This window comes from Triticum aestivum, chromosome 4B (genome assembly GCF_018294505.1).
Source record: "Triticum aestivum cultivar Chinese Spring chromosome 4B, IWGSC CS RefSeq v2.1, whole genome shotgun sequence".
NCBI lineage: Eukaryota > Viridiplantae > Streptophyta > Magnoliopsida > Poales > Poaceae > Triticum > Triticum aestivum.
Genome location: NC_057804.1, coordinates 524,055,283 through 524,127,371, shown reverse-complemented (window position 1 = coordinate 524,127,371; position 72,089 = coordinate 524,055,283). Strand labels below are relative to the sequence as shown.

Genomic DNA, 72,089 nt, shown 5'->3' with positions numbered 1-72,089 from the left:
GCAAAAATATGGGCATTAAGCTCGATTACGCTTCAGTCTATCACCCTCAAACCAACGGTTAAGTTGAACGTGCAAATGGTCTAATCATGAGCGGCATCAAACCCAGATTAGTGCGGTCCCTTACGGAATCTAACGCTCACTGGGTAGAGGAGCTCAACTCCGTACTCTGCGGGCTGCGGACCACGCCAAACCATACTACCGGGTTCACACCATTCTTTATGCTATACGGCGCAGAGGCAGTTTTGCCCTGCGACATAATTCATGACTCACCTCGAGTGCGCATGTACGAAGAAAGAGAAGCCGAGTTGGATCGGCAGGACAGCTTGGACGCATTGGAGGAGGAGCGCGACGTGGCCAAGGCTCGTTCCGCATTCTATCAGCAGCAGGCTCGAAGATATCAAAGCAGAGAGGTACGAGCCAAGACTTACAATGTTGGCGAACTAGTTCTACGCCTGCCGGACAAGAAAAAGGACAAACTCAAGCCCAAATGGGAAGGTCCCTTCATCATCGACCAAGTTCTGACCGGCGGAGCATACCGTCTGCGAAACGCATCGTTCAACCGACTCGAGCCGAACCCATGGAACGCAGCCCGCCTCCGAAGATTCTACGCCTAGCGCCGGACTCAGAGTTCGTCTCCTTCCTCCGTCCACATTTTTACACTTCAGCTGTCTTTTGTTTCTCTCTTTTTCTCCCACCCTTTTCATAAAGCCCTTGAGGGCCGATTTGTGCATTGTTCGCACACACTTGATGTGCTACCCGCACTCATTATACCTGGGGGCTTCTTTAACAGAAGCTTACTTATACGGGCTTTATGCCCAACACATGTGTCAAACTTCCGCATGTACCTTTTATTCACCATTATATGCATCGATATGACTTAAGTTTTGGCCAAGCTGGGTTGCCTGGCTCCTGTGCTTACCCCTACGTTCCCGATTGTTTGGCTAGGAGGTAAAGGGAGCACCTCTGCGATTGCTACTGCCGGGTCAGCCGGATGTGTACCTCGGACTGGGTGAAGCCGAAAGCTAGCGTTCTTAAGGGAATATTCGGTCGGTGACTTGAAAGATGATTTTTTACCTATTTATTTATCTGCCCCGAGATGTTTTCCTGCTCTTTTCGCAGTCCGGACATGCACTTTAGGGCATGCCTCCCAGGGAAAGGAACCCTTAACGGAACTATTCTCCCTGGAAGATGTTTCTTACTAACCATGTAATATAACATAACTAGTTGGGCACTTGTCTGATAAAGCACTAATGACCCCTACGCCTGGTCTCCATGCATGCCCCGGTTTTTTCATAACCGAGAAGGTATTCGGACACACTCTGGACTCTAGGGTCCCGAGGTTGAAGCGAAAAGGTCGGCAAAGACAAATGATCTACAATCCGGCTAGAAGGCATTTTACATGTCATTTTAAATACATCGTCAAATCGACTGACTGTACTCCCCCTCAATCCCGTCTAACAGGCTGTCTAATTTACAGTCCCGTTGGGAATACTTAGCGGCCAACTCTACTTGGTCGTACACTAAGCTCACAGGGATCTCCTCCCCATCGGGCCCCACAAGTCTGACCTCGGCCATGTGGTTTGGATCCTCCTTCTTGTACCGCGTCTTCACCATGGCCCAGGCCTCCCTGGCACCTTGACGGCAGGCCGATATCTTCCACAAACAGAAGCGCTGCCGTGCTCCCTGAAGCTTCTCCGCAAGCTCTCCAAGGCCCTTGGGTAGGGAGAAGGACGGCCATAAGGCCTGGACGACGCCACTCATCGCCTGCCGAACATGTTCGAGCAGGTGCACCAGCTCGGGAAGTTGGTCACCCATTGAACCGGGCATTTCCCCCGCAGCGCGACCTGTGAGCACACCTACAGACATATTTCTGTCAATTGACTTCCTCGCCGAACTCTTCTTTTCAAAAGAGTTTGCTCAAGCACTTACTATAGATGCCGCGACGAAGCCGCTGATTCTCCTTCACGGAGCCAGACAGCTGGGCCCGAACACCTTTTAGCTCTTGTCCAAGCTGGGTGTGGGCATCTTGGAGTTTATTCCTCTCCTGCTGCACCTTCATAAGCACCCTCTCGTCGGCTCTCAGCTGGTGCAGTAGCTGTTGCTTGTCCGGATCCAGTCCGGCAACATCTGCAATATCATTGTCAGACTTATACGCACGCCGCACACCGCTTATCTTTTTGAAATAATGTGTTACCGGAGGGGGTCTCTGTGTCTCCTCCTGCGGCAGCTAGTGCGGCCTCAAGTTGGGCTTTGCACTCTTGTAGCTCCTGGGACAATTGGGTATTCTTCTCCGTCAAATCCTGCATATTGAATGAGCCTTAAATCAGTTATTTTAACTACTTTAAGTCTCGGGGGCTACTGGCATATACAACTATTAAAATCTCTTACCCGTATGTCTTTTACATACTGCTCCGTGGCTCTGGTTAAACCATCTTGAGTGGCACGGAGGTGCGCGTCTCCCGCGTTAAAGGCATTCAATGCCTCTGGGGAGAAACACGCGTCACGCAGTACTGTCCGGCGGCGCCTATGATTCATGGTGCTCTCCACCTCAGACCTGGTGGCGGACAGCCTGTCGGCATCCTCCGTTGGAGGAGTACCCGGCTCGTGCCTTGCGCTCACCTCCCCCTCCAGACCAGGTGATGGAGCCTGGCTGGCGGAGGCTTGGTTGGCAACCTCTCCGGGCACAGTCCGGCGAGCGCTCTTCCACCTGGAAAAGTCATGTCCATTAATACACCTCCTGGGAATACTTTTCCTAAATAACGGTCGCGAGCTATACCGTTGCGGCGACGTTTTGATTCGCACCGCACCCCTCTTCCGTCTGCTGGGCCGGACTGACCCTTGTTGGTCAGCCGCCGCGGGTTCGGCTTCCCGCCTTGAAGGCACCTCCTGCGAGACACCGTTGTATACGGTGGTCAGAAATATGCAAGGACGAAATAATGGTGTCAGGACTTCGGTCATAATTACCTGGGAAGCCGGAGATAAGCCGGGGTAGTCAGCCGTAATGGCGACTAAAGCATTGTCCATGCTGAGTTGGTGGAACACCCCGTCAATTAGCTCCACCTTTATGTCTGGATCCTCTTTGGAAGACGGATCAAGGGATCTTCCCGGATCCTCGGGTTGTGGAGCCAGACTGTGTATGTCCTCCACATCTCGACGCAGTTCCTGCGTCAAAATCATAAAGTAAGGTACTTAACTTTGAAAGCATGGGCCGGATAAATAAATGTCCGCTTACCCATCTCCGAGGGTTATTCATGGAGAACCCATTCAATGGGCTCGTCTGGAGGAAGTCCTCCTTCTCCCCCTTGTACAGGCCGGACAAGATCTTCACCAGATCTGCGGCCGAACCCGGCCCCTTGCGGCCATGACGGGTGGCGTCATTCTCCCCGTTGAAATCCCACATGGGGTGGCCCCTATATTGGAGCGGATGCACCCCTCGCATAATGCACATGGCCATGACCCCGATCATGGTCAATCCGGAATGGGCCAGCAACCTAATCCGGCCCATCAAATAATGGACGCTCCTGTCTTCCTCCTGTTGAGGGCTCCGTGGGCGCCAACTTAGGCGTTTCTTCAGAGGAGCCTCGCTGAACTCCGGGAGGCCGATCCGAACTAGGTCTGGCAGTGGAGCATCTTCTACATAAAACCATTCCGAGGGCCAGTCTTCGGACGCCTTCTTTGGGGTTCCGGATATATATCCGGTCCCGGCGATGCGCCATATTTCGGCTCCGCCCACTTGATATATTGACCCCTCGTGAGAACGGGGTACGAGGCAAAACAGTCTCTTCCACAGCGCAGAATGGGGCTTGATGCCCAGGAACAGCTCGCAAAGAGCTACGAAACTCGCGATGTGCAGAATAGAGGCGGGCGTGAGGTGATGAAGCTAGAGTCCGTAGAACTCCAAGACCCCCCGAAGAAATGGATGTATGGGAAATCCGAGCCCCCTTATTAGATAAGGGACGACGCACACCCGCTCCCCTTTTGAGGGACTAGGGGTGGCCTCCGCTTGCTTTCCACCTTTGTAGGTGGCCAGCCCAGCTCGAACCGGGACCATAAAGGCCGGAGGAAGGTATCCCTCCGCTTGGAGCGTCACCAGCTCGTTGTGCAGAACAGAACATCTCCTCCAATCTCCTGGCGGAGGGTTGGGAGCGCGAGAGGAGGAGCCGCGTCGACGGTCCATGATAGAATGGATTTTTGGTCAGAAGCGCTCCGATGAGTACTCGCGGAAGGAAGATGGTGTGATTTGGATCTGGATTCTTGCCTCTCTTATAGGCAGATTATTTGCGCAGCTAGGGGGTAAAATATAAAAATACCCTGGCCTTTTGCATTCGTGCAACACGTGGAAGAGGGCCATTATTGGGCGTGGAGGCCAAGGAGCGCAACATCTGTAAGGAAGCCGGACACTATTCGGCGAGCACATGGAATTTGGAGGAGAACCCGCCTTGCAACAACGAAGACAATATACGTGCCAGAATCGTCATCATTGAAGCCTAGTTCGGGGGCTACTGAGGGAGTCCTGGATTAGGGGGTGTCCGGATAGCCGGACTATCATCGTCGCCGGACTCCAAGACTTTGAGGATACAAGTTTGAAGACTTCGTCCCGTGTCCGGATGGGACTTTCCTTGGCGTGGAAGGCAAGCTTGGCAATATGGATATGTAGATCTCCTACCATTGTAACCGACTCTGTGTAACCCTAGCCCTCTCCGGTGTCTATATAAACCGGAGGGTCTTTAGTTCGTAGGAGGGACAACCATTACAACAATCATACCATAGGGTAGCTTCTAGGGTTTAGCCTCCTTGATCTCGTGGTAGATCCACTCTTGTACTACCCATATCATCAATATTAATCAAGTAGGAGTAGGGTTTTACCTCCATCGAGAGGGCCCGAACCTGGGTAAAAACATCGCGTCCCTTGTCTCCTGTTACCATCCGCCTACACACACAGTTCGGGACCCCCTACCCGAGATCCGCCGGTTTTGACACCGACACTGTGTGTTTATGACGGACACGTAAACGTACCCTAGGGATCGTCAATCGTGGAAATCGCTCTAGGACCCGAAAACGGTGAGTAATAATCCATGCAACGGACCAGAATTGGCCCAAATTGTGAGTGTTGATGACCGACATGTAAACGCACCTCGGGGTTCGTCAATCGTGGAAATCACTTCAGGACCATAAACTAAGTAATAGTCCAAGAAACGGGCCAGAATCGGCCCAAACTGCGAGTCTTGACGACCAACACATAGGCACACCTTGGGGTTCGACAACCATGGAAATCGTTTTGGGACCCCAAAACGGTGATTAATAGTCCACGAAACGGGTCAGAATCGACAAAACCGCGAGTGTTGATGACCAACACGTAAACGCACCCCGGGGTTCGTCAACCGTGGAAATAACTCCGGAATCCCCAAAATAGTGAGTAATAGTCCACGAAACGGGCCAGAATGGGCGAAAACTAATGGTGTTGATGACCGACACGTAAGTGCACCTTGGGGTTCAATAACTATGGAAATCGCTTCGGGACCCCAAAACGGTGAGTAATTGTCCACGAAGCGGGTCGGAATTGGCCAAAACTGTGAGTGTTTACGACGGACATGTAAACGTACCCTAGGGATCGTCAATCATGGAAATCGCTCTAGGACCCGAAATGGTGAGTAATAGTCCATGAAACGGACCAGAATTGGCCCAAATTGTGAGTGTTGATGACCGACACGTAAACGCACCCCGGGGTTTGTCAATCGTGGAAATCACTTCGGGACCACAAAACTGAGTAATAGTCCAAGAAACGAGCCAGAATCGGCCCAAACTGCGAGTCTTGATGACCAACACGCAAACACACATTGGGGTTCGACAACCATGCAAATCGCTTTGGGACCCCAAAACGGTGAGTAATAGTCCACGAAACGGGTCAAAATTGACAAAACCATGAGTGTTGATGACCGACTCGTAAACGCACTCCGGGGTTCATCAATCGTGGAAATTACTCCGGGTCCCCAAAACAGTGAAACAGTCCACGAAACGGCCAGAATCAGCCAAAACTGAGAGTGTTGGTGACCGACACGTAAGCGCACTTTGGGGTTTAACAACTATGGAAATCGCTTCGGGACCCCAAAACGGTGAGTAATAGTCCACTAAGTGGGTCAGAATTGGCCAAAACTGTGAGTGTTGTCTACGGACACGTAAACGCTCCCTAGGGATCGTCAATCGTGGAAATCGCTCTAGGACCCCAAAACGGTGAGTAATAGTCCACGAAACAGACCAGAATTTGTCCAAGTTGTGAGTGTTGATGACCGACACGTAAACGCAACCCGGGGTTCATCAATCTTGGAAATCACTTCGGGAGCACAGAACTGAGTAATAGTCCAAGAAACGGGCGAGAATCGGCCCAAACTGCGAGTCTTGACGACCAACACGTAAGCGCACCTTGGGGTTCGACAACCATGGAAATCGCTTTGGGACCCCAGAACGGTGAGTGAGGGAGTCCTGGACTAGGGGGTGCCCGGACAGCCGGACTATCATCGTCAGCCGGACTCCAAGACTATGAAGATACAAGATTGAAGACTTCGTCCCGTGTCCGGATGGGACTTTCCTTGGCGTGGAAGGCAAGCTTGGCGATACGGATATGTAGATCTCCTACCATTGTAACCGACTCTGTGTAACCCTAGCCCTCCCCGGTGTCTATATAAACCGGAGGGTTTTAGTCCGTAGGACACAACAACCATTACAACAATCATACCGTAGGCTAGCTTCTGGGGTTTAGCCTCCTTGATCTCGTGGTAGATCCACTCTTGTAATACCCATACCATCAATATTAATCAAGCAGGACGTAGGGTTTTACCTCCATCAAGAGGGCCCGAACCTGGGTAAAACATCGTGTCCCTTGTCTCCTGTTACCATCCGCCTAGATGCACAGTTCGGGACCCCCTACCCGAGATCCGCCGGTTTTGACACTAACATTGGTGCTTTCATTGAGAGTTCCTCTGTGTCATCACCGATAGGCTCGACGGCTTCTTCAATCAACAACAACGCTGTCCAGGGTGAGACTTTTCTCCACGGACAGATCTTCGTATTCGGCGGCTTCGCACTGCGGGCTAATTCACTTGGCCATCTGGAGCAGATCGAAAGCTACGCCCCTGGCCGTCAGGTCAGGTTCGGAAGCCTAAACTTCACGGCCGACATCCGCGGGGACTTGATCTTCGACGGACTCGAGCCACAACCGAGCGTGCCGCACTGTCACGATGGGCATGATCTAGCTCTGCCGCCGGACAGTGCCTTGGTGGCCGCACACGAATCCGCTCCGGCCCTCGGTCCGGAGCCGATCGCCCAGATCAAGGACCGGTGGCTGGACACCGCCTCGGGGGCTGCAACTTCCGCGGCGATGGAGCCGAACACTGACCTTGTCCCCTATAAAGCTCATGACTCTGAGGTGCCGGACTCCCTGCCGGACTCCGAACCTCCTGCGCCCCAGCCAATCGAATCCGATTGGGCGCCGATCATGGAGTTCACCGCTGCGGACATCTTTCAGCACTCGCCCTTTGGCGACATCCTAAATTCGCTAAAGCATCTCTCGCTATCCGGAGAGCCCTGGCCGGATTATGGCCAGGATGGTTGGGATGCGGACGACGAAGAAATTCAAAGCCCACCCACCTCCCACTTTGTAGCCACTGTCGATGATCTAACCGACATGCTAGACTATGACTCCGAAGACATCGACGGTATGGACGACGATGCCGGAGACGAACAAGAACCAACGCCCATAGGACACTGGAAGACCACCCCAACACATGATGTATATATGGTGGATACCCCAAAAGGAAGCGATAACGAGGACCAACGGGGCGCGGCAAAAGATAATCCCGCCGATAAACAACCAAAACGGCGACGCAGACGCCGCCCTAAGTCCCGCCTCGACAACAACAGCGCTCCTAATGACCAAGCAATAGAGCAGGGCAAACCAGTGGACGACGAACATGCAGCCAAGCAACCGTCCGAACAGGACGAGTCGGATAATCAATCCATGCCCGGCGAAACCAACAGTCCAGACGACCTCACGCCAGACACACCACCGGAGAATAAAAGCCTTCGGAAAAGACTCGTCGCCACTGCAAGAAGTTTGAAGAAGGAAAAACGGAAGCTCAGAACAGCGGAAGACATACTCAGAATGAGGTGGAGCAAAGTGCTCAAAACCGCAGACAAATACGGCAATGGCCATCAATCAAAGAGCTACCCGAAGCGCAAGCTGCTGCCAGAATTTGACGAGGAAGCCATAGAGCCCCCACAGTCAAAAAACAAAGAGGCCGCCTGGCCGGATAGACGGCCAGATGATAGGCCAAAATCTAAAGCGGCGCCGCACACAAGCCGACTCATGACCCTGGGAAAAACAGATGGCCCAGCCAGGTCCATTTACGGGCCAAAAAAGAGGGCCCCAGGAAGCAACACAACACGTCAAGTGTTCGAAGACAGCGGTACACCCAAATACAGGGGCGCCGCACACCCACTATGTTTCACCAATGAGGTGCTGGATCATGAATTCCCAGCAGGGTTTAAACCCATAAACATAGAGGCTTACGACGGAACAACAGACCCTGGAGTCTGGATAGAGGATTATATACTACACATACACATGGCTAGAGGAGATGATCTCCACGCCATAAAATATTTACCCCTCAAGCTCAAAGGGCCAGCCCGTCATTGGCTCAAAAGCCTCCCAGAAAACACTGTTGGAAGTTGGGAAGAGCTTGAGGACGCGTTTAGAGCAAATTTTCAAGGGACTTATGTCCGCCCTCCGGATGCAGACGATCTAAGTCATATAACTCAACAGCCCGGAGAGTCAGCGCGCAAATTCTGGAACAGGTTCCTTACTAAAAAGAACCAAATAGTCGACTGTCCGGACGCCGAAGCCTTAGCAGCTTTTAAACACAACGTCCGAGACGAATGGCTCGCCAGACACCTCGGCCAAGAGAAGCCGAGGACAATGTCCGCGCTAACAAGCCTCATGACCCGCTTTTGCGCGGGGGAAGATAGCTGGCTAGCAAGATGCAGCACCAGCGACCCGAGTACATCCGAGATTAGAGATGGAAACGGAAAATCACGGCGCAGAAAGGATCAGCGCCGGAATAAAGAAAAAAGCCCAAAGAATACGGCGGTCAACGCCGGATTCAAAAGCTCGCGGCCAAACAACAAAACACTGCCTCTTAAGGATAACAGTGATGAGCTATCCAACTTAAACAAAATTTTGGATCGAATATGTCAAATCCACAGTACCCCCGGAAGGCCTGCAAACCACACCCACCGAGATTGTTGGGTTTTCAAACAGTCCGGCCGACTCAACGCCGAACACAAGGGGCTCGACGCATCAAGCGAGGATGATGATAAATCCCACCAGCAGAGCACCGGAAAACAAAAGACTTTCCCACAAGAAGTCAAAGCAGTAAACTCACTTCATGTGATAATACGGAAAAACAATGCGGCACCCGCTAAGATGGGTCTCGCACGGTCCACCCCAGCGGAACCTCGAGATTGGATGTCAAAACCAATCACTTTTGACCACCTGGATTATTCCAAAAGTGTTCGAAATGCAGGATGGACTGCTCTGATATTGGATCCTATAATCGACGGACTACAATTTACAAAAGTCCTGATGGACGGAGGCAGCGATTTAAACCTGCTATATCCAAACACAATCCGCAAGTTGGGGATAGACCTTACTAAAATTCGACACAGCCGCACTTCCTTTAAAGGAGTGACGCCAGGCCCTTACGCCAAGTGCACAGGCTCCTTATTACTAGAAGTTGTGTTCGGGTCACCGAACAACTCCCGACGCGAAAAACTAATCTTTCATGTCGCCCATTCAAAAGTAGCTATCAAGCACTATTGGGACGTGAAGCTTTTGTCCGCTTCAACGCCATACCACATTACGCGTCTCTTACACTTAAAATGCCCGGTCCACGTGGCATCATTTCATTGCGAGGGTCATTTAAAGACCCCGGACACGGCTAGACGAGTCCGGCATAAATAAGCTAGGGGCTCCCTAGCCGCACACCCCTTCACAAGGGGCTGTGCGTACAAGCAACAATGAGCTGATATAGACTCCGCTTTACTTATTAATATTTTTCATATACTTTTTCTCGCACGATTTCCTTTCAAACTAAGTTCCTCTCTTTTTACAGATGAACAACGTGCACACCCGTCCAGGATAACGGCACAACGGAGACACAGGCGCAGACGTGCAGTAGGGACCCGTCGCAAGGATTCTTTTCAGATTAAGATCCTGCGTAAACCTTTTTTACTGTCTCTTGTTGCTATAATCCCCTGGTTTCTCATTATAACCAGAGTGGAGCCTGACGTTTTGGCATCGGCCGCGTCAGAGGACCTTGCCCGTACCTGGACACTAGGGGCTTAGGGCATTGTTCTGCCCATTATTATAAAGACCGAACACCTTAGGGAGTGTTCGGCGTCTCGAGTTAGGCCTTATATGCATCAGCTCCGAATCATGTCTTTGGTCAAATGTTGGGTTTGCCCGGCTCCTGTGTTTTGCTGCCTTACGTTCCGTATCATCGGCTAACGCGGCACCAGGAGAACTACTGCGATTGTGCCCCAGTTCGGCTGGGCGAGCACCTCAGTAGAGAAAGCCGAAAACTGACTGTCATGATACAGCGAGAGACTGGTCAACCACTCGATCGACCACCGGAATGTTTAGAATTCCTCCACTTTGACGAAGGACCGTTTCCCGGTCAGGCACACACATGCCCCGAATTCGGAGAGCGCGGTGCCCCCAGGGGCTATATCGTAGCCCCACCCTCGAACTCCAATGGCTAAGTGAAAGTGATAAAGCATCATAGTCCGGTTGCCTCATTTGCTACGCTACCACCTCCTCAACAGGACCGAGACGTCGGATTAAGTGTGACAATGCGCTATTTTTGTGAACACCCCCGCACCTTGTGCGTGGGGCTGAAGCCAAAGACTGCCATCTTTCAGGTTATACACACGTATACATAAAATGGCCGCATAGGAGATATTTCAATACTTGGAACGCACAAGTATAAAAAGCGATTACATCATAACCATTGTTTTACAAAATAAAATGTTTATTTGAACGTGACATTTTTCGAGCACTGCGACTCTATTACACGAGCACCACGCATAACTTCCCCAAAATAGTGCTCGGCGGGTAATTGGCTTTCGTCCGAGCCCTGGGTCGCAACAGCGGTGGAATCCATCTCTGTCCAATGTGTCTTCACACGGGCAAGGGCCATCCGCGCACCCTCTATGCAGGCCGACCGCTTCATCTCCTTGATATGCGGCACCGCCCCAAGAAACTCCTGCAATAAGCCAAAATAGCTCGTCAGCTTGGGCCTCTCCGGCCAGACATGAGTCACAATATCCGTCATGGCAAGTCCGGACAACCTATTCAGCTCAGCCCATTCGGCCAACCGATCGGTCAGCGGAAGTGAACGATCCGGACTATGGAATTGAGACCAAAATAGCTCTTCCGTCTTGTGATCCTTCTGACTCCGGAAGTGCACAACGGCATCCGCCGCACTCGCCGCTAAGTCCATATATGGATCCGCCGGACCCCACAGCTGGCCAAGCTGGGCATACTTTGGGTCCGTAAACCTGCGGCGTAGCAGAAAAGGCTTGCCAGCCACAATGTCTCTGGCCTGACGCAGCTCCTCCTTCATAGCCCGCATTGCAGAACGGGCATCCTTGGCTTCGGCGGTGGCCTTCCTCAGGCCTTCTCGCTCTGATAGGCGCTCCTTTTCAAGAGCCTCATTGCGGTCGGTAGCATCCTTCAATTTCATGGCCAACTCGGCCATCTCTTCCCTGCTTCGGCAGTGTGCAGCCCTTTCGGCTTCTAACTCTTCGGCCGCCCTCGAGGCAGCCGCATCACTCCTTCTGGCTTGCTCCTTGGCTTGAGCAAGTTCTGCCCGAAGGCTCTCCACAGCAGCAGCACCATCTGCGTCAAGCATAAACATTGTCAAGAGGTGGGCTTTAACTCGCTTAATAGGTGACTGCGGAGAGACAACTCACCTTGCGACTCGTCAAGTCGCTTGTTGACTAGCGCGATGTCTGCAACCGCAACATCGAGTTGCCGCATTAATTCAGCAACTCCATCAGTCCGGCTAGCCCCCGGACTATCCGCCACCTGCATAGGAAAGGCGACACTCAATACCCGCGATTTTGATCCTCGGCACGCTGTCGCTTTCGACAACCTACCGAGTCTCAGGGGCTACTATCTATACAGGGCGCACTTTCATGTGCAAAACTGTCAAAAAGGTGCGTCGTTTTTACGTACCTCAAACCCCGCCAGCAAACTCCTGACGGCATTATGCAATCCGCTTTCGGAGGACGAAATCCTTCCAATCACCATGCTCATCAATGCACGGTGATCTTCTGAGACGGACGCCCTCTCAAGCAGATCCTTCAGCTCCCCCGGCCAAACACTAGTCGGCGCCGAACTCTTCGGCTCTGCCGGGCTCGGGGATACCCTCCGTGACGACACTTCAGGCTCGTCCACCCTATCCGATGGCGCAGCAGACGGAGGCGTCTCGCTCTCCATCATCTCCGGACGAAGATCCCCTGAAGACAAGCTCATCTGAGAAGGTCGCAGATCCGAACTACAAGGTAAAAATTTCGGTTATCCTCAGAAGCACAAATAGGGATGTTTCTTATTAATGAACTCCCCTTTTTTTACTCACGGCTCGCTGGAGGGCTAATTCTTTAGAGAAGACTGTGCGGCCGGGGCCTCCCCGGACGCAGGACCCTCTGGTGAAGATTTCTTCCCCCGCTTAGGGGCTTTGGCCTCCGGGTTTTCAGAGGCGGTCCTCTTCTCCCGCTGGAGGGAGGGATTCTCGATCCCCCCTTCCTCAAGCGCCCCCTTGGGCGGGGTGATAGCTCCTCTATTTTCCCCTTCGCCTTCTTCTGAAGGCGCGACCTCCAACATTCTGACCAGCACGGGCTCCGGTGCGGTCTCTGGGAGGGGGGCCGGACACCGTATCAGCTTTGCTTGCGCTATCCACTCCTGTTGAAGGATAACGGGTTAAAAGGCGAATTGTAGAAAGGCAAACAAACGGTGCGTCCGAACACTGAGCTACTTACTTGAGTATCCGGGCGATTGCAGCTTAGGCCGGCATCCTCGGTCAATTCCGGACACGCCGCCTGCGGTCCGAAGAATAACTTGTACATCTCCACGGGTGTCGTACCCATGAAGTGTTGGAGAATCCGTGGCCCCTCCGGATTGAACTCCCATAGCCGGAGAGGACGGCGTTTGCAGGGCAGGAGACGCCTAATTAGCATAACCTGCATCACCACGACCAGATCGACCTCCCTCGCCTGGAGGTCTCGAATCCGGCCCTGCAATAGGGGCACGTCTTTTGACGGCCCCCAATTGAGCCCTTGGTTGACCCACGACATCAACCGTCGTGGAGGTCCCGAGCGGAATGGAGGCGGCGGCTTCTGCCTGCTGCCCTTTGGAGCGGTGATATAGAACCACTCCTGCTGCCACAAGCCGAGCTCCTCTTGGAAGGAGCCCTCGGGCCACGGGGCATCGGCCCTCCTGCTTATGGCCGCCCCGCCGCACTCTGCTTGACGCCCCCCGATCATCTTCGGCTCCATATTGAAGGTCTTCAGCCACAGGCCGAAGTGGGGGGTGACGCAGAGGAAGGCTTCGCAGACGACGATGAATGTGGAGATTTGGAGGATGGACTCCGGAGCCAAGTCGTGGAATTCCATCCCATAGTAAAACATGAGCTCTCTCACAAAAGGATCCGTCGGGAAGCCTAAACCCCGACGGAGGTGGGATACAAAGACGACATACTCGCCGGGCTCGGGGGTGGGAATGGCCTGCCCTTCGGCGGGCAACCTGTGCGAGATCTCGTAGGACAGGTACTTGGCTTCTCGCAGCTTTAGCACGTCCTCCTCTGTAATGGAGGAGGGCATCCACCGGCCCTGAAGGTCGGAGCCGGACATTACTGAAGGTCCGAAGCGCTCGAATCTAGGGCTCTGGGTGTTGGAACTTGGAGCGAGGAGAAGATTTGGTGGAAGATTGAAGAAAAGGAACGAGCCTTGGTCCTATTATAAAGAGGGAGAATACCAAGAGCCGTCTCCGTGACCGTTCGGGACTCGCCTTCGATAGAGGAGGCGTGGCGACAGGCGCGGTTGGGTTACCCACGTCCGTATTGATGAGAATCCCAGAATAAGGGGAACACGATCTCTGCTTCGCCAAGACGTGCCAAGGAAACAGCTTCGCTAAACGTGCTGAGGCGGTATAATAAAAAACGATTCAAGTAAAGGCTTGGTAGTGGTGTGAAGTCATGCCGCAAAATACGTCAGCAGATTGAAATTGTGTATATATTATTCTCTCTACGGTGGAACGTGGAATTTATTTTGCAGAGCCGGACACTATCCTGGTGTTCACAAATCTTCTCTGGATTATTCAAAGGAGGAACCCGCCTTGCAATGCCGAACATTATGCGCGCCGGACTTATCGTCATTGAAGCCTGGTTCAGGGGCTACTGAGGGAGTCCTGGACTAGGGGGTGTCCGGACAGCCGGACTATCATCGTCAGCCGGACTCCAAGACTATGAAGATACAAGACTGAAGACTTCGTCCCGTGTCCGGATGGGACTTTCCTTGGCGTGGAAGGCAAGCTTGGCGATACGGATATGTAGATCTCCTACCATTGTAACCGACTCTGTGTAACCCTAGCCCTCCCTGGTGTCTATATAAACCGGAGGGTTTTAGTCCGTAGGACACAACAACCATTACAACAATCATACCGTAGGCTAGCTTCTAGGGTTTAGCCTCCTTGATCTCATGGTAGATCCACTCTTGTAATACCCATACCATCAATATTAATCAAGCAGGATGTAGGCTTTTTCTCCATCAAGAGGGCCCGAACCTGGGTAAAACATCGTGTCCCTTGTCTCCTGTTACCATCCGCCTAGACGCACAGTTCGGGACCCCCTACCCGAGATCCGCCGGTTTTGACACCGACAGTGAGTAATAGTCCACGAAACGGGTCAGAATCGACAAAACCGCGAGTGTTGATGACCGACATGTAAACGCACCCCGAGGTTCGTCAATCGTGGAAATCACTCCGGGACCCCAAAACAGTGAGTAATTGTCCATGAAGCGGGCCAGAATCGGCCAAAGCTGAGAGTGTTGATGACCGACACGTAAACGCACCTTGGGGTTCAACAACTATGCAAATCGCTTCGGGACCCTGAAACGGTGAGTAATAGTCCACAAAACGGGTCAGAATTGGCCAAAACTATGAGTGTTGACGACGGACACGTAAATGCACCCTAGGGATCGTCAATCATGGAAATCGCTCTGGGACTCCAAAACGATGAGTAATAGTCCACGAAACAGACCAGAATTGAACCAAATTAGACGTGTTGATGACCGACACGTAAACGCACCCCAGGGTTCGTCAATCGTGGAAATCACTTCGGGACCACAAAACTGAGTAATAGTCCAAGAAAGGGGCCAAAATCGTCCCAAACTGCGAGTCATGACGACCAACACGTAAGGACGCCTTGCGGTTCGACAACCATGGAAATCGCTTTGGGACCCCAAAAAGGTGGGTAATAGTCCATGAAACTGGTCTGAATCGAAAAAAACTGTGAGTGTTGATGACTAACACGTAAACGCACCCCGGGGTTCGTCAATCATGGAAATCACTCCGGGACCCCAAAACAGTGAGTAATACTCCACTAAACGGGTCATAATCGGCCAAAACCGAGAGTGTTGATGACCAACACATAAGCCCATCATGGGGTTCAAAATTGCTTCGGGACCCCAAAACAGTGAGTAATAAGTCCACGAAGCGGGTCAGAATTGGCCAAAACTGTGAGTGTTGACGACGGACACGTAAACGCACCCTAGGGATCGTCAATCGTGGAAATCGCTTTGGGACTCCAAAACGGTGAGTAATAGTCCACGAAATAGACCAGAATTGGCCCAAATTGCGAGTGTTGATGACCGACACGTAAACGTACCCCGGGGTTCGTCAATCATGGAAATCACTTCGGGACCACAAAACTGAGTAATATTCCAAGAAACGGGCGAGAATCGGCCCAAACTGCGAGTCTTGACGACCAACACGTAGGCACACCTTGGGGTTCGACAACCATGGAAATTGTTTTGGGACCCTAAAACGGTGATTAATAGTCCACGAAATGGGTCAGAATTGACAAAACTGCGAGTGTTGATGACCAACACGTAAACGCACCCCGGGGTTCATCAACCGTGGAAATCACTCCGGAATCCCAAAAACAGTGAGTAATAGTCCACGAAACGGGCCAGAATCGGCCAAAACTGATAGTGTTGATGACCGACACGTAAGTGCACCTGGGGGTTCAATAACTATGGAAATCGCTTCGGGACCCCAAAACGGTGAGTAATTGTCCATGTAGCGGGTCAGAATTGGCCAAAACTATGAGTGTTTACGACGGATACGTAAACGTACCCTAGGGATCGTCAATCGTGGAAATCGCTCTAGGACCCGAAAACGGTGAGTAATAGTCCATGAAGCGGACCAGAATTGGCCCAAATTGTGAGTGTTGATGACCGACAGTAAACGCACCCCGGGGTTCGTCAATCATGGAAATCACTTCGGGACCACAAAACTGAGTAATAGTCCAAGGAACGGGCCAGAATCGACCCAAACTGCGAGCCTTGACGACCAACACGTAGGCACACCTTGGGGTTCGACAACCATGGAAATCGTTTTGGGACCCGAAAACGGTGATTAATAGTCCACGAAACGGGTCAAAATCGAAAAAACCGCGAGTGTTGATGAGCAACACGTAAACGGACCCCTGGGTTCGTCAATCGTGGAAATCACTCCGGAATCCTCAAAACAGTGAGTAATAGTCCATGAAACGGGCCAGAATGGGCCAAAACTAATAGTGTTGATGACCGACACGTAAGCGCACCTTGGGGTTCAATAACTATGGAAATCGCTTCGGGACCCCAAAATGGTGAGTAATTGTCCACGAAGCAGGTCAGAATTGGCCAAAACTATGAGTGTTTACGACGGACATGTAAACGTACCCTAGGGATCGTCAATCATGGAAGTCGCTGTAGGACCCGAAAACGGTGAGTAATAGTCCATGAAACGGACCAGAATTGGCCCAAATTGTGAGTGTTGATGACCGACACGTAAACGCACCCCAGGGTTCGTCAATCGTGGAAATCACTTCGGGAGCACAAAACTGAGTAATAGTCCAAGAAACGGGCCAGAATCAGCCCAAACTGCGACTCTTGACGACCAACACGTAATCACACATTGGGGTTCGACAACCATGAAAATCGTTGTGGGACCCCCAAAACGGTGAGTAATAGTCCACGAAACGGGTCAGAATTGACAAAAACCGGGATTGTTGCTGACCGACATATAAGCGCACCCCAGGGTTCGTCAATCGTGGACATCACTCCAGGACCCCAAAACAGTGAGTAATAGTCCATGAAAGGGGCCAAAATTGGCCAAAACTGGAGTGTTGATGACCAACACGTAAGCGCACATTGGGGTTCAACAACTATGGAAATCAATTCGGGACCCCAAAATGGTGAGTAATAGTCCACGGAGCGGGACAGAATTGGCCAAAACTGTGAGTGTTGACGACGGACACGTAAACGCACCCTAGGGATCGTCAATCGTGGAAATCGCTCTGGGACCGCAAAACGGTGAGTAATAGTCCATGAAACAGGCCAGAATTGGCCCAAATTGTGAGTGTTTATAACCGACATGTAAACGCACGCCAAGGTCCGTCAATGGTGGAAATCACTTCGGGACCACAAAACTGAGTAATAGTCCAAGAAACGAGCCAGAATCGGCCCAATCTGTGAGTCTTGATGACCAACACGTAAAAACACATTGGGGTTCGACAACCATGGAAATCGCTTTGGGACGCCAAACCGGTGAGTAACAGTCCACGAAATGGGTCAGAATCGACAAAACCGTGAGTGTTGATGACAGACTCGTAAGCGCACTCCGGGGTTCATCAATCGTGGAAATCACTTTGGGTCCCCAAAACAGGGAGTAACCGTCCACGAAACGGCCAGAATCGGCCAAAACTGAGAGTGTTGATGACCGACACGTAAGCGCACTTTAGGGTTTAACAACTATGGAAATCGCTTCGGGACCTCGAGATGGTGAGTAATAGTCCACGAACCGGGTCAGAATTGGCCAAAATTGTGAGTGTTGTCTACGGACACGTAAACGCACCCTAGGGATCATCAATCGTGGAAATCGCTCTAGGACCCAAAAACGGTGAGTAATAGTCCACGAAACAGACCAGAATTGGTCCAAATTGTGAGTGTTGATAACCGACACGTAAATGCAACCCGGGGTCCATCAATCGTGAAAATCACTTCGGGAGCACAGAACTGAGTAATAGTCCAAGAAACGGGCGAGAATCAGCCCAAACTGCGAGTCTTGACGACCAACACGTAAGCACACCTTGGGGTTCCACAACCATGGAAATCGCTTTGGGACCCCAAAACGGTGAGTAATAGTCCACGAAACGGGTCAGAATCGACAAAAATCGTCAGTGTTGATGACCGACACGTAAACGCACCCGGTGGTTTGTCAATCGTGGAAATCACTCCGGGACCCCAAAACAGTGAGTAATTGTCCATGAAGCGGGCCAGAATCGGCCAAAATTGAGAGTGTTGAAGACCAACACGTAAGCGCACCTTGGGGTTCAACAACTATGGACATCGCTTCGGGACCCCAAAATGGTGAGTAATAGTCCACGAAGCGGGTCAGAATTGGCCAAAACTGTGAGTGTTGACGACGGACACGTAAACGCACCCTAGGGATCGTCAATCGTGGAAAACGCTCTGGGACCCTGAAACGGTGAGTAATAGTCCACGAAACAGACCAGAATTGTCCCAAATTGTGAGTGTCGATGACCAACACGTAAACGCACCCCGGGGTCCATCAATCGTAGAAATCACTTCGGGACCACAAAAACTGAGTAATAGTCCATGAAACGGGTGAGAATCGGCCCAAACTGCGAGTCTTGACGACCAACACATAGGCACACCTTGGGGTTCGACAACCATGGAAATCGTTTTGGGACCCCAAAACGGTGATTAATAGTCCACGAAACGGGTCAGAACCGACAAAACCGCGAGTGTTGATGACCAACACGTAAACGCACCCCGGGGTTCGTCAACCATGGAAATAACTCCGGAATCCCCAAAACAGTGAGTAATAGTCCACGAAACGGGCCAGAATGGGCCAAAACTAATAGTGTTGATGACCGACACGTAAACGCACCTTGGGGTTCAACAACTATGGAAATCGCTTCGGGACCCCAAAATGGGGAGTAATAGTCCACGGAGCGGGACAGAATTGGCCAAAACTGCGAGTGTTGACGACGGACACGTAAACGCACCCTAGGGATCGTCAATCGTGGAAATCGCTCTGGGACCGCAAAACGGTGTGTAATAGTCCACGAAACAGGCCAGAATTGGCCCGAATTGTGAGTGTTTATAACCGACACGTAAACGCACGCTGGGGTTCGTCAATGGTGGAAATCACTTCGGGACCACAAAACTGAGTAATAGTCCAAGAAACGAGCCAGAATCGGCCCAAACTGCGAGTCTTGACGACCAACACGTAAACACACATTGGGGTTCGACAACCATGGAAATGGCTTTGGGACCCCAAAACGGTGAGTAATAGTCCACGAAACGGGTCAGAATCGACAAAACCATGAGTGTTGATGACCGACTCGTAAACGTACTCCGGGGTTCATCGATCGTGGAAATCACTCCGGGTCCCCAAAACAGTGAGTAACAGTCCACGAAACGGCCAGAATTAGCCAAAACTGAGAGTGTTGATGACCGACACGTAAGCGCACTTTGGGGTTTAACAACTATGGAAATCGCTTCGGGACCCCAAAACGGTGAGTAATAGTCCACTAAGTGGGTCAGAATTGGCCAAAACTGTGAGTGTTGTCTACGGACACATAAACGCTCCCTAGGGATCGTCAATCGTGGAAATCGCTCTGGGACCCCAAAACGGTGAGTAATAGTCCACGAAACAAACCAGAATTGGTCCAAATTGTGAGTGTTGATGACCAACACGTAAACGCAACCCGGGGTTCATCAATCTTGGAAATCACTTCGGGAGCACAGAACTGAGTAATAGTCCAAGAAACAGGCGAGAATCGGCCCAAACTGCGAGTCTTGACGACCAACACGTAAGCACACCTTGGGGTTCGACAACCATGGAAATCATTTTGGGACCCCAAAACGGTGATTAATAGTCCACGAAACGGGTCAGAATCAACAAAACCGCGAGTGTTGATGACCAACACGTAAACGCACCTCGGGGTTCGTCAACCGTGGAAATAACTCTGGAATCCCCAAAACAGTGAGTAATAGTCCACGAAACGGGCCAGACTGGGCCAAAACTAATAGTGTTGATGACTGACACGTAAGCGCACCTTGGGGTTCAATAACTATGGAAATCACTTCGGGACCCCCAAACGGTGAGTAATTGTCCACGAAGCGGGTCAGAATTGGCCAAAACTATGAGTGTTGACGACGGACACGTAAACGCACCCTAGGGATCGTCAATCGTGGAAATCGCTTTGGGACTCCAAAATGGTGATTAATAGTCCATGAAATGGGTTAGAATCGACAAAACCGCGAGTGTTGATGACCAACACGTAAACGCATCCCGGGTTTTGTCAATCGTGGAAATCACTCCGGAATCCCCAAAACAGTGAGTAATTGTCCATGAAGGGGGGCCAGAATCGGCCAAAACTGAGAGTGTTGATGACCGACATGTAAGCGCACCTTGGGGTTCAACAACTATGCAAATCGCTTCGGGACCCTGAAACGGTGAGTAATAGTCCACGAAGCGGGTCAGAATTGGCCAAAACTATGAGTGTTGACGACGGACACGTAAACGCACCCTAGGGATCGTCAATCGTGGAAATCGCTCTGGGACCCCAAAACGATGAGTAATAGTCCACGCAACAGACCAGAATTGAACCAAATTATGAGTGTTGATGACCAACACGTAAACGCACCCCGGGGTTCGTCAATCGTGGAAATCACTTCAGGACCACAAAACTGAGTAATAGTCCAAGAAAGGGGCCAGAATCGGCCCAAACTGCGAGTCTTGACGACCAACACGTAAGGACGCCTTGCGGTTCGACAACCATGGAAATCGCTTTGGGACCCCAAAAAGGTGGGTAATAGTCCACGAAACTGGTCAGAATCGAAAAAAACTGTGAGTGTTGATGACTGACACGTAAACGCACCCTAGGGTTCGTCAATCATGGAAATCACTCCGGGACCCCAAAACAGTGAGTAATACTCCACTAAACGGGTCATAATCGGCCAAAACCGAGAGTGTTGATGAGCAACACATAAGCCCATCATGGGGTTCAAAATCGCTTCGGGACCCCAAAACAGTGAGTAATAAGTCCACGAAGCGGGTCAGGATTGGCCAAGACTATGAGTGTTGACGACGGACACGTAAACGCACCCTAGGGATCGTCAATCGTGGAAATCGCTTTGGGACTCCAAAATGGTGAGTAATAGTCCACGAAACAGACCAGAATTGGCCCAAATTGTGAGTGTTGATGACCGACACGTAAACGTACCCCGGGGTTCGTCAATCATGAAAATCACTTCGGGACCACAAAACTGAGTAATAGTCCAAGAAACGGGCGAGAATCGGCCCAAACTGCGAGTCTTGACGACCAACACGTAGGCACACCTTGGGGTTCGACAACCATGGAAATCGTTTTGGGACCCCCAAAACGGTGATTAATAGTCCACGAACGGGTCAGAATCGACAAAACCGCGAGTGTTGATGACCAACACGTAAATGCACCCCGGGGTTCGTCAATCGTGGAAATCACTCCGGAATCCCAAAAACAGTGAGTAATAGTCCACGAAACGGGCCAGAATCGGCCAAAACTGATAGTGTTGATGACCGACACGTAAGCGCACCTTGGGGTTCAACAACTATGTAAATCGCTTCGGGACCCCAAAACGGTGAGTAATTGTCCATGTAGCGGGTCAGAATTGGCCAAAATTGTGAGTGTTTACGACGGATACGTAAACGTACCCTAGGGATCGTCAATCGTGGAAATCGCTCTAGGACCCGAAAACGGTGAGTAATAGTCCATGAAACGGACCAGAATTGGCCCAAATTGTGATTATTGATGACCGACACGTAAACGCACCCCGGGGTTCGTCAATCATGGAAATCACTTCGGGACCACGAAACTGAGTAATAGTCCAAGAAACGGGCCAGAATCGATCCAAACTGCGAGCCTTGACGACCAACACGTAGGCACACCTTGGGGTTCGACAACCATGGAAATCGATTTGGGACCCCAAAATGGTGATTAATAGTCCACGGAACGGGTCAAAATCGACAAAACCGCGAGTATTGATGACCAACACGTAAACGCACCCCTGGGTTCGTCAACCGAGGAAATAACTCCGGAATCCCCAAAACAGTGAGTAATAGTCCATGAAACTGGCCAGAATGGGCCAAAACTAATAGTGTTGATGACCGACATGTAAGCGCGCCTTGGGGTTCAATAACTATGGAAATCGCTTCGGGACCCCAAAACGGTGAGTAATTGTCCACGAAGCGGGTCAGAATTGGCCAAAACTATGAGTGTTTACGAGGACATGTAAACGTACCCTAGGGATCTTCAATCGTGGAAATCGCTCTAGGACCCGAAAACGGTGAGTAATAGTCCATGAAACGGACCAGAATTGGCCCAAATTGTTTGTGTTGATGACCGACACGTAAATGCACCTCAGGGTTCGTCAATTGTGGAAATCACTTCGGGACCGCAAAACTGAGTAATGGTCCAAGAAACGGGCCAGAATCAGCCCAAACTGCGAGTCTTGACGACCAACACGTAAGCACACCTTGGGGTTCGACAACCATGAAAATCGCTGTGTTGACAAAAACCGGGAGTGTTGCTGACCGACATATAAGCGCACCCCAGGGTTCGTCAATCGTGGACATCACACCAGGACCCCAAAACAGTGAGTAACAGTCCATGAAACGGGCCAGAATTGGCCAAAACTGGAGTGTTGATGACCGACACGTAAGCGCACATTGGGGTTCAACAACTATGGAAATCACTTCGGGACCCCAAAATGGTGAGTAATAGTCCACGGAGCAGGACAGAATTGGCCAAATATGCGAGTGTTGACGACGGACACGTAAACGCACCCTAGGGATCGTCAATCGTGGAAATCGCTCTGGGACCGCAAAACGGTGAGTAATTTTCCATGAAACAGGCCAGAATTGGCCCAAATTGTGAGTGATTATAACCGACACATAAACGCACGCCGGGGTTCGTCAATGGTGGAAATCACTTCGGGACCACAAAAATGAGTAATAGTCCAAGAAACGAGCCAGAATCGGCCCAAACTGCGAGTCTTGACGACCAACACGTAAACACACATTAGGGTTCGACAACCATGGAAATCGCTTTGGGACGCCAAACCGGTGAGTAACAGTCCATGAAACGGGTCAGAATCGACAAAACCGTGAGTGTTGATGACCGACTCGTAAACGCACTCCAGGGTTCATCAATCATGGAAATCACTCTGGGTCCCCAAAACAGGGAGTAACCGTCCACGAAACGGCCAGAATCGGCCAAAACTGAGAGTGTTGATGACCGACACGTAAGCGCACTTTAGGGTTTAAAAACTATGGAAATCGCTTCGGGACCCCGAAATGGTGAGTAATAGTCCACGAACCGGGTCAGAATTGGCCAAAATTGTGAGTGTCGTCTTCGGACACGTAAACGCACCCTAGGGATCGTCAATCGTGGAAATCGCTCTAGGACCCCAAAACGGTGAGTAATAGTCCACGAAACAGACCAAAATTGGTCCAAATTGTGAGTGTTGATGACCGACACGTAAACGCAACCCGGGGTTCATCAATCGTGGAAATCACTTCGGGAACACAGAACTGAGTAATAGTCCAAGAAACGGGCGAGAATCGGCCCAAACTGCGAGTCTTGAAAACCAACACGTAAGCACACCTTGGGGTTCGACAACCATGGAAATCGCTTTGGGACCTCAAAACGGTGAGTAATAGTCCACGAAACGGGTCAGAATCGACAAAAATCGTCAGTGTTGATGACCGACACGTAAACGCACCCGATGGTTTGTCAATCGTGGAAATCACTCCGGGACCCCAAAACAGTGAGTAATTGTCCATGAAGCGGGCCAGAATCGGCCAAAATTGAGAGTGTTGAAGACCAACACGTAAGCGCACCTTGGGGTTCAACAACTATGGAAATCGCTTCGGGACCCCAAAACGGTGAGTAATTGTCCACGAAGCGGGTCAGAATTGGCCAAAACTGTGAGTGTTGACGACGGACACGTAAACGCACCCTAGGGATCGTCAATCATGGAAAACACTCTGGGACCCTGAAACGGTGAGTAATAGTCCACGAAACAGACCAGAATTGGCACAAATTGTGAGTGTTGATGACCGACACATAAATGCACCCCGGGGTTCATCAATCGTGGAAATCACTTTGGGACCACAAAAACTGAGCAATAGTCCATGAAACGGGTGAGAATCGGCCCAAACTGCGAGTCTTGACGAACAACACATAGGCACACCTTGGGGTTCGACAACCATGGAAATCATTTTGGGACCCCAAAACGGTGATTAATAGTCCACGAAACGGGTCAGAATCGACAAAACCGCGAGTGTTGATGACCAACACGTAAACGCACCCCGGGGTTCGTCAACCGTGGAAATAACTCCGGAATCCCCAAAACAGTGAGTAATAGTCCACGAAACGGGCCAGAATCGGCCAAAACTAATAGTGTTGATGACCGACATGTAAGCGCACCTTGGGGTTCAATAACTATGGAAATCGCTTCGGGACCCCAAAACGGAGAGTAATTGTCCACGAAGCGGGTCAGAATTGGCCAAAACTGTGAGTGTTTACGACGGACATGTAAACATACCCTAGGGATCGTCAATCGTGGAAATCGCTCTAGGACCCGAAAAAGGTGAGTAATAGTCCATGAAACGGACCAGAATTGGCCCAAATTGTGATTGTTGATGACTGACACGTAAACGCACCCCAGGGTTTGTCAATCGTGGAAATCACTTCGGACCATAAAACTGAGTAATAGCCCAAGAAACAGGCCAGAATAGGCCCAAACTGCGAGTCTTGACGACCAACACGTAAGCACACCTTAGGATTCGACAACCATGAAAATCGCTGTGGGACCCCCAAAACATTGAGTAATAGTCCACGAAACGGGTCAGAATTGACAAAAACCAGGAGTGTTGCTGACCGACACATAAACGCACCCCGGGATTCGTCAATCGTGGACATCACTCCAGGACCCCAAAACAGTGAGTAATAGTCCATGAAACGGGCCAGAATTGGCCAAAACTGGAGTGTTGATGACCGACACGTAAGCGCACCTTGGGGTTCAACAACTATGGAAATCGCTTCGGGACCCCAAAATGGTGAGTAATAGTCCACGGAGCGGGATAGAATTGGCCAAAACTGCGAGTGTTGACGACGGACACGTAAACGCACCCTAGGGATCGTCAATCGTGGAAATCGCTCTGGGACCGCAAAACGGTGAGTAATAGTCCACAAAACAGGCCAGAATTGGCCCAAATTGTGAGTGTTTATGTCAGGACCCCGACTCGATGTCACATCGATCTAGCCGGTAACACCTCATATCACTTTGCGGCCTCACGCACGGTATCCCCACGGGTGTCGCCTTACCTTTGCCCGGGACCGTTTGCGCCTTTTGGCTCACGTATATGATAGTGTCGCTAGCATCCATATGATAAGGAGCCCGGGCTGACATGACTAGTCGTAAACCCAAAGTGGCACAGACTTACAGGGACAGGCATCCATGACCCAGCTTCGAACGTGTCGGTCATCAGCAAGTGGGTCCGGGCTGTAGCACTGGGCTAGCAGGACTCCGGTACTCAAAGCGTGACATTTCCCCGAAGGGACAGACACAGGAACGAAGAAGGACACATGCCGGCCAGCCTAAGTGTTCCGGAGCAGTAGCAAGCTACCATGGCTCAGTGGAAACACTAGGAGACATTTCCCGGTAAGAGAGGCTACTAAAGATAAACAACTAGATGGTCAGATCCCACACATACCAAGCATTTCAATAACATACGCACAATATGCTCGATATGTGCAATACAACATGGCATCACAAAATGACTCTACTACTCAAGTAGTTTATTCAATAGGCTCCGAGGAGCGAGATATTACAAACATGGGTCTCGTGACCCAACACTCAGAGCATACAAGTCAAAGCACAAGCGGAAGCTATCATGTCTGAGTACAGACAACTATAAATGAAAAGGCTGAGAAGCCTGACTATCTACCAGATCCTGCCGAGGGCACAAGATCGTAGCTGAGGTATCAAGCTAAACGTCGAAGTCCACGTGAAACTACTAGCGAGACCGAAGTCTCTCTGCAAAAACATAAAATAGGCAAACGTGAGTACAAATGTACCCAGCAAGACTTACATCAGAACTATCTACATATGCATCATTATCAACAAAGGGGATGGTAGGGTTTGACTGCAGCAAGCCAGCTTTGACTCGGTGGCTATCCTAAACTACGACTGCAAGCGACTCTTTTGAGGTGGCGCACACGAGTCCACATATTCACCATATCAATACACCACTATGGATCCGCTCCCGTCTCCCTACGAGAACGCCATCCATAGCACTCACGCTTATCTTGCGTATTTTAGAGTATCCACTTTCACTTGTCTATGAACTGATATAAGCAACCCAGAAGTCCTTTACCGCGGACACGGCTATTCGAATAGATGATGTTAACCCTGCAGGGGTGTACTTCTTCATACATGTTTCCACCACTTAGCGTCTGCACACGACATGTGCTCGGCAGACTTCAAGCGAAAGCCGATGTGGGTGTAGACCACGACCTACCTAAACACTTAAGTCTCTAGTCCAGGTTTATCGCCTATTCAGGTTCCATCCGCAGGGAGTCCGGCCGAGGTTTCCCATACGGCCCCGAACGATGTGAACAGGGTTCCCGAGATACCTAACGGGTATTCGGTACACCCGGCCACGTACCTACCGCATCACAGCCCACCCCTACGGTCGGCGCTGTCCACGGCCTCCAGTAGGCTACAAACACCAGAAACTACTTGCAACTCCTGGACAGAGGACTAGGGTGAATAAGAAGTCGAGCGGGGTCATATTTCAGGGCCCAATGTATGGTAGTAGCTGAATCATGGATCACAAACACAGAACTCAGTTCCTGAGGACGGCTTCAATGAGACAACCCACCATGTACTCCTACATGGCCTCTCACCGCTACCTTTTACCAAATCGTGTTCACACACTTAGCTCACACACAGTAGGACATGTTCACCCGCCTCTGATTCATCCCCGATGAATCAGACCTGACTCAACTCTAAGCAGTAGCAGGCATGACAAGCAAGCATGAATGAGTAGGCACAACAGGGCTCAAACAACTCCTACTCATGCTAGTGGGTTTCATCTATTTACTGTGGCAATGACAGGTCATGCAAAGGATAAGGGGGTTCAACTACCGCAGCATGTAACAGTTGAATCGGTGTTGTCCTAATGCAGTAAAAGAGAGCAGGAGCGAGAGGGTAGGATTGTATCGGAATGAACAAGGGGGTTTTGCTTGCCTGGCACTTCTGAAGATAACATTGAGTCTTCATCAGTGTCAACGATCACATCATCGGTATCACGTCTATCGAGAGGGGACAAATACCGGCAACACAGAAGGGAACACAATCAATGCAATGCACAATATGATGCATGATCATGACATGGCAAAATGAATGTGTCTTGGGCTAATGCAACTAGCAACAGATTAAATGAAGTCGGTTTGAATCCAAGATTCAAATTCAAACTCCATATGTGGTTATTTAAATGTCATTCACTTCATTTGCCCTAAACAGTAGTGATAAGTTGTTCTAACATGCATGAAAATGGTACAGATGGATTCCTTGAATTTTTCTGATAATTTTTCATATATAAATTATTTAATTTGGAGTTACGATTAATTTTCTATGATTTATTGAAGTTTAGAATATATTCTGGAATTATAAATCATTTCCTAATTTATTTTAATTCCAGAAATACTTTACTGCGTCAGCATGACGTATTAGTGACGTCAGCAGGTCAACAGGGCGCCTCCAGGTCAAACCTGACCAGTGGGGTCCACTGGTCAGTGACCCATGGCTGTTTAGTGTCAATGGCAGGTGGGGCCGGGTCAAAGGCCACGTCAGCAGGGTCAAAACTGACGGGTGGGGCCACTGGATTAGTTTAAAACTAAACAGAAACTAATCTATACTTAATTAGTAGGTGGGGCCCTGCTGTCAGTGTCACGATTAATTAACAGAATTGATTAACTTTAAATTAATCCTAAACTAGAATTAGCCAGGGTCGGGCCCACATGTCATTGACCCAGGGGAGGTCAAACCCCCTGGTCGACTGGGCTAATGCGCCGGCGTTTAGCCGCCGGCGATAGCAAACACGGCGGAGGGGCTCGGGATCGCCGCTCCGGCGACCATTCGGGCGGCGGAGACCACCCACGCGAAGCCCAGACTCGCGCGCGTCTGGTAGTGCAAGTGGGAGGAGCTGGGGTGGCCGGAGCTGCCGGCGGCGAGCTCTTTGGCGGCTGCCGGAGCTACGGTTTCGGGCGGCTTAGCGCTATGGTGCACAAGAGGACGAGCTGGTGGCGGCATTAGCTTGCTAGCACTTGCGCGCATCCATTTGTAGCATCGAGAGGGTGAGACGGGGCCTGAGTCGAGCGCAGCGTCGACTTCGGCGGCGGCCGGAGTTCGGGGGTTCGCGGGACCGGCGCTATGGTGCATGGGAGGAGGGGTTGGTGGGCGCTACGGGCTCCTGGGAGCGCTCTGAGTACGACTGCATGCTCGGTTTGGACGGAGGCGAACCAAAACGACGACGGCGACAAGTCCGGCGCCGGTGAGGTCTCGGTCTCGACGGAACTATGGCCTAGGGCTCGCAAAAACGAGGGGAGAGAGAGGGGTTCTGCACAGAGGCTCACCGCGGAGCTGTAGGGAGGGTCAGTGGGCTCGGGGGCGCGCCGGAGTGGCCGAATTCGACGGAGAACGGCGCCGGGGCCGAAGCTTGGGGATGATGTCGATGGCGGCTGCTCGGGGCCCTTCTGGTCGCGTGAGACGTCGAGGAGGTCGAGGGAGGCACTGCGGAGCTCTGGGAAGCATCGGGGAGGTGAGAGGGGGATGGTGGCAGCGGCGAACGGCGTTGGTGGCGACGGGCTCCGCTCGGCGCGTGCAGGGAGGGAGGCAGAGGAGGAAACGGGGTTCAGGGGAAGAGAAGGGAGGTGCAGGGGGCGAGGGGAAGTGCGTGGCGTCACCAGAGGGCTCGGGGAGGAAGCAGGAGGTGGCCAGAGCGGGGTGGAGGTGGCGCGCACGGCGGCGTCGCGGTGTCCGCGTCCTTCTGGCGAGGAGGAAGACGACAGGGGAGTAGCGGTGGCGGGCTGGGCCGGCTGGGGAACTGGGCCGGCTGGTGGGCTGCACGGGTGGCACCAGGTAAGTCCTTCTCTGTCTTTTATTTCTATTTCAGTTCTGTTTTATTTTATTTAATTTTGTTTTGCCACTGTTTTGAATTTTAAACAAATTCAAACAATGCCAAAAACTCCTCTGAATAATTTTATTTGGCTAGATGGACTTTTCCAAAAGCTCATAAAATATTTCAGGGGTATTTGAAATTATATTCTAATTATATGAATATAATTCAAATTCAAATAGCTAATGATTTAAATTCAAAGTCCCAAAAATAAAATCCTTAAAAATGTTCAATATTTTGGTTGGGACCAGAACCCTTACCAAAAATTATCAAACATTTAAGAAGAGCCTTTTGGAGCAATGAATGAGATTTCTAGGGTTTTTGCCCCTCTTTTATTTAGGGTTTTGAGGCTTCCAATATTCCTCAATTCAAGTTTCAAAAATATAGACATGATGCACACATGAAGCTAGCCTAGAGCAATGCCAGAAGCTAGGGATGTGACAGTTTATAACCGACACGTAAACGCACGCTGGGGTTCGTCAATGGTGGAAATCACTTCGGCACCACAAAACTGAGTAATAGTCCTAGAAACGAGCCAGAATCGGCCCAAACTGCGAGTCTTGACGACCAACACGTAAACACACATTGGGGTTCGACAACAATGGAAATCGCTTTGGGACCCCAAAACGGTGAGTAATAGTCCAAGAAACGGGCCAGAATCGACAAAACCATGAGTGTTGATGACCAACTCGTAAATGCACTTCGGGGTTCATCAATCTTGGAAATCACTCCGGGTCCCCAAAACAGTGAGTAACAGTCCACGAAACAGCCAGAATCAGCCAAAACTGAGAGTGTTGATGACTGACACGTAAGCGCCTTTGGGGTTTAACAACTATGGAAATCGCTTGGGGACCCCAAAACGGTGAGTAATAGTCCACTAAGTGGGTCAGAATTGGCCAAAACTGTGAGTGTTGTCTACGGTCACGTAAACGCTCCCTAGGGATCGTCAATCGTGGAAATCGCTCTAGGACCCCAAAACGGTGAGTAATAGTCCATGAAACAGACCAGAATTGGTCCAAATTGTGAGTGTTGATGACCGACACGTAAACGACACCCGGGGTTCATCAATCTTGGAAATCACTTCGGGAGCACAGAACTGAGTAATAGTCCAAGAAACGGGCGAGAATAGGCCCAAACTGCGAGTCTTGACGACCAACACGTAAGCACACCTTGGGGTTCGACAACCATGGAAATCGCTTTGGGACCCCCCGAACGGTGAGTAATAGTCCACGAAACGGGTCAGAATCGACAAAACCGCGAGTGTTGATGACCGACATGTAAACGCACCCCGAGGTTCGTCAATCGTGGAAATCACTCCGGGACCCCAAAATAGTGAGTAATTGTCCGAAACTGAGAGTGTTGATGACCGACACGTAAGCGCACCTTGGGGTTCAACAACTATGCAAATCGCTTCGGGACCCTTAAACGCTGAGTAATAGTCCACGAAGCGGGTCAGAATTGGCCAAAACTATGAGTGTTGACGACGGACACGTAAACGCACCCTAGGGATCGTCAATCGTGGTAATCGCTCTGGGACCCCAAAACAATGAGTAATAGTCCACGAAACAGACCAGAATTGAACCAAATTATGAGTGTTGATGACCGACACGTAAACGCACCCCGGGGTTCGTCAATCGTGGAAATCACTACGGGACCACAAAACTGAGTAATAGTCCAAGAAAGGGGCCAGAATCGGCCCAAACTGCGAGTCTTGACGACCAACACGTAAGGACGCCTTGCGGTTCGACAACCATGGAAATTGCTTTGGGACCCCAAAAAGGTTGGTAATAGTCCACGAAACTGGTCAGAATCGAAAAAAACTGTGAGTATTGATGACTGACACGTAAACGCACCCCGGGGTTCGTCAATCGTGGAAATCACTCCGGGACCCCAAAACAGTGAGTAATACTCCACTAAACGGGTCATAATCGGCCAAAATCGAGAGTGTTGAAGACCAACACATAAGCCCATCATGGGGTTCAAAATCGCTTCGGGACCCCAAAACAGTGAGTAATAAGTCCACGAAGCGGGTCAGAATTGGCCAAAACTGTGAGTGTTGACGACGGACACGTCAACGCACCCTAGGGATCGTCAATCGTGGAAATCGCTTTGGGACTCCAAAGTGGTGAGTAATAGTCCACGAAACAGACCAGAATTGGCCCAAATTGTGAGTGTTGATGACCGACACATAAACGTACCCCGGGGTTCGTCAATCATGGAAATCACTTCGGGACCACAAAACTGAGTAATAGTCCAAGAAACGGGCGAGAATCGGCCCAAACTGCGAGTCTTGACGTCCAACACGTAGGCACACCTTGGGGTTCGACAACCATGGAAATCGTTTTGGGACCCCAAAACGGTGATTAATAGTCCACGAAACGGGTCAGAATTGACAAAACCGCGAGTGTTGATGACCAACACGTAAACGCACCCCGGGGTTCGTCAATTGTGGAAATCACTCCGGAATCCCAAAAACAGTGAGTAATAGTCCACGAAACGGGCCAGAATCGGCCAAAACTAATAGTGTTGATGACCGACACGTAAGCGCACCTTGGGGTTCAATAACTATAGAAATCGCTTCGGGACCCCAAAACGGTGAGTAATTGTCCACGTAGCGGGTCAGAATTGGCCAAAACTGTGAGTGTTTACGACGGATACATAAACGTACCCTAGGGATCGTCAATCGTGGAAATCGCTCTAGGACCCGAAAACGGTGAGTAATAGTCCATGAAACGGACCAGAATTGGCCCAAATTGTGAGTGTTGATGACCGACACGTAAACGCACCCCGGGGTTCGTCAATCATGGAAATCACTTCGGGACCACAAAACTGAGTAATAGTCCAAGAAACGGGCCAGAATCGACACAAACTGCGAGCCTTGACGACCAACACGTAGGCACACCTTGGGGTTCGACAACCATGGAAATCGTTTTGGGACCCCAAAACAGTGATTAATAGTCCATGAAACGGGTCAAAATCGACAAAACCGCGAGTGTTGATGACCAACATGTAAACGCACCCCTGGGTTCATCAATCGTGGAAATCACTCCGGAATCCTCAAAACAGTGAGTAATAGTCCACGAAACGGGCCAGAATGGGCCAAAACTAATAGTGTTGATGACCGACACGTAAGCGCACCTTGGGGTTCAATAACTATGGAAATCGCTTCGGGACCCCAAAACGGTGAGTAATTGTCCACGAAGCGGGTCAGAATTGGCCAAAACTGTGAGTGTTTACGACGGACATGTAAACGTACCCTAGGGATCGTCAATCGTGGAAATCGCTCTAGGGCCCGAAAACGGTGAGTAATAGTCCATGAAACGGACCAGAATTGGCCCAAATTGTGAGTGTTGATGACCGACACGTAAACGCACCCCGGGGTTCGTCAATCATGTAAATCACTTCGGGACCACAAAACTGAATAATAGTCCAAGAAACGGGCCACAATCGGCCCAAACTGTGAGTCTTGACGACCAACACGTAAGCACACCTTGGGGTTTGACAACCATGAAAATCGCTGTGGGATCCCCAAAACGGTGAGTAATAGTCCACGAAACGGGTCAAAATTGACAAAACCGGGAGTGTTGCTGACTGACATATAAGCGCACCCCGGGGTTCGTCAATCGTGGACATCACTTCAGGACCCCAAAACAGTGAGTAATAGTCCATGAAACGGGCTAGAATTGGCCAAAACTGGAGTGTTGATGACCGACACGTAAGCGAACATTGGGGTTCAACAACTATGGAAATCACTTCAGGACCCAAAAATGGTGAGTAATAGTCCACGGAGCAGGACAGAATTGGCCAAAACTACGAGTGTTAACGACGGACACGTAAACGCACCCTAGGGATCGTCAATCGTGGAAATCGCTCTGGGACCACAAAACGATGAGTAATAGTCCATGAAACAGGCCAGAATTGGCCCAAATTGTGAGTGTTTATAACCGACACGTAAACGCACGCCGGGGTTCGTCAATGGTGGAAATCACTTCGGGATCACAAAACTGAGTAATAGTCCAAGAAACGAGCCAGAATCGGCCCAAGCTGCGAGTCTTGACGACCAACACGTAAACACATATTGGGGTTCGACAACCATGGAAATCGCTTTGGGACGCCAAACCGGTGAGTAACAGTCCACGAAACGGGTCAGAATCGACAAAACCGTGAGTGTTGATGACCGACTCGTAAACGCACTCCGGGGTTCATCAATCGTGGAAATCACTCTGGGTCCCCAAAACAGGGAGTAACAGGCCACGAAACGGCCAGAATCGGCCAAAACTGAGAGTGTTGATGACCGACACGTAAGCGCACTTTAGGGTTTAACAACTATGGAAATCGCTTCAGGACCCCGAAACGGTGAGTAATAGTCCACGAACCGGGTCAGAATTGGCCACAATTGTGAGTGTTGTCTACGAACACGTAAACGCACCCTAGGGATCGTCAATCGTGGAAATCAATCTAGGACCCCAAAACGGTGAGTATTGATGACCGACACGTAAACGCAACCCGGGGTTCATCAATCGTGAAAATCACTTCGGGAGCACAGAACTGAGTAATAGTCCAAGAAACGGGCGAGAATCGGCCCTAACTACGAGTCTTGACGACCAACATGTAAGCACACCTTGGGGTTCGACAACCATGGAAATCGCTTTGGGACCCCAAAACGGTGAGTAATAGTCCACGAAATGGGTCAGAATCGACAAAAATCGTCAGTGTTGATGACCGACACGTAAACGCGCACGGTGGTTTATCAATCGTGGAAATCACTCCGGGACCCTAAAACAGTGAGTAATTGTCCATGAAGCGGGCCAGAATCGGCCAAAATTGAGAGTGTTGAAGACCAACACATAAGCGCACCTTGGGGTTCAACAACTATGGAAATCGCTTCGGGACCCCAAAATGGTGAGTAATAGTCCACGAAGAGGGTCAGAATTGGCCAAAACTGTGAGTGTTGACGACGGACACGTAAACACACCCTAGGGATCGTCAATCGTGGAAAACGCTCTGGGACCCTGAAACGTGAGTAATAGTCCACGAAACAGACCAGAATTGGCCCAAATTGTGAGTGTTGATGACCGGCACGTAAACGCACCCCGGGGTTCATCAATCGTGGAAATCACTTCGGGACCACAAAAACTGAGTAATAGTCCATGAAACGGGTGAGAATTGGCCCAAACTGCGAGTCTTGACGACCAACAGTAAGCACACCTTGGGGTTCGACAACCATGGAAATCGCGTTGCGACCCCCAGAACGGTGAGTAATAGTCCACGAATTGAGTCAGAATTTACAAAACTGCGTGTTGATGACTGACACGTAAACGCACCACGGGGTTCGTCAATCGTGGAAATCACTCCGGGACCCCAAAACAGTGAGTAATAGTCCACTAAACGGGCCATAATCGGCGAAAACCGAGAGTGTTGATGACCAACATATAAGCCCACCTTGGGGTTCAAAATAGCTTCGGGACCCCAAAATAGTGAGTAATAAGTCCACGAAGCGGGTCAGAATTGGCCAAAACTGTGAGTGTTGATGACGGACACGTAAACGCACCCTAGGGATCGTCAATCGTGGAAATCGCTCTTGGACTCCAAAATGGTGAGTAATAGTCCACGAAACATACCAGAATTGGCCCAAATTGTGAGTGTTGATGACCGACACGTAAACGCAACCCGGGGTTCGTCAATCATGGAAATCACTTCGGGACCACAAAACTGAGTAATAGTCCAAGAAACGGGCCAGAATCGGCCCAAACTGCGAGTCTTGACGACCAACACGTAAGCACACCTTGGGGTTCGACAACCATGAAAATCGCTGTGGGACCCCCAAAACGGTGAGTAATAGTCCACGAAATGGGTTAGAATTGACAAAAACCGGGAGTGTTGCTGACCGACACGTAAAAGCACCCCGGGGTTGGTCAATCGTGGACATCACTCCAGGACCCCAAAAGAGTGAGTGATAGTCCATGAAACGGGCCAGTATTGGCCAAAACTGGAGTGTTGATGACCGACACGTTAGCGCACCTTGGGGTTCAACAACTATGGAAATCGCTTCGGGACCCCGAAACGGTGAGGAATAGTCCATGGAGCGGGTCAGAATTGGCCAAAACTGCGAGTGTTGACGACGGACACGTAAACGCACCCTAAGGATCGTCAATCGTGGAAATCGCTCTGGGACCGCAAAACGGTGAGTAATAGTCCATGAAACAGGCCAGAATTGGCCCAAATTGTGAGTGTTTATAACCGACACGTAAACGCACGCCGTGGTTCGTCAATGGTGGAAATCACTTCGGGACCACAAAACTGAGTAATGGTCCAAGAAACGAGCCAGAATCGGCCCAAACTGCAAGTCTTGACGACCAACACGTAAACACACATTGGGGTTCGACAACCATGGAAATCACTTTGGGACCCCAAAACAGTGAGTGTTGATGACCGACTCGTAAACGCACTCCGGGGTTCATCAATCGTGGAAATCACTCCGGGACCCCAAAACAGTGAGTAACAGTCCACGAAACGGTCAGAATTCGCCAAAACTGAGAGTGTTGATGACCGACACGTAAGCGCACTTTGGGGTTTAACAACTTTGGAAATCGCTTCGGGACCCCGAAACGGTGAGTAATAGTCCACGAAGCGGGTCAGAATTGACCAAAACTGTGAGTGTTGTCTACGGACACGTAAGCGCACCCTAGGGATCGTCAATCGTGGAAATCGCTCTGGGACCCCAAAACGGTGAGTAATAGTCCACAAAACAGACCAGAATTGGTCCATATTGTGAGTGTTGATGACCGACACGTAAACGCACCCCGGGGTTCATCAATCGTGGAAATCACTCTGGGACCACAGAACTGAGTAATAGTCCAAGAAACGGGCGAGAATCGGCCCAAACTGCGAGTCTTGACGACCAACACGTAAGAACACTTTGGGGTTCAACAACCATAGAAATCGCTTTGGGACCCCAAAACGGTGAGTAATAGTCCACGAAACAGGTGAGAATCGACAAAAACCGTCAGTGTTGATGACCGACACGTAAACGCACCCCGGGGTTTGTCAATCGTGGAAATCACTCCGGGACCCCAAAACAGTGAGTAATAGTTCATGAAGAGGGCCAGAATCGGCCAAAATTGAGAGTGTTGATGACCAACACGTAAGCGCACCTTGGGGTTCAACAACTATGGAAATCGCTTCGGGACCCCAAAACGGTGAGTAATAGTCCACGAAGCGGGTCAGAATTGGCCAAAACTGTGAGTGTTGACGACGGACACGTAAACGCACTCTAGGGATCGTCAATCGTGGAAAACACTTTGGGACCCCGAAACGGTGAGTAATAGTCCACGAAACAGACCAGAATTGGCCCAAATTGTGAGTGTTGATGACCGACACGTAAACGCACCCCGGGGTTCGTCAATCGTGGAAATCACTTCTGGACCACAAAAACTGAGTAATAGTCCAAGAAACGGGCGAGAATCGGCCCAAACTGCGAGTCTTGACGACCAACACGTAAGCACACCTTGGGGTTCGACAACCATGGAAATCGCTTTGGGACCCCGAGAACGTGAGTAATAGTCCACGAAACGGGTCAGAATCGACAAAATCGCGAGTGTTGATGACCGACATGTAAACGCACCCCGAGGTTCGTCAATCGTGGAAATCACTCCGGGACTCCAAAACAGTGAGTAATTGTCCATGAAGCGGGCCAGAATTGGCAAAAACTGAGAGTGTTGATGACCGACACCTAAGCGCACCTTGGGGTTCAACAACTATGCAAATCGCTTTGGGACCCTAAAACGGTGAGTAATAGTCCATGAAGCGGGTCAGAATTGGCCAAAACTGTTAGTGTTGACGACGGACACGTAAACGCACCCTAGGGATCGTTAATCGTGGAAATCGCTCTGGGACCCCAAAACGATGAGTAATAGTCCACGAAACAGACCAGAATTGAACCAAATTATGAGTGTTGATGACCGACACGTAAACGCACCCCGGGGTTCGTCAATCGTGGACCACAAAACTGAGTAATAGTCCAAGAAAGGGGTCAGAATCGGCCCAAACTGCGAGTCTTGACAACCAACACGTAAGCACATCTTGCGGTTCGACAATCATGGAAATCGCTTTGGGACCCAAAAATGATGGGTAATAGTCCACGAAACTGGTCAGAATCGAAAAAAACCGTGAGTGTTGAATAACGACACGTAAACGCACCCCGGGGTTCGTCAATCGTGGAAATTACTCCGAGACCCCAAAACAGTGAGTGATACTACATTGATTTGACGTTGTGAATGTTGATATTTTTTTCTATAAGTTTGGTCAAAATAGAGATATTTTGACTTCGGACGAAACTTATATGCAGACTAAAAAGGACAGGACGGAGTAACATCGATGGTGGTTTGGGTTTTTTATATACCCCCTCCCCTCTCTCTATAAAGTATGAAAAAAAAAGCTCAAGCCAGAATGAAAAAGTATGCAAATAAAAAGAGAAATGACATCAACTATGAAGTGAGACATATGGTTTACTTAAAAATTGCAACCATGACAGCTTTTGACATCCGTGTAGGAATCAAACTGGCTAGTGGCTACTAAATTCTATTGACCATTTCTGGTTCCGAAGAAAATTGGTGCAGGTGCATACAAACTTGAGCTTCTGAACACAACACAAATACATTAGGTTTTTCACATCAGTCAAAGAAACACTTCAGTCCATTAGCTGTTCCTGTTCCTGATCCTCATGGCAAAGCAAGGTTGCTCCAGTCCTGGTACTTGACATTCGAGCAGTACCTCGTCCTCCTAATTCTTAACATAGTGGCTGGTACAATGGTTAAACATGTCACCAAGAAGATGCCAACTTCATCAAGTTCACGTTTCCAGAATTCTTCAATCAGACAATCCGATCTTGGTTCCCTCAAAATGATCCTATGGACAAGGATCGTCTTCAGGAACAGGCAATTGTCGGTACCTGAACTATCTGAACCTGAACATTTCTGAAGAATTCGACAGTGGCACTGACGAAATCGACAGCTTGTCGAAGCGGTACATTGACTGGTGAACGAACGGCTAAAATACGCTCACAAAAGGAGATCAACGACAGTCGAGAGGAAGACTGCTTGGGTTTGATTTCCGGCACGGCTACGTGCTCCGCTGATGCTTGTTTCACAATTGTAGCCGTTAGTCCTGTCATCCGGTCTGTCATCCGGCCTCGCGCCGGAGCTTCCTAGTGGCGTCGGCGGGGTCCTCGGTGCAGCCGAGGAACTTGATCGCGAAGGTGGCGGAGCCGCCATTGCCGATGCCGCGCGTCTCCTCGCAGTCCTCGGTGCTTCTGATCCGGATCCGGACGCGCCTCCTCTTGCGGCAGCGTGGCAGCCGGTCGTTTCTGGTCATCGCGTGGCCGGTGTCGAGGACGGCATCACACCTCTTGCAGACGGCGCTCGATCGACGGCTTGGTTGGTGCGGAGAGGGGATCGAGATGGAGGAGACGGTCGATGGATTGGAGGCGGGAAGGGGCGAGCTTCCCGTGTGGATCGTCTCGTCAGTATATATTGAAACCGAATCCGGAACGAAGGCGGGAAGGGAAATGAAGAACCTGAATTCGACTCGGAAACGAACGAACCTGAATCTTCCGTCGGTCAAACGAAAACGCAGGCAGAAAGGCAAAGAAGCTGTGAGCCACCGTAACTCGGACTCAACTGAATTCCATGGCGACTCGGTGAGGCAGCCTGTCGAAACAAATAGCCAACGCAGCGTATGGATCCATACGGAAGTTCCTTCCTCCCCCTTCTCCATCATCGATCTCTGCCGCCGCCCTTTCCACCAACAAAGCAGTTCGTTCGTCCAGCGCCATGGCTGCCCGCAAGCGACCTGCTGCCGTCCTCGACGCCGGCCACGGCCACGCAGCGGCTCAACATCAACAATCGCCGACGTGCTGCAAGAGGAGCCGCGCCTCCATCGGGAGCACCGACGACTACGAGAAGGTGGCCTGCCTAGGCGAGGGCGGCTTCGGCGTCGTCCACAGGATGCGCCACCGCGTCACCAAAAAGGATGTGGCCGTCAAGTTCCTCTCCTCGCCGGACGACACCGAGGAGCCCCCCCGCGTCGAAGATCTTGAGCGGGAGGCACGATTCCTCGAGGCCTGCGATGGAAACCCCTGCATCGTCGGCTTCGAGGGCATGGTGTGCGACCCGGCCACCGGCGACACCGCCGGCCTCGTCATGGAGTACGTCCAGGGGTCGAGCCTCCAGTCTTTATTGTGGGACAGGCGCGGCGACCCGCCGCTCCCGGAATCCACGGTGCGCGACTTCATGCGGAAGCTCCTGACCGGTGCACAAAAGATGCACGAGCACGACCGCCACATTGTCCACCGTGACATCAAGCCAGCCAATATCCTCGTCGGGAAGAACGGGGAGCTCCTCAAGATCTGTGACCTCGGGCTGGCCATGTCAATGTCCGACTGGCCGCCGTACAACCAGGTCGGCACGGCGCCGTACATGGCGCCCGAGATGATCATGGGGAAGCAGGACTACGACGCGCAAGTGGACACGTGGTCCATCGGCTGCGTCTTTGCCGAACTGCTCACCGGCACGACGCTGTTCATGGACGACCCCGAAGACGAGGAGGAAGACGAGACAAAGAATGACGTAAAGCAGCTGGGGAGCATCTTCCGAGTGCTCGGGGTGCCGGACGAGAGGACGTGGCCAGGCTTCACGTCGCTGCCGCTGGCTAAGAAGGCGCCGCAGCTGCTACAGGCGGGGCACAACAAGCACAGCCGGCTGCGGGATTTGTTCCCTGAAGAGAAGCTGTCAGTGGAAGGATTCCAGGTGTTGCAAGGGCTCCTCAGGTGCAACCCCGACGAGCGATTGACGGCAGCCGCCGCGCTGAAGCACCCATGGTTCGCTGCTCCCCGTTCCGCCGCCGACGCCGCTGCGAAGGTCGACGCTTTGTCGTTTCAGAAAAAGAAGGCACCAAGGATCAAGTTCATCCCGCCAGCGATGCCAGAGAAGAATCTACTCAAAATTCCACTAGCCATGTGGAACGCAGCGCAGCGAGTGTAACGGAACTCTGTATTAGATGAGGCATCTATGTAAATGCTAGCATAAACTCTCTTGGTGTAATTGTGCTTGGATGAGCCATTAGTGCTGATCCATCAAGTAGAAGTAGATTCTTGGCACCTTGATAGTGTTGCCCTGGTTTTCTGAATTCTATGTGTCATTGTGCACATGTTCAGAGAATCAGAGATGTGTAACTGTAAGGTTGTGTTCAGAGATTCATTACAGTGCTGACATATGTTGTTTACATGGTCAATTGTTACTGAGTTATACTGCACAATTTGTGCTGTTTTTCAGAAATCATGAGCTGTTGATAAAAATGTGCAGTTCAAATGTTCTAAGCAATAGAAATCTATAGAGCGATGGATGAATTGAGTATTAAAAAAGTCTTACTGGTGCAGATTTCATGAGAACTTATAAATTTAGTAATGGTACTAGTACAGCAATTGGACATACTTTCATTAACCTAGTATGGCATCTGTCGGATCTTCAACACATCGAGCTGTGGAAGAAGAACGAACCAAATTCAAGAGCTTATTGGACCATCGCAATCGGGTGGTACCCTTGCACTAAAACTGAAACTATGGCATGGATCACCTCTGTTCAGCAGAGACTTGATTCAAGAGCTTAGTAGCGTAGTAGGCAGTACGTGAAGCTCTAGACTGATATAAGTGCACAAATGGCATTACCATCTCGATCGAGCAGAACGGGAGCTAGAAACTTGGCGGAATAAGTTTCAGTAACAGCATGACAAGAATCAGGACCAACAGCAAGAATAACAATAAATTTGAACAAACTTTTGGAGTGTCAGTAGGAGGAAGCTAATCCTATTGATCACATTACATGCTCTCATCCCGTGGTGGTTCGAGAGTTCGTGCATAGCATAGGGGTTTTGCCGGTTGCAGACTTGCAGCGGCATGCATCATCATCGTGTTGGTCGCCACAGCCCTTGTCATCAGTCATCACCATCGACCGGCACCATGCACTCAAGTCTCAAACTATGGTGCGGAACTGCGTATCTGCTTAGCTCAAAATAGGTGAGGTTTACATGCACGGCTGAATTCCAAGCAAACAATGTTCCTCTGATTCGTGTGACTTGGCGCAAACGGCAGGAGAAGTACAGACCTTGTATAAGGAAGTGAGTTTCAGCATCAATGCAACAAGAATCAGAGTGGCCCAGCGGAAGCGTGGTGGGCCCATAACCCACAGGTCTCAGGATCGAAACCTGGCTCTGATATATTTTTCCACTTTCCAATTATTTTTTTGCTGCGTTTCTCTGAGTTTCTGCTTCAAGATGCGTGCACGCCTTCGACGCCATGGGCGAACCGCGGCACAGGTGTACCAAAACGAAAACGCTCCCGCAAAACCCAGAACCCTAGCCTCCCTCCCTTCCTCCCTCCGCCCCCCTTCGCGCTCCCATGGCCATGGCCATGGAGTCGGCCGCCCCCAGCCCCCGCGGCGCGTCGAGGAAGCGCCCGCGGAGCCAGACGCCGCCTCCCGCAGGGGAGGGCCCGAGCGAGCCCGCGCTCGCCCGGCCCCGCTTCGCAGAAAACCTCGACCTCGTCCTCTCCCTCCAGAGCAAGGAGCTCTCCCTCCAAAGGTCGTCCCCTTGCTGCCCCCGCCCCCCGCTTGCGACTCGATGCGGCTTAGCGCTCCTGCGTGCCAATCTCCGAGTAGGATCGAAGCAATTTTTCTGTAGTAATTCGCATGCTTCTAGCGTGGCTGCGGCTACGTGGATTTGGGGATGCGCTGCTTTAGGTAGCTACATGAGGAGGTTTGTCTGATTCAGCCAGCTAGTATATTCGGAATGTAGTTTTTGTTGTAGTTATGTGATTCAAAGGGAGCTGATGTTGCTAGAAGTTTACACCTGCACTGGTTGGATCAGTTTTGACTTAGGATAATAACAACAATAATTACTCTATGAAAACAGTTGCATTAATTAAGGTCAGATTTTCGTTAGTTTAATTGTTCTATGGAGGCGAAAATATGCTTATGATTATACAGTATCTTTGTATGACCTCCGATTCCCAGTAGCATCTGCTTGGTGATACTTGGATATTGTAATACATAGTCCAGTGTTTCTTAGCTGGGGAATCATTCCTGGATGAACCTTACTATGCTCTTGCTGTTTGTACTTCTAACATTTGTATGCTAAATCATGCAGAAAGGTTGAACTGGCCTTCAATTTTATAAAGGCCGAGTCAAATAGTTCAAGCCATGGCCATAGAGTGGACAATATCCAGCTATTGCGAATGGTGTCATTTATTGGAAACTGGGTGCAATCAATTCTGTCTAAGAAAGTTCCAGAGCCTTTTGATCCTGTGTTAGATTATAGATGCTGGGAAATTCTGAGATTTTGCATTGAAAAGAAGCCGTCAGTCTCAATTTCTCTGAAGCTACTTCAACCACTTGGTTGCATTGCAAAGGATGGTTTGAGCAGAGTTCAAATCGGCGCTTCATGTGATGACCATGTATCCTTTTTGCTCTTCGAACGAGTTTTCGACTGCGTGTCCTTTCTGTTCTCCTCCAACACAAGAGCTTTCTTCAACGCACCCGTGGATTTGTGGACCTCTTGTGTCACCGAGGCTATTAATCTTATCCAGAAGGTTTCAACTAATGAGAAAAAGGGTTGTACCATTCTTCAGAATCTTGGAAATTGTCTGCTTGAGCAATTTTCAAGCTTTCTCAGATTCCATGCAAATCCTAAGAATATTTTCCGTCCTTTTCTTGACAAGATTCTTGATCCGCTGTTGGAATTGTTGGTTTTACTTAATTCACAAGCAAATTCTATCAAGCACAAGCAGCCAGGATCCACGTTGAAGATTGCTGAAGAAATTTTGTCAAATGGACTGTTTCATCCACAACATCTTAGTGGATATTTTGGACTCAAGAATTTGAATAAAGGTATTGTCAAGGATGTCAAAGGAAGCTACCATAGGCATCTATTTGAGCGATTCAAAGGAATAAAAGCAGAAAGCAAGGCTGTATTGCTTTCTGGGTTCGGTTACTTGCTTCAATTGTTTGTTACCAGGGCTAGAAATCAAAGAACATCTTTAGCACCAAGGGGTACATCCTTCAAAAGCCCACAAAAAACCAGTGAGGGTTCTGAAGAACCCCAGCAACAAGGAGAATCCATTTTTGAAGTGTTCATGCAATTTATGGAACCTTTGGTGTTAGAATGCAAATCATATTCGCAAAAGGACTTCTCTGATTTAGGAGTCACAAAGCTAGTAGAAGTTCATTGCATGCTGAAGTCCATCAATGAGATGCTAGCAACAGTTACTGAAGAGAAAATTTATGTCCCTACAGAGGACACATTGGAAGGATCTTATCTCCAGTTCTTGCAAGAAATTTACCGGGTCTTAATCTTGATGGCTGAAAAAATGTACGACTTCTGGGTGTCAGCTCTGCATTTAGAAGATACAAACGTTAAGAAGATGCTGCCTTTAATGTTTGTGGAGATTGTTGTTGCAGTTGGTCATTTTCTAGAAATTGAATACAAGGTCATGGGGAGTGACCTTGTAAAATTATGGTCAATGATTTTTGCTTTGTCTGCTATCAATGCATCTTCCAAGGACATCAAACCATGCTTACTACTAACCTCAAAGATTTCAAGCCTTTCGTCCCAAGTGATTCGTACATTTAGTGAGCTTCGTCAGGTCAGTTATGTTCTTTTTCAGCGATCACTTTTAGCAATGCCCTCTAAAAAACAATTGTTTATCTTTTTTCTTTATTTTTTATATGCTTCTTACTTTCTGCTTTTGTGTACTTCTGTTGCCTATGCCAATGGTTATATTTCTGCAATGGGATGTATATTTTATGAACTACTCCCTCCGTCACATAATATAAGATGTTTTTGCAGGCTAACATAGCTTGCAAAAACGTCTTATATTGTGGGGCGGAGTAGTACTGAATATATTTTTATTTTGAATCTGATGCTTCTCTCTCTTTTCCAAATTGTAGGTTGCGCACGCCATTTGTACGCTGTGCAATACTGTGAGAACATTCAGAGCTGTTGCTGGTCCTGATGCAGTACCAGGACCGTTTTCTGTGGCTTCTTTATCCTCACATAAATGTTTTGAATCACTGGCAACATTGCTGAGCTCCCAAACATTGAGGGATGCTATCTGTACTTCAATTAACTCAATGCCAGAAGGACAGTCTAGTCGATGCATAGAGGAGCTGACAGTAGATCTTACACAAACATTGAAATGGATGAAAAGTTGCGACGAGTTTGTAGATTTGGAAACACAGGGAGAGCCCCGCTTGATGTCCAGGAAGTCAGTTTTTCATCAGAGAGCTGAACTTTTTGGAAGGTACTTATCTGAACTATACACAAGCGTGCTTGACTCAATAACTGTGACCGCTTCAAATACTACACTGGTTGCAAAATCTGTTGAAAGGTTGGTCAACACAATACGTCCCAACTTGAGTCAGTTGATGAGAAATGAATCAATTAATCCAAGTGAGTTCATTTCTTCAGTTGTAGGAAAGAACCTATCTAACAAGCAATGTGCCAACTGGCAAAAGATTCCAAGTTTGTCTTGGTTTTTTGCCTTCTTCTTTCGCATATATACATCATGTAGGAGTCTGTATCTGCAATCTGTTGGCCTCATGCCTCCAAATTTAGCAATAGAAGCAACAGAATTAGTGGGGAATTCATTCATTGTATGTTGCGGAAAGGAATGGACCAATACATCCAATATTGTCGCTGAAGGCTACTTTGCTTGGATTGTTGAAAGTGCTGGCTCCCTTTGGGAAGTCACCGAAATTTTATCACAGTCCCTTCCAAGAAACCATTCTGGCTTTACTACGCTTTTTTACACCCTTCATCTGATGGCTCTGCAAAGACTCGAAGATCTTAACAGGCAGATTAATGCATTTGACTTTTTGCTTGAAGACGGCACACAGCAGTTTGATACTGAGGATAGGGGAAACACTGAGTTATTAAAGGATCCTTGCTGTCTTGAGGCTGCTCGACTAACCAGTTTTATGATGAACTATGTGAGAACATTATCTTCAGGAGGAACTGACAGGATTTCTTCCTGGGATATGAGTATATGCTCTTTAGATGAAGATTCTTTCCATATAGCAACTTGGCGGCTTCTGTGTGAAAACATTGATATTTGGAGTTCTCATGCATCGAAGAAGGACCTAAAGAACTTCTTTTCGAACCTGATAAAGTTTTCTTTTGTTCAAAAGAGGTCATGCAGAGATGAGGAGAGTAGTGTCTGTCAGGATTCATGCAGAGAAATAACCTTGCATACTATTTCGGTGGAGCTTCTTTGTGATACTATCATTTATGACCAAAAGGTTTCGTTGTCCTACTCCTTCCATCCAAAGAAAACTTTGTTCAAGAATTTACCGTGTATGCTGATAGTATTAATTCTGTTTTGATGACAATGATCTGTTTGTTTTGCAGTTTTAAGTTTGAGTAGTTTCTTCCGTTTGTTCTTTCCTATTTGGTCTAATTTGGAACGAATGTACTATTTCACAGGTGCTATTAAAGAATTTGGTATCATGTTTTTGTGGTGCTCTCAAGAAATCAATATCTTCTTTTATCACCGGAGCTGATGAAGATAATGCCTTATTGAACATCTCGCCTGATTTGATGGAGATATTAAATAAACTGAATAATGAGAAGTTGGTCCGTACATATCCTGATTCTACACATGCACACGGTGTAGATAAGTACCGGATCTGTGAGAATTTACTAAATTTTTGTAGCACAGTTCCCGGATTTCATTCCAACTCCAAGTCATTCTTGCAACTTATAACTTACATTCTCCATCTTGAAAGGCAAGTGCACAATTTTTTACATTTTATCCATTTATTTATATGGATGATGACGGCTATCCTTTCTGCCATTGCACTAGAGTATCTCTGTATGCTCCCAGTTTGAACTTTTGATCTAAAAAGGTGTTCACAAATACTTGCCCCTAGGCATATTTTCCCACTTTATGGTCATTAATTCTACTTATCTCCTCGGCTTTCCCTCGTTTTTTAGTCTTGTGAGATTAATTGGAGGGTAGGAAGGTGTGGGAATGCCAAATCTCGTGAGGATAAAAGGTCCATTGTTTTTTATGGATCCTGGTGATGTTGATAATTTAACTTTCATGTCAGCACAAAAACTAGTCAGTGTAGTTGCTAATCTGTACAACTTAAGAATTTTTCATTTTAATTTTAATGGTTATTTCTAGTCTACGTTTAATCTTTCTGTGGATTTGATAAATTAAGATCAACTTATCATATGATGACGTGTGTCAACTAATGTGCCACCTAGTTGACGCTACAGCCTTCTTGGGTAATCTGGTTTATCCGCAATTTCGGGGAATATAGACCAAACATGCTCATTTCTTATCTGCAAGTCTGTGCTCTGATTAGCTTGCTGACAAATTCTTTCTTTCCTTTCAGACTTCTGCTGTTGACATTGCTAAGTCGCCATTATGAATCATGTAATCCAATTGAGCTAATCCGTCTGTTTATATGTTGTCGAAGGGCAATGCAAAATCTTGTTTCGAAATTTGGCAAAGAGTACCCAGAGTCAAAGCAATACTCCACGTTTTCCGAACTTCTAGGTAACTCATATTCTCTGATTTGGCTTTTGAGATCTGTCCAGGAGATTATTGGATTGTCACACGAAATATTTGGTGAGCACACTGATCAGAAGAAAAATACCTTGTTCTCCTTGGTAGATAAGACATCAGAAATATTTTCTACACTAGCGAACATGAATTCGAAATTTTGCTTGCTGGGTCCCAAGAAACAAATTGGATCTTCCCTGAAGCATACTGCTAGTGAAAGCGACACTTCTAAACATGATGGTCAGGCATTTGATACTCTAGAAAATTCAGCCTTGGAGCATGTCAAAACTATGGCTGAACAGTTAGAGAAGACTACAGCTGGCATACCTGTAACCACAAAGGATTGCAAGTGTGTTATAAAAATAGAGAACTCTTATGACAATGTGTGCTGGGATAAACTATTATGCACCATGTCTTGCATAGGTGGATTCTTGTGGGGTCTTGTTTCAGCATTTGAAAGCACAATCAAAGACTATCCAACTGCAAGCTCAGAGGAAAGAAAACTGATGCTTCACTATGCCTCCAATTTCAGCAGATCTATTGGTAAATTTGAGAGCTTTGTAGATATCTGTCTGCATGTCTTGTTTATGGAGAACAAGGATTTTGGGTCTGTTGATTTGATCTCTGGTCGTCTGCCACAAGAGCTGGATTGTGAGAATGGTTTTCTGAATATTGAAGTAGTCATGGATGTATGGACTATGCATCAGCTAAAGGATAACAAATTACAGTCAGATGGTCCACCCGGTATGAAAGGATCTCTTTTGGAAAATCTGTTAAATGGTGAAGGTCCATTTGTAGCATTTACTTTGAGGGAGCTCTACAGTGTATCTGCTGCTATTGTTAAGTTGAAGGGCCTCATATCCTTTTCAGGCGATGTCTGTAGGAAGGCATGCAATCCTTTCCAGCACCTGTCGCTAAATCCAATGGTTGGGACAGCTTGCATTGCCCTACAGAAAATTGCAGACATGTCTGATTGGCCAGATATGTTTTCTCTTGTATGGATTGATGGAATATTAAGATATCTTGAAGTTTTAGGAACATTTCCTGAACTCAACTTGTCAAAAGAACTGTATGCTCAGATAGTAAATGCACATGTGAGTGCTATTGGAAAATGCATTTTACTTCAAGGAAAGAGTGCGACTCTACCTACCCATGAGATTGGATCAAGCACAAAAACACTTCAGTTACAGAATACATCTGGCTATGTAGTTACGAAGAATATTATCGATAGGCAGAATAGGTTAAATTCATTGATATCAAGACTTAGACTGTCGATGAGAAATTTTGTTAGTGTTGCATCAAACATGCATCTAAGTGCAACTTTACAAGTCATTGAGAGAGCCTTGGTCGGAGTGAATCAATATAGCCACTCAATATATGAAGTGGAGACTGGAACATCTGATGGTGGGACAGTTTCTTCTGACGTTGCTGCTGGAATTGACTGCCTTTATCTTGTTCTTGGATCTGTGCCAGGTTAGCAGCCAAAATTTTCTATCTGATATTCTCTGGAATGCAATCCTATTATTCATGTAATGGAATGTGTTTCCGTCTACTTGCTTCTGGTATATGTTAAATTAGCTTCTCCAAATAAATCAGTAACCTACTAAATCTGTAATGTCATGATATGCATTCGAACTAGATTACTTGCCTTTAACAATAGTGATTGAATGTACCTGACAGTAGCATTAGTCTCAAATTTTCATTGCTCATTAATGTATATTCGACTGTCCACTACTGAATATATGAACCCTCCCCAGACCCCACCTTGTGTGGGAGCTTCTATGCACTGGGTCTGTCCACTACTGAATATATGAAGAGTAAGCATCAAATTGTTCTTCAATGATAAAAGAATGTTGATCAGTCATAGGTGGTTCTGGACGTAATAAAGTTCTATTTTAAATAAATATGTAAAATTTTATCTTGGAGGAGTGCCTGATCCAGACTTCCATGTTTTGGTTTCTCTTTAGGTAACAGGTAGTTGGTTAATGCTTCCATGAATAGCCATAAATGATTTGATAATACATCATAACCAGAACATCTGTGATTCTACTCTGGATCTTTTGATCTGAATAGTTCCTAATGATGAGTACTGTAAGCGTTGGCTTGTGTAGCGTGGTGGTAGAAAATGTTGGTTGTTGCGTGAAAGGTTACAGTTTGAAACCCTGATATGTGCCCCTAAAACAGTAAAACTATAAAACGTGCAGCTCTTGCTTATTCTCAAAATAGCTTATACTCCCTCTATGAAGAAATATAAGAGTGTTTAGATCATTAAAGTAGTGATGTAAACGCTCTTATATATCTATACAGAGGGGGTACTATATAAAGGTGTGGAGTTCATATTTTTGCAAGCATCATTTCAGACTACAAGGAGCAAGTAATTTGGACTGATTTTGTACTCATATTGCAGGAAATAAGCGCGTTTTTCAGAGAACTGTCCTAAGCCTAGTTGGTGCTTTATTCAACATTGTTTTACACCTTGAAAGTCCACTAATTTTCTATATAGAGAAGCTACCTCCTCTTTGCCCTGATTTGCATCCAGATGCTGGAGCGATTGTTCTAATGTGTGTTGAGGTTATCACATCATTTGCGGGGAGGCATACTTTTCAAATCGATGCATGTCATGTGTCCCAGTGCCTGCATCTTCCTGTGATGCTTTTCAAGGGCTTCAAACATCTTCTTGCTGATCGGAGTGTATCCTGTTCATCAGAAAACATTCATGAGCAAATTGCAGGACAACCTCTAGCTAGTAAAGAATACTTACTTGACAGACAATTTTCTGTTGACATGTATGCTGCATGTTGCAAATTGTTATGCACTGTTCTTCGGCACCAACAAAGGTAAAGATTTGGGTTATTTTCTTTTTGTGCTTTTATGTTCTTTATTAAGCTAAGCCTTTATATTGTTTTTTTTTTCCTCTGGCCAGTGAGGTTGGACAATGTGTGGCTGTCCTGGAAGACTCGGTAAACATACTACTTAGTTGCTTGGAGTCTGCAGATTCCAAGATGGTTAGCATGGCAGGATGTTTCACTTGGAACAAGGAGGAGGCACTAAAATGTGCTTCCTTTTTCAGAAGGATCTATGAAGAGGTTTGTGATGCTTTTGTTCTGTGATTTAAACGATACATATCTTGCTTTAGTAGTAATCCATGCCTGGACAGATGGTTGGTACGTTTTGTTTGCTGGTTGTAGTTCACATTTGCACTGGTCTTAACTGCATATCCTTTTAAAAGCAGCTTCATAATTAGGCCATCTACAATGCAAAGTGCTTTAGGAGGTGCTTATACAAAATAAACCATTTTTTTAAGCACTGGTTGTTATTTCTATAGCAGAGGTTCCTAAATAAGCACCGACGCCCTACAAATAAGCACCAGTGCTTAAGCGGTTTATTTTTCGAAGCACTTCTCTAAGCACCTGGCATCGTAGATGGCCTTAGAGAACCTTTTGCTGCAACACAGACTTTGTATTTTGCTTTCACAGAATCAGGAACGTGAATATATGAATGTCATGTCATCCAGCCATCCATGTTTTATGGTTCTTATGTGAACAAATCATATGTACTGATTCTCCTTTGGTGTGGATAATACAGATGCGTCAGCAAAAAACCATCATGGAACATCACTCGATGCACTTTCTTGCTGGTTATATTTCCATGTTTTCTGGACTGGGTCCATTTCAGACAGGCATAACACGGTATGTTCTCCCTTAATGAAGACCTTCTGTTTGATTATTTATGTTTTTGTCTCAGCATTCTCACCCTTGTCCATGGTAGGGAAATTGACGAGGCCTTGCGACCTGGGGTGTATTCCCTAATTGATATCTGCCAGGAAAGCGATTTTCAACAGCTTCACACGTACCTGGGTGGTCTGTAAATCCTGCCTGTTATATTTATTGAATAACCTTTACTGCTATAAATACTAATCTGACACCCAAGATAACCCTTTCCTTGTTTGGCTTTGCAGAGGGCCCATGCCGAACCACTCTTGCTAACCTAGTGCATGACTATAAATTGCACTTCCAGTATCAGGGCAAAATCTAGTCCCAAGTTGCTAAAGATGTTTGGAATACTTGGTTATTCGTCCTGCTTACACTGGATATGAAATCTACAGTGTCACCTTTTGCATGATGTTGGGTTCAGGGAAGAACCAATGGAACTATGGTTAGTGCTATTAAACCAGCCTGCTGTTATGTGTGGCAGATGAAGAGAAATCAAATTGTTTGCAGCAAATCCCAGTAATCAAACTCGGTAATGTCAAGCAAATGTTGGCGTTCATATTTTTTGGGTAATACATAGCACACTCGTTCTAGACTAAAACTACTAGGTGTATATTATCCAGGCCATACTCCCATCACCCTGATCCATTGTTCTTTTTCACCAACGTTGCTAAAAGTGTAAAAAAGTTGCATGGGCACCCGATTAATATCTACTTCCTCCGTTCCTAAATATTTGTCTTTCTACATATTTCAACAAGTGACTACATACAGAGCAAAATGAGTGAATCTACACTCTAAAATATGTCTATACATCCGTATGTGGTAGTCCATTTGAAATCTCTAAAAAAACAAATATTTAGGAACGGAGGGAGTATTGTTGAAACATTCTGAAAAGAAAAGTAAAATCTCAGATGCACGTGTGTGCAAAACTTGTTATTTGACCGGTTTGAGCCAACTTGCAATGCAGCATCAAGTTCTCCATTAGAAAGGGTTTATCTGCCCTAGTGTCAGGATAGTGTCTCGCCTTCTGTTTCACCTTTTCCCCTTAACATTTACTATCTCTAAGCCACCGACAAGTGTGCCCTTTTTTTTTCCTTTAGCAAACCACTTGTGCTGCTATGGCCTACCATCTCTACTTACAGCCGTTGCCATGGCCACTGTTGGTGGCTAACCGCGTATTGGCGAGGAACGGAGGATAAAGTAAAATGGAGCCAGCCATGGCTCCTAAGGAAGGATCAGTGTGGACACAGACTACTAAGAACGTAGCAGGATCCCAGACCACTCGAGGAAAGTGCCACATAGTTGACTCGCATGGCCACGGGTACCTCCGTCTGTACATTTCGTCGGGGTGTGCTTAGGATAACCAAGTTGGCTTTGGATTAGCAAGCAGGTCGTCGTGGTCACCATCAGTCGAGGGCCGGGCCACGAGAGAGAGAGAATATGTGAGAGGTGATAGGAGGGGGGATAAGGGGAACCATGGAAGGTGTGCTGCGCGCGGTACAAGATCAACATGGTGGGGCACGCCACGGAATGGAATTAGGTGGATGCGGCAACAAGATAGCCGATCGGGGCTGAGAGGGACCAAAGCCAAAAGCTACCAGCCACACCCGCACGCACGCACGCGCACACGCACACCGCGGTGGCCACTATCATTGGATTGGATAAAAAGTCTCTCTGGACTAGGCCACAGGGCTGAATCAGATTCCCACGATCGCGTGTTATCCATCCGTCACCTCACATCGCCTCTCCGCCCATGACTCGACGCTCCGAGCCTCATCCACATCTCGTCTCCGTGTGCAGTGTGCGTGCACCACGCCGTGCCTCCCCTCCCGGCCTCCCCTGATGGTTCTGCCTCAAGGTTCGTTTGACGGTAAAATCTTTGCGGCGCTGTTTGTGATGTAAACGCATGCTTTACACCTCTTCGTAACGGGGACGTGAGAGGTTGTATGTATTCTGCATTAGCATGGAATTATTTGCCAACTACTCTTGATTGATTGATTGATTGATTGATTTAGTGTCCTCCACACATGAACCTGATCACCCATTTTTCCGATGTGTATGTACCGTGACCCGCAAAAAAAGAGGTGCGTATGTACCGTGCATAATAATAGTTGAAATTGCACCACTGTCAATGATTCGATTGCATACATGCATGTTAACTGTTCTGGGTGCTGGCGACCTGGTGCTGGTGTTGCGTGGATAGCGAGTTTGTCGGCGGCGGTCCCGCATTTTTGCAACGTTCGTGGCCTGTGGGGGCGGTCATCTCGTGTAGCAAGGGCTACAAGGCCCCCGAGCCATGCAGCGTTGCGATCGAGCGGGGGATCTCCAAGTGGCGGCTCCGTAGCTGACAGTATGTGTTGGTTGCCATCGTGCTCTAGGGTCGTGTGGCCAACGAGGTCTCCTTGCTTGTGTGGGTTTTGGGCCTTGTTTTCCTCATAAAAGGGGCAGTCATGGTTTTTGATCCGTTATAAATTGGATCAATTATCTTCTTCTTGATGCATTACCAGAGCTCCTAGCACTTGTCGGTTAGATGTAGAAGTTTGAAGGCATACTTTTAACTTTCTCTTGTTCATTTGTAAATCATTATAACTAAAAAAAAAGCACATGTATCTATGCATAGGATAATGCATGGTTGAAGTCTCTCATCCAGTGAACACTAGAGGCCAACAGGTTGCAGGGAAATAGAATCAAACCTGGGGTAATGAAAGTGCAAGGTTTCCCACTAAACATAGAGATCAGGTTAGTTGTCAACCCTGAACCCACCAAGTTGACTCAAGTATTTCCATGGACCTCCCATCCCAATCTCTCAGCATTTCCATCCCCATCGAGCCGATTTTCCCTTTTCTCCATCAAGATATGGTGTTTGATTTGTGAGTTCGAGGTTTGTCCTCTGGCCATCATGAGGTTCAGCTCCAATCAACATCCTTGATATACATACATGCGATGGGATTGGGATGCAGTGCAAAAAGGAGGGCTAGGGCCTCCTCTTGGCTTATCTCTCCTTTGGTTGCCTTGCTTGCTGCTGACTTTTTTGGCACCTACGAGTTGCAAGCAAAGAAGCAGTGTGCCTCCAGTTAGCATTGGACCACGTGTGCCAAAGCATTGTCACTCTGACTCACCAGGCATCCTTTCCCTTCGCCCACCCACCAACCACAGAGCTCCAGCGCGAAAAGGATGCTAAAAAGCAGCCCGGCCGTGTAGCGTGTTGCATGCACGATCCGTTCCGTCCAGTGCGTCCGGATTATTACGATCCTGGAGTACTTGCATGGCATTGCTGTGCTGGGATCAACCGACGTCACCGGTTTGCCTCGGATTTCGTCATCGAACACGTCAATTACAATTCGATTTTACAGGCGATATAAACTGTCTGGAGGGTTTTTTTTTCCTTCCATTTTTGCATCTAGAGGAAAGTAATTTTTTTCGAAAAGATTTAGAGGAAAGTAGAAACCATATCGGTATGTCGAGTCTCTTGTCGAGCGAAAAGCCGGTGTAGCACCATCGATCGGCGAGGGAGGAAACGTGTGGTACAGCGCTAGTCGCACAAATGGCAACGTGCTGCCATCGTCCACTAGCCAACACACACTGTGTGTGTCCATCTCCCAGTCCACTTATAATTGGGCGCCGTAGCCATCCTTATCCCATCGATTCTCCTTGTCCTGGGACGGATGGGCAGTTCGGAATTCGCGATCCGCCGGATCTGAGTGCAGGAGATGGCCCGCACCGAGACGACGCACGTAGGAGTACGATCGAGGTCCCCCTCTCTACCGCCGCTCGGGACCGACCTTGCCTTGGCACTTGGCAGCACGGGCACGGCGGAGCACATGGTAAATTGACATGGAACGTGAATATTCAATTCCGAGTTCAGGCTGATCTACATCCGATGAATAAAATACTCCATCCGTCCACGGTCAAAAACACTCTTATATTTAAGGGTTAGAGACTCTTATATTCAAGGGTTAGAGACGGAAGGAGTAACAGTTTTGCTAAAACAAATCTAGATATGCTCTAGGTATTGCACATCTAAATCTTATGTCACTGATTTTAGGCTAAGATTCGTGCGAGTATTTTTTTTTCTTTCTAATTTGATTTAGTCAGTTAGATATGCAGTAGCTACAACACATTTAGATATGCCCTAAACAAACCAAAAAATACTAAAAATCATGAAACGATGCTATTGCCTATTGTTAGGGTATCTCCGACGCATACGCTTAAACTGTCCGCAATCGTTTGGACCGCGTAGTTTGGATGTGTTATCCCATCCAACGCTGTCCTGAATCGGTCCGCTCGGTGGTTCGACGCAACTTTTTCGGCAAACCGGAAATAAAACGGGGGAGCTTTGCGGGCGTACGGACTACTGCCTCACCCGCGCCTGACTAACCTGGCCCACCCAAAACCCTCCTCCCTCGCTCGCATGCTTTCTCGCCAGGCGCCAGCTGCCCGGGTTTATGCCGCTGTAGAGCGGCCGCTCCGCATTGGCGCCCGCTCAGAGCGGACACGACCTCTCACAGACGTCAGCATTGAAGCGGCACGCCAGTCGAGAACGCCACCGACAACGTCACGTCCCTGGTGTCCGCGCCTATTCAGCGCCGAAGAGACGTTTACTGGATAGGGCGGGACGGTTATCTACCACCCCGTTCAATGCCCGTCCATCTGTATACCGCCATTAAGAAAGCTCGCCGATCGAGGAACCAACTCCGGTGCCACGCATTGACGCACCCGAACGCTTGGCTTCAGCAGAATCCGCTATTTAAAGGCTGCCATACCTGGCTAACTCCACACCACAACACATCCGCTCCACATCCTTCTCCCCTGCACCACATCTGCCATGACCGCAAGATCTAGCGCTGTGTGGGAGAGCATGTCCTCGGAGCAGAAGCACGAGGTGGACGCCTTTGCAGCCAACTGGCAGACCCGCCGTGCCTGGCGGATCGAGCACGGCATGCCGACCAGCTCGCCCGAGGTCTTCGACGACGACCCTACGATGGCGACGGGTTCCGACGATGACTCCGTGTGGACCCTGCACCTGTGCATGCCGACTTGACCATGGAGTAGGCGCAGATGCACTTCGACACCGCCATCCCAGAGGAGGAGCAGCCTGCGTTGCGTCTACGTTGGCATTCCTGCAGGCGCTGTAGGATCAGCGGTACAACCTGTTACTCCCCGAGCAGCACCGGTCGGCGAAGGGCCAAATCACGGTGAGCGCGCAAGTGAGGACACTGGGCCCGCCATGGTCACAACGAACGCGAACTTTGTCGTCGAGCAGTTGGTGCTCTACGAGGCCGGGCTTGCTCAAGTCTCCGCTCGCAACGCATAGGAAGCAAAACCAGACGCAGTCACACACGCGCCGGCGTTGTGGGCGCAGGTGGTCGAGGACAAGAACGCCGCCGTCCAACTTTCGGGGGTGCATGTGGCGGGTGGACAATGACGGACCGTCCACGTCCATCATCAAACTCACGTCCATCGGCACCGGAAACAGACAGGTCGCGGACTCCTCCAGGGGTGAGTAGGGGATGGGAGGCGGCAGGGCATGGTGTCCCAAGTGGGCTGGTCTGTTTCCTATGTTCTATTGTTTCTCGCCGGAGACCGCATCTTCACTTCACGGGTCATGAACCCCGCCGCTCATGGAGACGGCAGATGGAGGGCATGGTCGCCGATGCGGAATACAAAAAGTGGACGACAGGCGGTGCCATAGGATAGGTTTAGGTCTAACTGCTTTTTTAGTGAAAAATGTCCGAAATGTAATGAATGTGCTCCGGTTTATGTGAAAATTAGCTGGTTTGCATTAATTTCGCCCGATCTATTGACATGCGGTTTGAATTGTATGCATATAACATTGGATGGCCGGCCGCTTCCTTGTTACTTGTGATATCGCGTTGGTTTGTCCCTTGAAGAGGAAAGGGTGATGTAGCACGACAACAACAAGTATTTCCCTCGGTTATGAAACCAAGGTATCAATCCAGTAGGAGGGTCCATCAAACTATGTAAATAGTACCTTTTCACACATAACAAAAACTTGCAACACAATTCGTAAGAGGGGTTATCAATCCCTCTTGGTTATTGAGATAGATTAAATTGTATGAGATTGGATAAATAAATCTAACAAAAACACAAAATAAAAGAAGCAAAGAAAAAGTGCATCAAGGTATTTTTCGATTAACAGATCTGAAAACAATATGATAGGAAATAGACTCGGGGGCCATAGATTTCACTAGAGGCTTCTCTCAAGAAAATAGCATACGGTGGGTAAAGAAATTATTTGGACAATTGATAGAAGAGCAAATAATTATGACGATATCCAAGGCAATGATCGTGTATATAGGCATCACGTCCAAGATTAGTAGACCGACTCCTGCCTGCATCTACTACTATTACTCCACACATTGACTGCTATCTAGTATGCATCTAGTGTATTAAGTTCATGGAGAAATTGAGTAATGCAATAAGAACGATGACATGATGTAGACAAGATCTATTCATGTAGGAATAGACCCCATCCTTTTATCCTTAATGGCAACAATACATGAGTGCCTCACTACCCCTTCTGTCACTGGGTGAGGACATCGCAAGATCGAACCCATCACAAAGCACCTCTTCCCATTGTAAGAAAAATCAATCTAGTTGGCCAAACCAAACCAAAGTTTCGGAGAAGAAATATGAGGCTATGATAATCATGGATAAGAGAGTTCGACAAAGACTCAAATAATATTCATAGATAGATCTGATCATAAACTCACAATTCATCGGATCCCAACAAACAAGCCACAAAAAAGAGTTACATCAAATAGATCTCCAAGAACATCAAGGAGAACATTGTATTGAAGATCAAAAAGAGAGAAGAAGCCATCTAGCTACTGCCTACGGACCCGTAGGTCTGTGGTAAACTACTCATGCATCATCCGAGGGGCAAGGGTGTTGATGAAGAACCCCTCTGTGGTCGTTAACCCCTCCGGCAAGGTGCCGGAAAAGGTCTCTAGATTGGATCTCGTGGTTCTGTAACTTGCGGCGGCGAAAACTCTGATCTCCCTGCTTCGCTAGGGTTTTGGGGATTTTAGAGTATTTATAGAGCTGATAGGTGGTGGAGAGGGGGTCTGTGGGCCCCACTACCCACCAGGGCATGCCAGGGGCCTCCGGCGCGCCCTGGTGCCTTGTGGGCCCCATGGGCCTCCCCTCAGGCACTTCCTTGGCTCTCAAGTTGTCTTCTGTCTAGAAAAAAATCACCAAAGAGTTTTGTGGCTTTGGACTTTGTTTGGTACTGATATTCTGGAAAGTAAAAAACAAGCAAAAAACAGCAACTGGCACTGGGCACTATGTCAATAGGTTAGCCCAAAAAATGATATAAAGTTGCTATAAATGAATATAAAACATCCAAGATTGATAATACAACAACATGGAACAATAAAAAGTTATAGATACGTTGGAGACGTATCAACATCCCCAAGCTTAATTCTTGCTCGTCCTCGAGTAGGTAAATGATAAAAACAAATTTTTTGAAGTGGAATGCTGCCTAACATGTTCATATCATAAATATTTCTTTGTAGCATGGACATTTGAACTTTTAGATTAAGCAATAGTCTGTATTTGACATGAAGACATCAATACTCAAGCATATCAACAAGCAACCATGTCATTCAAAATATCAATGCTAAAGAAATCTATCCCTAGCCCATTATGCTCAGTCATTGATCCATTCATGAAACACACTCAAATATTAACTATGCCCAATGCACAAGCATGATAACAGTGTTCCCTAGTTGGTGCTTTATAAGAGAAGATGGAGATTTGTAGAGGTGCCAGAGCTCAAAGCTTAAATTGAGAGATAAAATTATTTTGGGTGGCATGTTTTTCCCTTCAATGAAAACGACTGAGAATTCCCAATACTTCCCATGCTAGGTAGATCATAGGCGGTTCCCAAACAGAAAATAAAGTTTATTCCTTTTTTCACCATTCTTTTATAATCCATGTCTAGGCGTATCCACGGGTGCCTTCCATACCGACACTTTCCAAGGAATTTATTATTGAACAACATAAATAAAATTTCTTTGCATTTTGGGACTGGGCATCCCTATTACCTTTGCCACACTCTCATGCAATGACAAGTGAATAAACACTCATCTTGAGAATAAAATATCTAGCATGGAAAATATTGGCCACCCCCTGCTACTTCATGAGCGGTACGGGCACACAAAAGGGGAAATTATTTTGAACATTAGAGTTGGCACATACAAATTTTCTTGGAACGGTACCGAAATACCGCATATAGGTAGGTATGATGGACTCATTTGGCACAACTTTGGGTTTAAGGATTTGGATGCACAAGTAGTATTCCCACTTAGTACAAATGAAGGCTAGCAAATAGATGAGAAGCGACCAACCAAGAAACGAAAACTATCATAAAAAAAGCATTAAATGTAACTAGCACCGAATAATGCACCATAAGTAGGATGTAACTTGATTGCATAACTATTGACTTTCATGCTTGCATAGGGAATCGCAAACCTTAACACCAATATTCTTACTAAGGCATAATTACTCATTAACATGACTCACATATTATTATCATCTATCTCAAAACTATTGCAAGGAATCAAGTTTTTAATATCCAATGATCTTCATGAAAGTTTTTATTATATCCCTATTGAATATCTATCACTTTGGACTAATTTCATATATTGCTACTAACAAAGCTCTCAAACAAATTTAAGTGAAGAACAAGAGCACAAATATTTCTTCAAAGTAATTTTCATCTCTCAGAAATAATATAAGTGAAGCAATGAGAAGCTATCTCTTTAAAATTAAAACAACACCATGCTCAAAAAGATATAAGTGAAGTACTAGAGCAATTACATAGCTCAAAAATTTAAATAAAGCACAGAGAGCAAATCATAGCATAATTATGGCTCTCTCAAATAGGTGTGTCCAGCAAGGATTATTGTGACAAACTAAAAATTAAAAAAAGTAAAGACACATATAATTCAAGACACTCCAAGCAAAACTCATGATATGTGATGAGTAAAAATATAGCTCCAAGAAAAATTACCGATGGTCGTTAGAAGAAAGAGGGGATGCCTTCCGGGGCATCCCAAAGCTTAGTTGCTTGGTACGTCTTGAATATTACCTTGGGGTGCCGTGGGGCATCCCTAAGCTTAGGATCTTGACACTCCTTATTCCTTCGTCCATCGTGATCTCACCCAAAACTTGAAAACTTCAATCACACAAAACTCAACAAAAACCTTCGTGAGATCCAGTATAAGAAAACCAATCTTTACTTTAAGTACTATTGCAAACCCATTCATATTTTTTTATTGCATTATACCTACCGTATTCTATCTTTACCATGTCTTATACCCCCTGATACAATCCATAGATTCATAAAAATAAGCAAACAGTGCAACAAAACATAATCTGTCAAAAACAAAACAGTGTGTAAAGCCGCTAATTTTACTCATACTTCTGTAACTCCAAAAATTCTGAACATTAGGACAACGTAGGCAATTTGTATATCAATTTTGTGTAAAAAATTCAGAAGCTTTCGTCGTTTTTGTGAATTTTAACAATTCTGCTACTGGACACAAAAGTTTATGTTTTCCAACAAGATCAAATCAACTATCACCCAACATGATCCTGAAGGCTTTACTTGGCACAAACACTAATTAAAACATAAAAAACACAATCATAACAGTAACATAATTGTGTAAACACTCAAGAACAGAAAGAAAAAGTGAAAAATAAATTTTATTCATTGGGTTGCCTCCCCACAAGCGCTATTATTTAATGCCCCTAGCTAGGCATAATGCATAGATTCAAGTATTGTCATCTTTGGTTCTTGTCCCATAGGTTGTCCTCATGATTGACTCATATGGTGGTCTAATTTTAGTTCTAGGGAAGTGTTCCATACCCTTCTTTAGAGGAAACTGAAATTTAATATTCCCTTCTTTCATATCAATCACGGCACTTATAGTTCGCAAAAACGGTCTACCAAGTATTATAGGACAAGACGAATTGCAATTAATATCAAGCACAATAAAGTCTATGGCACATAGTTGATATCTGCAAGAATAAGAACATCATTAATTCTTCCCAAAGGCTTTTTAATAGTAGAATCTGCCAAGTGCAAATTAAGAGAGCATTCTTCAATATTGGTAAAACCAAGCACATCACATAGAGATTTTGGAATTGTGGAAATTGTTGGGGAACACAGTAATTTCAAAAAAAAAATCCTACGATCATGCAAGATCTATCTAGGTGATGCATAGCAACGAGAGGGTTGTCTACGTACCCTCGTAGACCAAAAGCGGAAGCATTATGACAACGTGGTTGATGTAGTCGTACGTCTTCATGATCCGACCGATCCTAGCACCGAAGGTACGACACCTTCGCGATCTGCACACGTTCAGCTCGGTGACGTCCCATAAACTCTAGATCTAGCTGCGGTCGAGGGAGAGTTTCGTTAGCACGACGGCGTGGTGACAGTGATGATGAAGTTACCGGCGCAGGGCTTCGCCTAAGCACTACAACGATATGACTGAGGTGGAAATCTGTGGAGGGGGGAACCGCACACGGCTAAAAGATCAACTTGATCAACTTGTGTGTCTATGGGGTGCCCCCCTCCCCCGTATATAAAGGAGTAGAGGATGGGGCCGGACGTGCTCATGGGGTGTGCCCCAAGGGGGGATTCCTACTCCTACTAGGAGTAGGTTTCCCCCCTTTTCTAGTCCAACTAGGAGGGGGAAGGAAGGGAAGAAGGGAAGAAGGAAAGGGGGGGCCTCCCCAATTCAGATTGGGCTTGGGGGGCGCCCCACCACTTGGACGCCTCATCTTCTCTCCTACTAAGGCCCATGAAGGCCCATTGACCCCCCGAGGGGTTCCGGTAACCCCGCGGTACTCCGGCTTTATCCGAAACTTCTCCGGAACACTTCCGGTGTCTGAACATAGCCGTCCAATATATTAATCTTTATGTCTCGACCATTTCGAGACTCCTCGTCATGTCCGTGATCACATCCAGGACTCCGAACAACCTTTGGTATATCATATCACATAAACTCATAATACCAATCGTCATCGAACGTTAAGCGTGCGGACCCTACGGGTTCGAGAACTATGTAGACATGATCGAGACTCATCTCCGGTTAATAACCAATAGCGGAACCTAGATGCTCATATTGGTTCCTACATATTATATGAAGATCTTTATCAGTCAAACCGCATAACAACATACGTTGTTCCCTTTGTCATCGGTATGTGACTTGCCCGAGATTCGATCGTCGGTATCATCATACCTAGTTCAATCTCGTTACCGGCAAGTCTCTTTACTCGTTCCGTAATACTTCATCCCGCAACTAACTCATTAGTCACAATGCTTGCAAGGCTTATAGTGATGAGTATTACCGAGAGTGCGCAGAGATAGCTCTCCGATACATGGAGTGACAAATCCTAATCTTGATCTATGCCAACCCAATAAACACCTTCGGAGACACCTATAGAGCATCTTTATAATCACCCAGTTACGTTGTGACGTTTGATAGCACACAAGGTGTTCCTCCGGTATCCGGGAGTTGCATAATCTCATAGTCCGAGGAACATGTATAAGTCATAAAGAAAGCAGTAGCAATGAAACTGTAACGATCATAATGCTAAGCTAACGGATGGGTCTTGTCCACCACATCATTCTCCTAATGACGTGATCCCGTTCATCAAATGACAACACATGTCTATGGTTAGGAAACATAACCATCTTTGATTAACGAGCTAGTCAAGTAGAGGCATACTAGGGACACTATGTTTTGTCTATGTATTCACACATGTACTAAGTTTCTGGTTAATACAATTCTATCATGAATAATAAACATTTATCGTGAAATAAGGAAATAAATAATAACTTTATTATTGCCTCTAGGGCATATTTCCTTCAGAAACACTAGCACCTAAATCACATAAGGCATTGCACTCATAATTTTTGATCTTGACTTTAATGGTAGGTTCCCATTCATCATATAATTTTCTAGGAATTCAAATCTCTAACTCCAATTTTTCTTCTAAAGCTTTTAGAATGGCATCCACAATATGTTTAGTAAAAGCTTTATTTTGTCTATAGGAATTGGGTGAATTTATCATGGATTGTAACAAAGAAATACACTCAATCAAAGAGCAACTATCATAATTAAAGTCTTTGTAATCCAAAAGAGTGGGAACACCACTAGTTAAAGTTTTGACCTCTCCAAACCCGCTTTTATCAATTTTTTCAATAAGATTTTTCACCCTCCGACTTATGAGGACGCCTTCTAGCTAAAGTTGACTCTTCTTTAGTCCTCTTACAATCAATTTTAACATTACTAAACAAGGAGTCAATAGAAGAAACACCAATCATCTTAACATCTTCGTCATTACTAAGAAAGCAATCGGTAGAAAACGCTCTTTCCAAAATTTCTCTTATAGCTCTAAGCATAGCGGTTCTTTTATTACTTTCATAAATAGAGACATATAAAGTTTTAATTGATTCATTAACATCAGCCTTGGGTGTAAAAACTTTAGCCTTGTGATTTTCTACATCACGAGAAATTCTATCAATGCTTCTAGACATATCATCAATCTTACTCAACTTTTCTTCTATGATAGTGTTGAAAACTTTTTGCACATTAATAAATTCTTTGATATTACTCTCAAGATCAGAGGCATCCTATTATTATTACAAGAACAGTTACCAAGGAATTGCCGTAATTGTTAGAGGAATTTCCAGGAAAAGGCCTAGGATTAAAATTACCTCTATAAGCATTATTATTAAAATTGTTTCACGAGACAAAATTCACATCTACGGGATCATTATTTTTCTCAATCAAAGTAGACAAAGATACATCATTAAGATCAATAGGAGCATTTTTATTAGCAACTAATTTTATAAGTGCATCAACTTTTTCACTTAAAGTGCTAATTTTCTTCAACAGAATTGACTTTTTTTACTATAGGTGCTCTTTTGGTATGCCATCGTGAATAATTTTCCATAATATTATTGAGCAATTTAGTAGCTTCACCCAAAGTAATTTCCATAAAAGTACCTCCCGCGATGGAATTTAAAAGATTTCTAGAAACAAAATTCAACCCCATGTATTTTTTTGTATAATCACCCATAGATTTAAACCATGAGTAGGACAATTTCTTAGCACTAATTTCATTCTTTCTCAAGATTGTGCAACATGTTCATGCTAAATTTGCTTAAAATTCATGATTAGATTGCTAAGGAAAATAATTTTTCGGGTGGAAAATACTTAGTAAAAAAAAGCATCTTTGCACTTATCCCAAGAATCAATACTATTGCGAGACAAAGATGAAAACCAAAATTTTGTACGATACCTCAAAGAGAAAGTAATAATTTCAACTTTAGAATATCATTGTCCACATATTTTTTCTTTTGCATATCACACAATTCTATGAAAGTGTTTAGATGGGATGCGACATCCTCATTAGGAGTACCAGAAAATTGCCCTTTCATAACAAGATTTAACAAAGCAGCATTAATATCATAAGACTCCGCACTAGCGGCGGGAGGAGCAATCGGAATACTAATAAAATCAATATTATTAGTATTGAAAAAATTACATAACTTGATGTTTTCTTGAGACAATGTGACTACGCAAACAAGATTGCAAGCAAATTACAAGAGATCCGATGAGAAAAAGGCAAACAAAAAGAAGGCAAATAAAAAGGCAAATATTTTTGTGTTTTTGTAAAAACATTTTAGAAGCGGGGGAGATGAAAACAAGAGGCAAATGGCAAATAAAGTAAATTACAAGAAGATGAGATTTGTGATTGTGTACCTGATAGATCTTGACATGATGCTCCCTGGCAACGGCGCCAGAAATCTTGCTTCCTTGTTAGTTGTGATATCGCGTTGGTTTGTCCCTTGAAGAGGAAAGGGTGATGCAGCACAACAACAACAACAAGTATTTCCGTCAGTTATGAAACCAAGGTATCAATCCAGTAGGAGGATCCACCAAACTATGTAAACAATACCTTCACACCAATAGTAAAAACTTGCTACCCAACGCGTAAGAGGGGTTGTCAATCCCTCCTCGGTATTGAGATAGATTAAATTGTATGAGATTGGATAAATAGAGCTAATAAAAATATAAAATAAGATAAGTAAAAAAAGTGTAGCAAGGTATTTTTGGATTAATAGATCTAAAAACAATATGATAGGAAATAGACTCGGGGGCCGTAGATTTCACTAGAGACTTCTCTCAAGAAAATAGCATACAGTGGGTAAAAAAATTTCTGTTGGGCAATTGATAGAACAACAAACAATTATGATGATATCCAAGGCAATGATCATGTATATAGGCATCACATCCAAGATTAGTAGACTGACTCCTGCCGGCATCTACTACTATTACCCCAGACATCGACCGCTATCCACCATGCATCTAGTGTATTAAGTTCATGGAGAAATGGAGTAATGCAATAAGAATGATGACATGATGTAGACAAGATCTATTAATGTAGGAATAGACCCCATCTTTTTATCCTTAATGGCAACAACACATGCGTGCCTCGCTACCCCTTCTGTCACTGGGTGAGGACACCGCAAGATCGAACCCATCACAAAGCACCTCTTCCCATTGCAAGAAAAATCATTCTAGTTGACCAAACCAAACCAAAGTTTCAAAGAAGAAATACGAGGCTATAATAATTGTGCATAAGAGAGTTCAACAAAGACTCAAATAATATTCATAGATAGACCTGATCATAAACTTGCAATTCATCGGATCTCAACAAACACACCGCAAAAAAGAGTTATATCAAATAGATCTCCAAGAACATTGTATTGAAGATAAAAAACGTAGGACCTTGAAGTATGTCTAGAGGGGGGGTGATTAGACTACTTGACCAATTAAAAACTTAACCTTTTCCCAATTTTAGAGTTTGGCAGATTTTTTAGCTATCTTAGGACAAGTCGAGCAATCATCACACTATTCAAGCAAGCATGCAAAGAGTATATAGGCAGCGGAAATTAAAGCATGCAACTTGCAAGAAAGTAAAGGGAAGGGTTTGGAGGATTCAAACGCAATTGGAGACACGGATGTTTTTGGCATGGTTTCGATAGGTGGTGCTATCGTACATCCATGTTGATGGAGACTTCAATCCACGAAGGGTAACGGTTGCGCGAGTCCACGGAGGGCTCCACCCACGAACAGTCCACGAAGAAGCAACCTTGTCTATCCCACCATGGCCATCGCCCACGAAGGACTTGCCTCACTAGCGGTAGATCTTCACGAAGTAGGTGATCTCCTTGCCCTTACAAACTCCTTGGTTCAACTCCACAATCCTGTCGGAGGCTCCCAAGTGACACCTAGCCAATCTAGAAGACACCACTCTCCAAGAAGTAACAAATGGTGCGTTGATGATGAACTCCTTGCCCTTGTGCTTCAAATGATAGTCTCCCCAACACTCAACCCTCTCTCATAGGTTTTGGATCTGGTGGAAAGAAGATTTGAGTGGAAAGCAACTTGGGGAAGGCTAGAGATCAAGATTCATATGGTAGGAATGGAATATCTTGGTCTCAACACATGAGTAGGTGGTTCTCTCTCAGAAATGGTAAGTTGAAAGTGTAGGTTTAGTCTGATATCTCTCTCCACGAATGAAGAGGAGGTGGAGGGGTATATATAGCCTCCACACAAATCTAACCGTTACACACAATTTACCAAACTCGGTGGGACCGATTCAACAGACTCGGTCGGACCGATTTAGTAAACCTAGTGACCGTTAGTGATTTTCGGTGGGACTGACATGCAACTTGGTGAGAGCGATTCGGTTAGGGTTAGGGCATAACGTAATCTCGGTAAGACCGATTACACAAACTCGGTGAGACCGATTTTCGTAATAAGCTTTCCAGAGAGTTGGTCAGGTAAACTTGGTGGGACCAATTTGCTCTTTTCGGTGAGACCGAAATGTTACAAAAGGGAAACAGAGAGTTTATATTGCAATCTCGGTGGGACCGATCGCTCACTTCGGTTAGACCGAAACGTTACGAAGGGAAACAGAGAGATTACAATCCCATCTCGGTGAGACCGAGATCCCTATCGGTAAGACCGATTTGCTTAGGGTTTGTGGCACTGGCTATGACATTTGAAATCGGTGGCGCCGGATAGAAAGAATCGGTGTGGCCGATTTTGGCTTTGGGTTTAGGTCATTTGTGGATGTGAGAAAGTAGCTGAGGGTTTTGGAGCATATCACTAAGCACATGAAGCAAGAGGCTTATTAAGCAACACCTCATCCCTCCTTGATAGTATTGGCTTTTTCTATAGACTCAATGTGATCTTGGATCACTAAAATATAAAATGAAGAGTCTTGAGCTTTTGAGCTTGAGCCAATCCTTTGTCTTTAGTATTTTGAGGGATCCACTTTCATCATCCATGCCATGCCATTCATTGAGCTTTCCTGAAATAATAGTCTTGGAATAGCATTAGCTCAATGAGCTATATGTTGTTATGAATTACCAAAACCACCTAGGGATAGTTGCACTTTCAATCTCCCCCTTTTTGGTAATTGATGACAACATATAGATCAAAGCTTCGACAAATGATAATAAGATTTAACAACATTGTCGCTTTGAGAAGTATGTGATAAGCAAGAGCTCCCCCTAAATTTGTGCAAAGTTTAAGATTTACTTTGGCTTGCAAATGCACAATGAATTAGGCTCATGGGTTACTCTTCCATGTCACATACATCTTGGTGGAGCGCTCAAAATAATAAAGATTGAATACATGCACTCATCACCAAGCAAAGTGAATGATCACATAGGATAGATAAGATAATATCATCAAACATGCATAAGTGTAGCTTATGATCAAACACATGATCATCAATGTCTCACAAGAATAGCATAGTATCTCAAGCAATCAAAAGCAAACAAGTTTAACCACCAAATCAAAGCAAGAGAGAACAAAAGCAACACTCTCTCTCGAAGCCTATGACTATACATTTTTCTCCCCCTTTGGCAACAAGTTACCAAAAAGTTCATAGAAAATGCATAGTGCTAGATCGACTCTCAGGCTTGATCTTCAGGTGGTGGTGTCCGGATAACTCCAAGAACGAAGTCTTCAGTTGAAGTAGAGGGTGTTGGAGTTGATGCTGGAGCTGGTTGCACTGGAGCTGTAGGAGTTGTAGCTGGTGCAGATGATGTTGCTCTAGTGTCTGTCACAGGCACTGCAACTGACCTCTGGGCTCTAGGCACTCTGGCAAACACATTAGTGGTAGTCTTGCCCTTCCTCTCCTGCATGTCATCCTATAACTGCTCCACAACTGACTGAATCTCAGTTACTTTGACATCAAGATCATGAAATTTGAGTTCCATGATTCTTTCCAAGCTCTCCTGATTCTGAGTGAGGGTGGCCAATCCTTTCTCAATCCTCAGAGTTGATGCTATTAAGTAACCAAGCTGCTCGTGCTTGTTCTTCAAGAAATACTCAGATGCCTCCTCTTGAGTTGGCATCTTGGCAGCCTTCTCCTTCCTTGCCTTCTCCTTCTTCTCTTGAGCATGTACAGATGATGGATCATTCTCATTCATGACAACCTCATTGTCCTCAAAGTCTGGATAAAGTGGAAAATGTTCCTTATCCAATAGATATTTGCATGTTCCCATCTTTGAGTTAATCAACTCCTGAATCTGAGGGGCATATCCACAGCTCCTCTTCTGATCTGCTGCAGTCCTCTTAATGGTTTCAACCATAAGGCTCATAACCTTAAATTTCTGAGGCACATCAAACAAATGCAACATGTCGATTGCATGCCCTCTGATCATGTTCTGGTCACCAGACTTAGGATCCAATTGATTGTGGGCAGCCCTGACAGAAGATAGTGGACTAACCCAAACTTATGTGTCTCAACAGCTTTGTATGGGATCTCCTTGTACATGTGTGCCATGGAATTGTGGTCCATCTTCTTTTTGGCATATACATCCAGGTCATCTTCATCTTCCTTTGGGGCATTGATCAGACTTGCCATTCCTCAACAGTGGACTGGTACCTTGTACCTTCAGACATCCAAACTATCCTTCCATCTGGATAGAAGTGTGCTGTGGAGTAGAATTGCATGATAAGTTCATCATTCTAGTTGGTGAGATTTTGCCCAACATAATCTGCAACTCCACAAGCAACAAAACTGTCTTGCACTCCTGGATAGTGCTCTTCATTCTCCTTCATGTAGGTCCAGTCGACCCATCTCATATCACATACTATGGGCTTCTTGTCCAACAAGATTGTCTCATAGAAGTCTTGTTGTTCCTTTGTATGGAACCTGTAATCAACAACAGTTCTTCTCCTTGCGGCATATGGATCTGTCAGCCTCCATAGCCTCAACCCTGAGTCTCTTCTGATGTTCATGTCCTCAGCCACAGGATGGGCATCATTGTGGTCTGGTATCTTGGGCTTGAGCTTCCTTAGGACATGTCCTTCTTCATCTTCCTCATCAGCAACATTAGGCACTGGGGCCTTGTTCTTCTCAGCAGCTGGAATACTCCTGGTATTCCTCTTTGGTGCAAGCTTGGCCTTGGGGGCAGCTTTGGGTGCTTCCTTGGGCTTAGATGTTGCAGCCCCTGATCTAATAGCATCACCCATAAGCTTAGGTGCCTTGGGTGCTGGTGCAGCAACCTCTTCTTCCTCTTCAGAATCTCTTCTCATTGAGGGCTTTCCAAGAACCTGGGCAGTTGTGGTTCTTGCTCTCTTTTTCTTCTTATCCTGAGCAGCTTTATCCTCTGACTCAATGGTAAACTTCATTGTTTCTCCAGTAGGAACTTTCTTGGTTTTTGAAGTTGTGACTTTCTTTGCAGGCGCCTCTTTGGGTTCAGTCTGTTCTGGCACTTGAGTGGACCTTCTGACCTTGGGCATAGGTGTCCTCTTGGCAGGAACTTTCTTGTTCAGTCCAGGCTTTGTGTTATGTGCAGAGCCATACTCCTTTTTGAGCACTACCTTCTTGGAAGTAGCCTCATCTTCAGCCGCCACATAGTCCTCGTCTTCAGAGTCTGAAGTTCTCTTCTTCCTTTGCCTGGTAGCAGCCTTAGGCAGGTTGCTTGGAGTGCTTCTGCTGCCTTCATCTGAGGTGCTTGAGGGACTAGTGCCCTCACTCATGTGCATCTGCTCTTCTGACCTGTTCTGGCTGTCACTCTGGTCTGACATGCTGCAAACACTGACTGCTGACCCTGTGAAGAGTTATAGATGCGATAGAATGGATGAGCATTACAAAATGCAGATATTTTTGCAAAAGAATGATTCAAAAATTCAGTTTTAGTTTTCCACAGAAAGCATTTCGGATCAATCAATTTTCAAACTCGGTGATACCGAAGCAGTTTTGGAACCTAAACTGATGAACTCGGTTTGACCGAGTCACAGTTCGGTGGTACCGAGACTGCTAGGGTTTCACAAAGTCCTAAAATCGGTCTCACCGATTAGCAATTCTCGGTTAGACCAAGAGTTACTAGTGCAATGTCATAAGCCAAATCGGTGGGACCGAGTTTTTCAACTCGGTGGGTCCGAGATGGTTTCGGCGGAAACCTAACCCTAAAATTTTGAACATTTAATCTACGGACTGCATTGACTGGATAGGAGCGTTTCAATCGTGGAAAGAATCAATAAGAACACAATGTGCTAGGAATCGGACGATGATAGCACAGTGATCGAGTCCATACCCTGGCTTGGTGATGAACTCGCTATGGCGGCAACGGCAGGGGCGAAATCCGTAGACGGAGGCGGAGACCAGCGACAGGAGGCGACTGGCGACGAGGAGACGATCCGGAGACCCTGGTGGCAGAGCGAGCTATTGCGCGGGCGAAGGGGTTCAGAGAAATTTCCAAAATTTTGCCCGTGACTATATATAGCCCGACCCCGTCGGTGTGACCGAGTGGAACAACTCGGTGGCACCGAGATGCATAACTGTGTACAGTTACAGCAACTCGGTGTGACCGAAAAGTTCAAATAGGTTGCACCGAGATTGAAAACTCAGATCGACTTAATGATCTCGGTAGGACCGAAATGGAGGAATCGGTCAGACCGAGAATCACAAAGAAGTTTTGGAAGTTTAAGTCTATGACGAATCGGGGACTCCGAGTGCTCCTCACATAGAGTGGTTCGAATCTGACTTGATCAAATTTTGTGATGTAGCATGAATAGAGTTTGAGACGAGAAAAGCATAGATAGCTAGAGAAGGTTCTTAGGCATTCTTGTCCATCCACTTGGCAAAAAGAAAAGAACCCAAACAATCAAAGCAACAAGTGGATGTCCTTGAATGAGTAAAATATGCACCAACATGCTCACACAATAAGATGTCAAATGAAACATGTGGCAAAACATGCACAACCAATTCTAGCATCTATCAAACAATTGGCGATGACTAGGTCATCTATATATGAGTATATTGACTTAGGAGTCAAATGAAAAACATTTGATCATAGGTCATACTCATCGTTTAAGTTCAAGTGGGGTTACCACTTTTACATAATGCATTGATGTGTTCACACCATTAGAGTTGCTTTGACTCAATTCTTAGAGTTAAGCTCCCCCTAGATGTGAGACCCCCCTTTTGAGGGATGAACTAACCTTGGGTTTTGTCGATGATGACTTCATGTAGGTGTTGAAGATGTGGATGCTCAATGTTGATGTAGATCATTTGGAGCAATCCTTTGGAGTGAGTTGCACTTTCAACTTACCTACATGGGTTAGTCCCACAAGGAACAATCAAGAATATCCATAGACATAGAGTGATGCACACACAAGATGATGTCCATGAAATCATTAGGTTACCTTGTCCCTTGCCTTACCAACATGAGGGTTTGTGACTCCTTGAACTAGTGCAAGATGTGGAAGTTGATTGCACTCGTTCTTGCCATAATGATATGAGTGAAGAATGTTGGCGGAGTCATCCTCAAGAACTCTCTAGTTCTTCTTCTTCGGGATCCACATCATCTTGATGGGAATCCTTGGAGTTGTAGTTGTACTTGATGAAGTAGAACTTGACGTAGTCTTGGGAACCCACTTGAACGAGGCTTTAGGTGCTTCTTCAAATGCAACAATCTCTTCTTGAAGCTTGTCCTTGCCTTCGTTCTTGTGGTCTTGTGGTGGAAGATCATCTTGTGCTTGTGTTCCCT

The 72,089-nt window shown here is 47.1% G+C and overlaps 2 protein-coding genes across 2 annotated transcripts; both read left to right on the top strand.

Annotated features, from left to right (window-relative positions):
- The first annotated feature begins 39,371 nt into the window (after positions 1 to 39,371).
- On the top strand, positions 39,372 to 40,801 carry LOC123095106 (putative cyclin-dependent kinase F-2). Its single transcript, XM_044516930.1, has one exon. The coding sequence runs from the start codon at positions 39,466 to 39,468 to the stop codon at positions 40,672 to 40,674; it is 1,209 nt and encodes a 402-aa protein (XP_044372865.1). The 5' UTR covers positions 39,372 to 39,465; the 3' UTR covers positions 40,675 to 40,801.
- A 1,192-nt stretch (positions 40,802 to 41,993) lies between these two features.
- LOC123093071 (uncharacterized) lies at positions 41,994 to 51,669 on the top strand. The gene is made up of 10 exons (XM_044514958.1): positions 41,994 to 42,268; positions 42,833 to 44,327; positions 44,632 to 45,981; positions 46,166 to 46,467; positions 47,083 to 48,725; positions 49,660 to 50,089; positions 50,176 to 50,338; positions 50,838 to 50,941; positions 51,021 to 51,112; positions 51,211 to 51,669. The coding sequence occupies exons 1-10, from the start codon at positions 42,087 to 42,089 to the stop codon at positions 51,285 to 51,287; spliced, it is 5,838 nt and encodes a 1,945-aa protein (XP_044370893.1). The 5' UTR covers positions 41,994 to 42,086; the 3' UTR covers positions 51,288 to 51,669.
- The last annotated feature ends 20,420 nt before the right edge of the window (positions 51,670 to 72,089 follow it).

Excerpts from the sequence above, each read along its gene's own strand:
- LOC123095106 (XM_044516930.1), top strand. The coding sequence starts at position 39,466 with ATGGCTGCCCGCAAGCGACCTGCTGCCGTCCTCGACGCCGGCCACGGC.
- LOC123093071 (XM_044514958.1), top strand. The coding sequence starts at position 42,087 with ATGGCCATGGCCATGGAGTCGGCCGCCCCCAGCCCCCGCGGCGCGTCG. Across the intron at positions 42,269-42,832 it reads AAGGAGCTCTCCCTCCAAAG|AAAGGTTGAACTGGCCTTCA; the intron begins GTCGTCCCCTTG and ends TAAATCATGCAG. Across the intron at positions 50,942-51,020 it reads TTTCAGACAGGCATAACACG|GGAAATTGACGAGGCCTTGC; the intron begins GTATGTTCTCCC and ends TGTCCATGGTAG.